The sequence below is a fragment of the Pongo abelii genome, chromosome 4 (genome assembly GCF_028885655.2).
Source record: "Pongo abelii isolate AG06213 chromosome 4, NHGRI_mPonAbe1-v2.0_pri, whole genome shotgun sequence".
Taxonomy (NCBI): Eukaryota; Metazoa; Chordata; class Mammalia; order Primates; family Hominidae; genus Pongo; species Pongo abelii.
Genome location: NC_071989.2, coordinates 2720415 through 2790928, shown reverse-complemented (window position 1 = coordinate 2790928; position 70514 = coordinate 2720415). Strand labels below are relative to the sequence as shown.

General features: G+C 45.3%; 3 protein-coding genes and 1 pseudogene across 7 annotated transcripts; 3 read left to right on the top strand and 1 right to left on the bottom strand.

Moving 5' to 3' along the window:
• The first annotated feature begins 5796 nt into the window (after positions 1 to 5796).
• On the top strand, positions 5797 to 7121 carry LOC100462234 (3-hydroxyisobutyryl-CoA hydrolase, mitochondrial-like; annotated as a pseudogene).
• Positions 7122 to 35950: 28829 nt separating this feature from the next.
• Positions 35951 to 42684, bottom strand: IRX2-DT (IRX2 divergent transcript). 2 transcript variants are annotated; one of them, XM_009240572.4, is made up of 4 exons: positions 42079 to 42684; positions 41788 to 41921; positions 39600 to 41259; positions 39138 to 39503 (listed from the first exon to the last, which is right to left on the bottom strand). In XM_009240572.4, the coding sequence occupies exons 1-3, from the start codon at positions 42275 to 42277 to the stop codon at positions 41155 to 41157; spliced, it is 438 nt and encodes a 145-aa protein (XP_009238847.2). In that variant the 5' UTR covers positions 42278 to 42684; the 3' UTR covers positions 39138 to 39503; positions 39600 to 41154. The 2 variants fall into 2 exon arrangements, 1 of the variants encoding a protein (XP_009238847.2); XR_010139908.1 differs by lacking the exons at positions 39600 to 41259; positions 42079 to 42684 and having other exon boundaries at positions 35951 to 39503; positions 41788 to 42071.
• Positions 42685 to 42848: 164 nt separating this feature from the next.
• IRX2 (iroquois homeobox 2) lies at positions 42849 to 52644 on the top strand. Of its 4 annotated transcripts, none has more exons than XM_063724045.1 (5): positions 42849 to 43380; positions 44760 to 45165; positions 45495 to 46202; positions 46939 to 47014; positions 51466 to 52644. In XM_063724045.1, the coding sequence occupies exons 1-4, from the start codon at positions 43129 to 43131 to the stop codon at positions 46989 to 46991; spliced, it is 1419 nt and encodes a 472-aa protein (XP_063580115.1). In that variant the 5' UTR covers positions 42849 to 43128; the 3' UTR covers positions 46992 to 47014; positions 51466 to 52644. The 4 variants fall into 4 exon arrangements, with proteins under 4 accessions (XP_063580115.1, XP_054411352.1, XP_009238844.2 ...); XM_054555377.2 differs by lacking the exon at positions 51466 to 52644 and adding an exon at positions 47813 to 48686 and having other exon boundaries at positions 42850 to 43380; XM_009240569.4 differs by lacking the exon at positions 51466 to 52644 and adding an exon at positions 47745 to 48686 and having other exon boundaries at positions 42850 to 43380.
• A 94-nt stretch (positions 52645 to 52738) lies between these two features.
• LOC129059320 (proline-rich protein 2-like) lies at positions 52739 to 61648 on the top strand. The gene is made up of 2 exons (XM_054555378.2): positions 52739 to 55194; positions 55339 to 61648. The coding sequence occupies exons 1-2, from the start codon at positions 54353 to 54355 to the stop codon at positions 55385 to 55387; spliced, it is 891 nt and encodes a 296-aa protein (XP_054411353.1). The 5' UTR covers positions 52739 to 54352; the 3' UTR covers positions 55388 to 61648.
• Positions 61649 to 70514: the final 8866 nt, after the last annotated feature.

The window sequence follows — 70514 nt, the reverse complement described above, 5'->3', positions numbered from 1 at the left end:
TCTGGAGTCCCTGAAACAGAAAAGAGGTCAGAAATACACTTGAATAAATAATGGTTAATATTTTTCCAAATTGATGAAAACTATGAATGCACAGGTAGAACAAACTCACTAAAATCCAGTCAAATAAGTACAAAGAAAACCCTGCAAGCCACTAGGGATTAGAGGGTGAGAAAATATGAACAGGGGAGACAAAGATAATAATAATTACAGATTTCCTAAGAGAAACAATGAAAGCCAAAAGACAATGAAAACAATCTATAAAGTGCGCAAAGAAAAAAAAAAAAAGTCAACCTATAGTTCTATGTCCAGGGAAATATTTGTCAAACATAAGGCAAACATTTTTTTTTGAGTAAAGAAATCCAATTATCACCACTAGATACGAACTACAATGTTAATAGGAAGAAAAAATACCCACAACTTCATGCTGATATTAAGGAAAACCAGTTCAGAACTTGGATCTATAAAAAGAAATAAAAGAGCCTCCAAAATGGTAAATGCTCCAATAAGTATTAAGGTTATTTTTTCCACTTTTGAAATTTTTAGAAATAACTGATCATTTAAAGCAAAAAGTAATACTATATTATGAGGTTTATATGTATAAATAAGATATATGACAATGGGAAATGGAATCACACTCTTATAAAGGTCTTGCATTATATACATAGAGATATAACATTTAAAGGTGTATTTCACTGAGTTAAATTGCATGTTGTAAACACTAGACACCACTAAAATTATATATAATTATAAAGAGGTACAACTAGTAAGATGATAATTCTGATAAATTGGAATAATTTTATAATCTCAATATAGAAAAAGGCAAAAAAAATAAAGACAAAGTAGTAAAAAACAGATGGGACAAATAGCAACAGGTTGATTTAAATCAAATCATAATAATAGTTACACTACATATAAATGATGTAAAAACATTAATTAAATGGAAGAGATTATTAGATGATAAAAAAGCAATACTCCAATATATCCTATCTGTAAGAAATAAGCTTTAAATGTAAAGACAGAACCAGGTTAAAATAAAATGACAGAAAGGGGTATAAAATGCAAAAACTAATCATAAGAAAGCTGAAGTGACTATCTCAGTATCAGACTAAGTAGGCTTTAGGACAAGAAGTATTATAATATATAGAAAGATGTACAGAATATATTTTATTATAACAAAAAAAGTCAATTTAACAAGAAGATATACCCATCCTAAGTTTGTATGTACTTAATAAATAATACGTGTGTTAAAATCATGAGGCACACAATTTCTAGAATGAAAAAAGAAATAGATACTTTCATGAGTAGGGTTGGTAATATTAGTACTCCTCTCTTAGCAACTAATATAACAAGTGGATAGAAAATCAGCAAGTACATAGAAGACCTAAACAACACCATTGACCAACTCAAATACATTGACCTTTATAGAATCTCCACCATAAAATGTCAGAATTCATAACTTCTCAAGTGAACCTGGAGCCTTCTCCAATATAAACCAAATAATAGGGCATTACAGAAGTTTCAATAAGTTTAAGAGAACTGAAATTATACAGAATATATTCTCTGACATGACGGCATTAATTTAGAAATAAATCATAAGAAGATATTTTTGAAATTCCTAAGTATTTGGAAATTAAGCAAAATATGTTTTATTTTGTTTTTTTGAGACAGGGTCTTGCTCTGTCCCCAGGCAAGTGGCACAACCGTGGCTTACTGAAACCTCACCCTCCTGGGTTCAAGGGATCCTCCTGCCTCAGCTTCCTGAGTAGCTGGGACTACATGTACATGCCATTGCACCTGGCTAATTTTTGTATGTTTTGTAGAGACAAGATGTTGCCATGTTGCCCAGGCTGGTCTCGAACTCCTGGGCTCAAGCAATCTGCCCACCTTTGTCTCCCAAAGTGCTGGGATTATAGGAATGAACCACTGTGTCTAGCATAAAATATGTTGAAATAACCCAATGAATTGAAGATGAGAGCAATATTTTAAACTGAATAAAATGAAAACTAAAAATGCAACATGTAAAACTTTGCAGGCTTCAGCTAAAGCAGTTCTTAGAACAAAATGTATAGCATTACATGCTTTTTTTGAAAAGTGGGAAAAGTCTAAATTCGGTAGTCTAAACCTCTACCTTAAGATACTGATAAAAATGAATATCAAAGCAAACGCAAAATAAGAGGAGAAAATAATAAAGATCAGATCTGACATTAATCAAATAAAAATGGAAAAACAATAAAATCAAAAGGTCATTCTTTGAAAGGATCAATAAAATTTATATACTTTCAGTTGACTGAACAAGAAAAAGAGAAGAACAGATATAAATTGCCAGTATCAAGAGTCAACTAATACATACCACTACAGATCCTAGAGTCATAAAAAGGTTATAAGGAAGGATTATAAAGAGATCGACTTACACAAATATATTCAACTACTTAGATAAACTGGAGAAATTTTTTAAAGATACCACACATAAGAAAAAAATAGAAAATCTGAATAGCTCTGTATCTATCTAAAAAAAAAAAAATTTAAAACCTTCCTACAAAGAAAACTCCAGGCTCATATGACTTCAGTAGTAAATTCTATCAATCATTTAATGAATAAATAATAATACACATTTTCTTTTTAGAGAATAGAGAAGTTTCCTAATTTATTTTATGAGGCCAAACTACCTTGATACCAGATTACCAAAACCAGACAAAAATATCTCAAGAAACATACAGAACAATACCTACCATTGAATATACAAATTCTTTTATAAAATATTAACAAATTAGACCTAGCAATAAAAATAAAATATATTGTGACCGAATGGAGTTCATCCCAAAAATTCAGGATTAATTAACATTAAAAAATTCATTAACATGATTGTTAACAAAATAAAGAAGAAAAACTACACAATTACCTGAATTTACAGAAGAAAAAAAAGAAAAGCATTCAGCAAAAATCAAGCTCTCAACAAAATAAGGGGATAAAGAGACATCCTCAATCCATAAAGAACATATACAGTCAGTCCACAATTAACAACATATTTAATTATGAAAAACAATACTTTCCTCCCTATAATCAGGAGCAAGGCAAGGTTCGCTCCCACCACTTCTACTAAGCATTGTCCTGGGGCTTCTACCCAGTGCAATAAGGCAAGAAAAAGAAGCAAAAGTCATACACATTGCAAAGAAAGAAATAAAATTGCCTTTATTTGTAAATAACATAATATCTGGATGTAGGAAATTCTAAAAAATCTACGAAATCTGCTAGAATTAACTGACTAATTTAGCAAGATCATATAACAAAAGGTCAATATATAATAGTTCATTATATTTCTCTATGCTAGCAATGAGCAACTGGAAAATGAATTTTTTAAATGTCCATTATCAATAGCATCGAAACCTTAACTATGTAGGAATAAATATGTGCCATATTATATGCTAAACTACAGAATATTTCTGGGAGAAATTAAATAAATCTAAATAAATGGCAAGAAATATAATGTTCATTGATGGGAAGACTCAATATTGTGATATCAATTTTCCCCCAATTAATCAATAGAGTCATTGAAATCAAAATCCCAACAGACATTTTAGTAGAAAATGACCAGATTATTGTAAAACTTCTATGAAAATGCAGAGAATCTGGAAGAGCCAACACATCTAGGGCAAAGCTGAAGAACTTACACCAGCTGACTTTCACGTCTGCCTCAGTAACAAAGTCAATGTGGTATCCACTTTGAAAGACACATGCAGATCAATGGAATAAAGTTAATAGCCTACAAATCGATGTGCTCTTAAAGGTTCAGTTGATTTTCCAGTCAAGTTAATGGGGAAAAGATAATCTTTTTAACAAATAGTACTAGGACAACTGGATATCAGCTAAAGTACAAAAACAACAAAAGCAAAACAAACAAAACAGCACCTGTCAAACACATGCAAAAAAACTTGAAACGGATCATAGGCCTAAATCTAAAATTATAAACTACAAAACTCCTGGAAGAAATAAGGAGAAAATCTTTGTGACATAGAGGCTAGCACAAATTTCCTGCATATGATGCAAAAAGCTAAACCCCATATTTAAAAAAAAAACTGATAATTTAAACTTAAACAAAATAGAAAGCTTCTGTTCTTAGACATTTTTTTAAAAAATGAAAAGGTAAGCCATATATTGGGGGAAATATTCATAATACATGTTTCAGACCAAGGTTCTGTACCCAAAATATATAAAGAACTTTCACAACTTAATAATAAGAATATATTGAAAAACCAGATTTTTTCAAAATGTTGGCAAGTATTTCAACATGTCATTTATAAACAAAAGATATATAAATGATCAGTAAGCACATGAGAAAAATGTTTGCCATGTTATCAGAGAAAAGCAAATTAAAATCTCAAGAAGATATAAGCACAAAACCACTAGATCAGCTAAAGTTAAAAAGCTGAAAAATAGCAACTAGCAAGTGTTGGTATGAATGTTACACCTCACTGGTGGAAATGTCAAGTGAGACAGCCCTTTGGCAAGCAGTTTGGAAGTTTCTTACAAAGTCGAACATTCACTTAGCATGTGGCATGGTGCTTGTGCGCCTAGGTATTTGCCTAAGATAAATGAAAACATAATCCAACAAAAGGTTGCACATGAATGTTCATAGCAATTTTACTCAACAGCCCCACTAAATCACCACATTGAAAATTATGCCTTAATAATGATGCTTGAAAAAAATTGCATTTTTGAATATAATTAGAGAGAGGTTGGAAAGTAAATGAGAAAACATGATCAATGAAAAACAATGGCATTTATGAGGAAAAAATAAAATGGCAAATATAATATCTAGAAATAAATTATTTGGCAGAAAAGAAAAGTGAAGCAGATCAGTACTTGTAATAAATATGAGTTCTGTTCATGTAGCAAAAGAGAGAATCTTACAAATTGGGTTAAAAAAATCCAATTCTGCACCAACAGAAGAGACGCACCAAGGCACAACTTTCATATGGAAGTTGAAAAGAATTGAATGGGAAATGGATGCCAATCAAATGCTAATAAAAAGCTAGCAACTGGAGGTATTGATAGAAAATAAATTAGAAGTCAGGGTGAAAATAACAAAGTGGATTAAAATTGGTTATTTATATAATAAAGGGAATAAAGCATTAAGAAGACATGTCAGTTATAAACTTTTTTGCACATAACAGCTTAAAACACACAGTGTACCTAAAGTAGAAAATTCTCAGTCATTGTAAGAGACAGCAACTTAAAATTCAGAAACTAACAGATTAAATAGAAAGAAAGTAGAAAAGTTGAATACCTATACATAATAAGCTAGGTCTAATTTGCCTTTCAGTATTGAACTTGGACAATGAGAGGATTTGTTTTAAGTGTTCAACAGGGGCAGTGACCGGCTTCCAAGCGCACTCGCCTGGCTGTTGACCGGACTCTCTCACCACGTGAGCCTGTGGCACAAAGTGGCCTCGTGACCTCCAGGTCACTGGTCTCAGGGAAACCTTGACAGCTGGTTTTCCCCAGATCAGTGATCGGAGGATAATGAGAGAAAGGAGACTCAAAATGGAAAGTCAGAATCTTTTAATACTTAATGTTGGAAGTGACATTCCGTCATTTCTGACATGTTCTGTTCATTAGCAATTAGTCAGTGAAGTCCGCTCTCACAGCTGACATGAATATATGTATATATATGCCTTACGTGTCTACAGGTGCACATACCTGTGGATGCAGGCCTTACACATATATAGGTGCACACATATGTTTACATAGGATTTACATGTTTATAGATACACATGTGTGTATATACAGGCATACTTCAGAGATGAGGGCTGGGTTCCAGACCACCTTAATAAGTCGAGTCACAGAAATTTTTGGTTTTCCCAATGCATATAAAAAGCTGTATTTGGAGGTGCTGGAACCGTCCGTGTGCCTATTGCTCTGATGCTTTAGCTCCGGAGTGTTTGGCAACGGGGCAGCAGGAGGTATGGAGGAGGCTCACGTCGAGGTTTAATGCATTCAAAAGGATTAATACCATACTGCATCATTTGAGAATGTCCTAGCACACAGGTGCAGCAGAAGACGTGCTATTGGAAAAAAAAAAGGGGGGGGCGGAGAGTGCAGGAGTCATAACACTAAACAGACCAAAGTTCCTAAATGCACTGACTCTTAATATGATTTGGCAGATTTATCCACAGCTAGAGAAGTGGGAACAAGATCCTGAAACTCTCCTGATCATTATAAAGGGAGCCGGAGGAAAGACTTTCTGTGCTGGGAGTGATATTAGAGTGATCACGGAAGCTGAAAAGGCAAAACAGAAGATAGCGCCAGTTTTCTTCAGAGAAGAATATATGCTGAACAATGCTTTTGGTTCTTGCCAGAAACCTTATGTTGCACTTATTCATGGAATTACAGTGGGTGGGGGAGTTGGTCTGTCAGTTCACGGACAGCTTCAAGTGGCTACAGAAAAGTGTCTTTTTGCCATGCCAGAAACGGCAGTAAGACTGTTCCCTGATGTGGATGGAGGTTATTTCTTGCCACGACTTCAAGGGAAACTTGGTTACTTCCTTGCATTAACAGGATTCAGACTAAAATGAAAAGATGTGTACAGAGCAGGAATTGCTACACACTTTGTAGATTCTGAAAAGTTGGGCATGTTAGAGGAAGATTTGTTAGCCTTGAAATCTCCTTCAAAAGAAAATATTGCAGCTGTCTTAGAAAATTACCATATGGAGTCTAAGATTGATGAAGAGAAGTCTTTTATACTTGAGGAACACATGGGCAAAATAAACAGTTGCTTTTCAGCCAATACTGTGGGACAAATTATTGAAAACTTACAGCAAGATGGTTCATCTTTTGCCCTAAAGCAATTGAAGGTAATTAATAACATGTCTCCAACATCTCTAAAGATCACACTAAGGTAACTCCTGGAAGGGTCTTGAAAGACCTTGCAAGAAGTACTAACTATGGAGTATCAGCTAAGTCAAGCTTGTATGGGGAGTCATGACTTTTATGAAGGCGTCAGAGCTGTTTTAATTAATAAAGACCAGAGTCCAAAATGGAAACTAGCTGATCTAAAAGAAGTTACTGATGAAGATTTGAATAATCACTTTAAGTCTTTGGGAAGCAATGGTTTGAAATTTTGAGGTGACAGGCTTTCCGGGTATATTCTGTAGCATGGGTTGGCAATCTGCAGCACACGGGCCAAATCCAGCCTGCTGCCTATTTTTATATGCACTACAAGCTAAGAATGGTTTCTGCATTTTTAAATGGTTGGGAAAAGAAATCAAAGACTAATATTTCATGATGTAAAAATTATATGAAATATCAGAGTTCACAAATAAAGCTTTATTGGAAATAGTTATAAAAAAGTTATATTTATCCTGGCCAGGTGTGGTGGCTCATGCCTGTAATCCCAGCACTTTGGGGGGCCGAGGAGGGTGGATCACGAGGTCAGGAGATTGAGACCCTACTGGCTAACACAGTGAAACCTCATATCAACTAAAAATACAAAAAAAACTAGCCAGGTGTGGTGGTGGGTGTCTATAATCCCAGCTACTGAGGAGGCTGAGGCAGGAGAATGGCCTGAACCCAGGAAGCGGAGCTTGAAGTGAGCTGAGATTGTGCCACTGCACTCCGGCCTGGGCGACAGAGCTAGACTCCATCTCAAAAAAAAAAAAGCTATATTTATCCTTTACTGTAGTCTATTAAGTGTGCAATAACATTATGTCTAAAAAGCGGTGTGCATAACTTAATTTAAAATATTTTATTGGTAAAAAATGCTAAGGATGATCTCAGCCTTCAAAGAGTCCTCATCTTTTTGCTGGTGGATTGTCTTGCCTCAATGTCAGTGGCTGCTGATTGATCAGAGTGGTGGTTACTGAAAGTTGAGGTCACTGTAGCAATTTCTTAAAATAATACAAGAATTGAGTTTACCCCTTTGATTATATCTTCCTTTCATGAAAGATTTATATGTAGTATGTAATGCCATTTGATAGCATTTTACCCACAGTAGAACTTCCTTCAAAATTGGAGTGTTTCCTCTCTGCTGCTTTATCAACTAAGTTTAGGTAATTTCTAAATCCTTTGTTATTTCAGCAATGAACACACAGCATCTTCACCAGGAAGATATTCCATCTCAAGAAACCACTTTCTTTGCTCATCCATAAGAAGGAACTCCTCGTGTGTTCTCTCATGAGATTGCAGCAATCCAGTTCCATCTTCAGGCTCCACTTCTAATTCTAGTTATCTTGCTTTTTCCACCACATCTGCAGTTAGTTCCTTCACTGAAGTCTTGAAGACTTCAAAGTCATCCATGATGGTGGTAATAAACTTCTTGCTAAATTTCTGTTAATGTTGATATTTTGACCTCCTCCTACAAATCATGAATGTTCTTAGTGGTATCTAATGTGGTGAATTGTTTCCAGAAGATTTTCAATTTATTTTGCCCAGATTCATCAAGTGGAATCACCATCTATGGCAGCTAGAGCCCTACAGAATGTATTCTCAAATATTAAGACTTGAAAGTCAAAATGACTCCTTGATCCTTGGGCTGCAGAATGGATCTGCTAATAGACACGAAAACATTCATCTCATTGTACATCTGCGTCAGAGCTTTTGAGTAAAAACCAGGTGAGTTGTCAATGAACAGTAGTATTTTGGAAGAGATATTTTTTTCGAGAAGTAGGTCTCAACAATGGGCTTAAAATATTTAGGAAACCATGCTGTAAACAGATGTGCTATCATCCAGGCTTTGTTGTTTCATCTATAGAACGTAGGCAGAGTAGATTTAGCATCATTCTTAATGGCTCTAGGACTTTCAGAATGTTAAATGAGCATTGGCTTCAACTGAAAGTCACCAGCTGCACCAGCTCCTAACAAGAGAGTCAGCCTGTCCTTTGAAGCTTTGAAGCCAGGCATTGACTTCTCCTCTTAAGGTATGAAAGCCCTAGATGGCATCTTCTTCCAATAGAAGGCTGTTTCATCTACACTGAAAATCTGCTGTTTAGTGTGGTAACCTTCATGAATGATCTTAGGTAGATCTTCTGGATAACTTGCTGCAGCTTCTCCATCAGCACTTGCTGCTTCACCTTGATACTTTCATGTTATGGAGATGTCTTTTTTCCTTAAACCTCATGAACCCACCTCTGCTAGCTCCTAACTATTTTTTTTTTTTTTTGCAGTTTCCTCCCCTCTCTCAAGCTTCATAGAATTGAAGAGAGTTAAGGCCTTTCTCTGGATTGGGCTTTGGCTTAAGGGAATGGTGTGTCTGGTTTGATCTTCTATCTAGAGCATTTAAACTTCCTCCCTATCAACAATATGCCTGTTTCACTCACAATTCTTGTTTTCACTAAAGTAGCACTTTTAATTTCCCTCAAAACTGTTTTCTTCACATTCACAGTTTGGTTGACTCTTTGGTACAAGAGACCTAGCCTTTGGCCTAACTCAGCTTTCGACATGCCTTCCTTACTCAGCTTAATCATTCTTAGATTTTGCTTTAAAGTGAGAGATGTGCAACTTTTCCTTTCACTTGAACACTTAAAGTCCATTGTAGGGCTATTAATTGGCTTAATTTCAATATTGCTGTGATTCAGAGAATATGGAGGCCTAAGAAGAGGAAGACAGTTGAGGAACAACTAGGTAATGGAGCAGCCAGAACACAAACAATGGTTATTGATTAAATTCTCTGTCCTATATGGGTGTGATTCCTGGTGCCCCAAAACAATTACAAGAGTAACGTCAAAGATACTGATCACAGACCACCAAAACAGATATAATAACATAAAAGTTTAAAATATTGTGAGAATTTCCAAAATGTGACAGAGACAGGAAGTGAGGATGTGCATGTGCACCTGTAAACATTCACGGCCTAAATGCATGTGTACCTGTAGACATAGAAGGCCTGTGTGCATATGTTTGTGCACCTGTAGACATACAAGGCCTAAATGCATGTGCACTTGTAGACATAGAAGGCCTATGTGCATATGTTTGTGCACCTATAGATATACAAGGCCTGTGTGCATATGTGTGTGCACCTGTAGACATACAAGGCCTGTGTGCATACGTTTGTGCACCTGTAGACATACAAGGCCTGTGTGCATACATGTGTGCATGTGTAGACATACAAGGACTGTGTGCATATTTGTGTGCACCTGTAGAAATACAAGGCCTGTGTGCATACGTTTGTGCACCTGTAGACATACAAGGCCTGTGTGCACATATGTGCACCTGTAGACATTCAAGGCCTGTGTGGATATGTGGGCGCACCTGCAGACATACATGGCCTGTATGCACACGCATGGGCCCCTATAGGTGCACCTCGTACTGTGTTGCTTCACTTTATCACACTTCACAGAGAATGTGGTTTTGTTGTTTTTAATAAATTGAGGATTTATGGCAACCCTGCGTCAAACAAGTCTATTAAAGCAATGTATATCTGCATACATTATATGTCTACAGGTGCACACATATATGCACACAGACCTTGTATGTCTACAGGTGCTCATGCATTCATACAGGCCTCGCATGTGTACAGGTGCTCATGTATGCACACAAGCCATGCATACTTACAGTTGTGCATGCATGTGTACCTAGGTCTAATTTATTTATAGGTGCAGAAACATGTATACATGTCTGTAAGTGTATAAACATGCATATAAATCCTTAGAGAGAGCTCTGGGGATTTCCCCGGGGAGGGGAAATGAGATTGGGTTAGTGGTCTATAGTGGGTCGAATGGTGGCCCCCAAAAAAGTATGTCCATGTCCTAAACCCCAGAACTCGCGAATGTGATCTCATTTCGAAAAAGGGTCTTTGCAGATGTAATTAAGTTAAAGAGCTTGAGATGAAGTCATCCTGCATTATCTGTGTGAGTCCTAAATCCAATGGCAGTCATCCTTACAAGAGACAAAAGAGAAGACAGGAGCAGAGGGAAAGCCATGTGAAGAGAGAGGCAGAGTCTGGAGTGATGTGGCCACAAGCCAATGAGCCCCAGGATTGCCGGCCAGCCTGGGACACAGAAGAGAAGGGGAGAAGACGGAGTCTACCCTGAGCCTCCAGAGGGAGCCAGCCCGGCCAGCATCCTCACTTAGGACTTCAGGCCTCCAGAACTGTGAGAGAAAATATGTCAGTCATCTTAAGTCACCAAATTTGTGAACATATGTTACAGCAGTCACAGCAATCTTATTGTTATCAATAATGTTGAAATTATTTATAGGAACAATAGAATCTTGTATAATTTATGTAGATAAAATATCAGGCTCCAGATTTGTTTGGATCTGGTTCACCCATGAAAGACACAAAGCCAGAACAACAGTGGCTGAAGGACTCTCCCTGGGGGTGTGGCTTGGTCCTGGGAAACAGGCGCGGGCATCTCAGGACACTGACGCCACCCTGGGAACCTGTCCGTGCCCCTTGCTGCTTCTGCCCTGTGGACACAGGGTCTTGCCCCCCATCTGCATTGTGTGGCCACATTGCATTCCAGCCAGGAGCAAGGATGCTGGGGAAGAATTGTGAGCCATCCACCAACGAGGACACTGCCAGGGAGTTGACTTGATCTCTTTGCTCACACCCTATCGGCCAGCACTTGACCATATGGCCACACCTAGCTGTTAGGAATCTGGGAACTGTAGTCTCTGTTCAAGGCGACCATGTACTCAGGTGAAAGCCAGGGGTTCCATTAGTATACAGCAGTATTTCTGGGATGAGGGTGATGAGGGTGATGTTGGTATTTGGGGCAGGGTAGTTTGTTGTGCAGTAGGGCACTAAGTTATCCAGTTCCCCAGTCATATGACAATTCAAAATCATCTCCTGTTGAGGACCATTGCCCTGTAAGAAGCAGAGGACTGCTGCTGAGGTACAATTGAAAGTTCTTGCTGGATCGGCCTAAAGCAATACATCACTGATGCCATTCACACCACCTCTATTCAGGAGGATTGTCCTGTGTGACCACGGACTAGGTCAAGGAAGCAGTTGTCGTTTTGCTTTACATGTCTTTATTAATGCATACATGTGCACACTTGGTTATGTGGGTCTCAGTAGCTTTACCACACATGTAGATATTCTAACAAATTCTAGCAGCTGTCCTTCCACTTAATTGCAGACACCACTACTTCATTCATTTTAGCCATATTATAACATATTTAACCAAGGATCTATTTTCTACCTTCTCTTTTTCTTTTTCTTTCTTTTTTTTTTTTTCTTTGAGACTAAATCTCACTCTGTCACCCAGGCTGCAGTGCAATGGAACGATTTTGGCTCACTGTAACCTCCACCTCCCAGGTTCAAGGATTCTCCAGCCTCAGCCTCCTGAGTAGCTGGGACTACAGGTGTGCACCACCACACCTGGCTAATTTTTGTATTTTTAGTAGAGATGGGGTTTCACCATGTTTGCCAGGCTGGTCTTGAACTCCTAACCTCAGGTAATCCACCTGCCTCGGCCTTCCAATGTGCTGGGATTACAAGCCTGAGCCACCGCGTCTGGCCTATCTTCTCCTTTTCTAAGCTTATAAACTGACACACACTTATGGTGAAAATTGAAATAATAAAATCACATGGAAATAAATAAGAATGCATACTTATCCTATCTTCTCTTTTTCTAAAATTATAAACTGATACATACTTACAGTGGAAATTAAAATAATAAAATCTTATGGAAATAAGCATATCCTAGTTCCCATTATTCTGTTGCTCACAAATTAAACACTTAACCATATAGTGTAAATCATAACAAATAGTTTAATGTACATGTAATCTGGATGAACGACTGTTTGTAAGAGCTACTAACTATTCCATTCATCAATGTGTTGTTACTTATTGGAAATCTTTCTCCTAGTGGGTGTGTAAGTAGCTTCCGATTTTAGGCTATTGAAAATATGCAAGAATAAATACCCTCAAGCACATATTTCCATAGTTTAAATTTCTGGAAACGTAATTGTTATATCGGAGGTTATGAAATTTGAAATTTTTGAATTGTGATAAATGTTTTAAAATGGCCTCCAGAAATACTTAACCAATTTACCTGGGCAGCAGAAATGCATAATTTCCTTTTCCTCCCAATGTTCATGAACACATGCACATTCACTCTTCAGACAGTTTGAGCTCCGTTTCTATTTTTGCTAATGTTGTTTAATGTTCAAGTAGTCTATTTTGGGCTGCCTTGTTGTTAATTTATGATATTATTTCAGCCTCCAAAATTTTTATTTAAAAAATAATGAAATAATTTTGCAAGTTAAGCTTCTCTTTTTATGGATCTCTATGTATTTTATAAATATTCATTCTTTTGGAAAATGTTTGTATATGTGCATTTTTTAGTCACATAAAATGTATTAGTTAACAGCCGGCATAAGCGGCTCTCTTAGAGAGGAATCTGTCTTCATCAGCATAAAACCTTCTTAAGAAATTCAAGATTGATGGTTTGGCTGTTGGCAGAAACTCACACAGAATTTTGGTTTTGCTGGTCTTCGTAAGATGTGAGAGGAGTCAGGGAGGGTGGAGCAGAAAGGGGAGGCAGGGACTAGGAGGGTGAAGAAGGTGGCCAAGGAAAAGCAGTGACCGATATTTAATCTGCAGTTGCCTTTGTCTTACAGTAAACCTGCCTCACACCCTTCCTGGCTCTTCCTCAAAGCCTCTGAAGCCCAGGAGACTCCAGATGAGGAAGGAGCAGAGGGAGCTGGTGGGTGGGAGAGCGTGGTCATCCTCTGCACCTGTGCCCCCAAAGCTGCCTGCACCCCAGCAATGCGCCTGTACCCACTGCAGGACTGCGATGCAGGGCCTGGAGCCCCTTTGCTCAACCACTGTCTGGGGCAAAGGAGGACTCAGGGCTTCTGGAACCGGCCTCTAGAATGGCTGGGATTCCATCCCCTGGTTCCCTGGTGGAGAGGCTGGAGTGGAAACAGGTTGAACCAGTTATGCTTGGAGGCCTCTCACCTGCATTTGAGGTGTGTGGGACCCGAGGGCACATTCCAGCAGTGTTGGAGGCAGAGGGCTGGGGGCGGGGGAGCAGGGAGAGGCCAAGTCAGTGGGCAGCTGGGGCCATTGCACAAGCGGAGAAGGACCTAAAGTACAAGAGCAAGCTCGCTGAGGTCCTGGCGCATCTGGACGGGTGCAACCCTGGCTTGAATTGTGCTCTTTTACAATTTGTATGTTGACGTCCTATGGCTCAAATGTACCTAAAATGGGACTGTATTTGGAGATAAGCCTTTAAAGAGGTAATTAGGGTAGATGAGGTCCTTAGGGTGGGCCCTAATCCCATGGGACTGCTGTCTTTGTAAGAAGAAATTAGTACACAGGTGAGCACAGAGGCTGTAGAAGGAGCGAGTTCTCCCCACAGCCTCCCAGGGAACCGACCCTGCCCACACCTGGATCTCAGGCCTCCAGCATCCAGAACTGAGGAAGATAAGCAAATGTCTGTCCTTTAACAGCCTCCTTTGTGGTTCCTGGTTATGGCAGCCCTAGCTAATGGATTCAGATGCTTTCAGGTCCAACGCACTCTTAGAAACAGTGAAGTGGTGAGCTCTGCCCTCCACAGCTGGGGCCATGGCCCTGCCATCAAAGGTCTGTGAGGAGGGAGAGAGGGAAACAGATGAGATTTGAGTTTGAGTGGCCACAGGACAACACGGGGCTGTGGAAACCATAGGTGGGAGGAATGACCACCTGAAGTCAAAGGAAGGCAAAGGGAAGACAGACAAGGGGACTGTCTGTCCAAAAGACCCACAAGGCTGACCTGCCAAGGACCCCACCTGCAAGGCTGCTTCCCTCAGCACCAGTTCCCCTGGGGCCTTCCCTTGCTCTGTCCGTTGAGTTGAGCAAGTCACCACTGCTCCTTGGCCCTGTGAACATCTTGTCCATCTGAGATTGTATCTGAGTCACCAGCCTGAGGGCAGCCACTCTCTCAGCCTCTTCCTATACCGTGCTGGGCTCCGACAACAAATACCCTCTCTAGGGTGCGGCACTCATACTAAATTCCTCCCAACATCTATATTTTCTACACGCATAGTGGATTGGATGGTCTCCTTTACCCCCAAAAAAGATACCATCACCAGAACCTGTGAATCCAACTTTATTTGGAAATAGGTTCTTTGCAGTTGTGAATAAGGTAAAGATCAGCCCAGGTTAGAGTGGGCCTAAATCCAATAACAGATGTCATTCTAAGAAAAGGAGAGACACAGACCAGAGGAGAAAGCTGTGTGAAGACAGGGGCAGAGCTCGGAGTGATGGGGCTCATCCCACTACCAGAGCACCCTCCTGAAAGTCCACACTGAGGAAGATGATGAGCCACTGAGACACAGGCCATGTTACTCCACCCAACAGCAAAGTTGATCAAGCTATAGGTGAGAAACTGCTTATTAAAAACCACACGGGAAGTGGATACAGGCCAAACAAAGGTTCTTCGACACGGTCATACTTTTAAAAATAAAAAGTGTAAAACACACTCTAAGCCCTGGAAAGTTTATCATTCCTCAGCAGATTCTCAGGAGACAAAGAGAGGAGACCAAGAAGAACCACTGGTGATGAGAGCTGGCTGTGAATGCAGGCTCCTGCTTCAAATGTGTGTAAATGCAGCCAGGGAGGATTGGCTGAATCTCACCATTCAGCATCAAGCGTCCCATCCCTTCAGAGGTGGGCAATGGACTTGGAGCTCCTCTTCTGAAATTCTGCCCTCCCTGCTGCACCGTTCTCTGTATTACACAGATAGGTGAAGATTAGCGTCTTTAGCTAAGCATGGTCTCTCCAAATCTTCCAGTGGGTGCAGGTGGAAACTGTTTCATCAACTCTTTCTGCTCCACACTGCTAAGTGTCCTTGTACAAAGTGAGCATGCAGTAAACATGTGAATATATAAACAGAACATTCTGGTGCCCCTGCTTATTCTGGCTTCAATTTCCTTTTGCGAACGTAAGGACAGATTCCCCGAAAAATAAAATTAGATCTCAGTGCCTTCTTACCCAATTTTCACAAAATGTGGGGGAGTCCCTGGCTCTCCTTGACTTCCTCAGTCTGCGTTCCGTGTGCTTGGAGTGGCTGAGGGCACGTGCTTTCAAGCAGGCTGGCATCCCACCACTTCCCTGCTCTCAAGAATTCTGCCAACAATTTTGTCTATTTCAAAACCCCAACCTATATTCTGAGCACCCCTCCGGAGAGAAATCATTTGGGAAGTGTAGTGGGCCATTCTTTCTTCATTGGGTTATGGCATACAGTTTAGTGGGCAGGGACTATTGCAAACACCACAGAAGTTGGTGTCACCCTCAGGAGAGGCCATAAGAGGTTCCTGCTGATGCCAGTGTGATTTCTCAATTTGTGATTTCCACCCTCATTCCCACTTGAGAATAAACCCCAGGAAAACAAAAGCCTGAGGCTTCATCTGTAGTTTATTCTCTCGCAGTCTTGGAGCCCGGAAGTCTGAGATCAGGACTTGGCAGGGTTGGTTTCTCCTGAGGCCTCTCTCCTTGATTTGTGGGCGGCCCTCATCTCCCTGTGTCCTCAAGGGTCATCCCTCCAGGTGTGTCTCTGTCCTCCAAGGTCCTCACAGGGTGGTCCTTCTGTGCATGTCAGTGGCCTCATCTCCTTCTAGGGACAGCAGTCATGCTGGACTGGGCCCACCCTAAGGACCTCATTTTAATTGAATCACCCCTTTAAAGGCCTCATTTCCAAATACAGTCCCACTCTAAAGTACTGGGGGTTAAGGCTGCAACATATGAATTTGGGTAGGTCACAGTTCAGACCATAACAGTGCTTATAAAGTACTTTTGATGCATTTAACAAACGAGATAACTACCAGACAAAAAAATAAATAAATAGGCCTGGCGCAGTTGCTCACACCTGTAATCCCAGCACTTTGGGAGGCCGAGGTGGGCGGATCACGAAGTCAGGAGTTCGAGACCAGCCTGGCCAACATAGTGAAACCTGGTCTCTACTAAAAATACAAAAAGTTAGCTGGGCATGGCGGCGAGCGCCTGTAATCCCAACTACTCGGGAGGCTGAGGCAGGAGAATCGCTTGAACCCAGGAGGCAGAGATTGCAGTTGGCCGAGATCATGCTACTGCACTCCGACCTGGGCGGCAGAGTGAGACTCTGTCTCAAAAATAAATAAATAAATAAATAAATAAATAAATAAATAAATAAATAAAATAAAATAAAATAAAAAAGGCAAATTTCAAATGAGGTCAGATTCTCTCAATACCTCCAGTCCTGGGGAGAGAGCTGCCTACCTTGGTCCAGTGATCTGGTCAGGTGGTGAAGACCAAACAGGAGATTGAACACCCCAAAAATAAGAGTTGCAGAGTTGCTCAGGGTTGGTTACAGCACAGTGGCCAGTGTCCCAGGAGGCCAGCTCTGCTCCCGTGGTTCAGAGCCACCTGGGCTGAGGTGCAGTGTACTTCCCACACAGTTTCATGAGGGGGCAGCGCCTCAACTTTAGCCCAGACGGTTTCATTGTCTTCCTCTCAGAAGTTAATAAAGCGAAGCTTCACTGCAAAGATATGTTTCTTAACAATCTCCAATTTCCTCTGAAATCGCTGCATCAAAGCCCTGGTGCTGACTTTCTTGTGTCCTAACCTCCCATGGAATCCCCCACTCCAGGCAGCCAGCTTGTAACTGAGCCCTCTCCAAGTATAGCCCTGCAAACCCCAAAGCTCTTTCTTTCCTGGAGAGGATCGTGACTTCTTTTCCCCTCTGCTTTCCCAGCTGGCTGTTTTGTGTGTTTGCCGTCTTCCGCCTTCCCTGCTCTGAGACCGTTCTTATGAGCGCCACAGCCAGAGTCCTCCTCAGTTCCAAATGGTGTAAACTTCCTTTCTTTGGGGAAAAAAATGTTTTCCAAGAATGTTTCTGAGCACTCATTCTCACTTCCGTTGTTTTCTGAAGACCCCAAGCCCAATGCCATATTTAACCAGAAGTCACACTTTGGCAACAGGTGCTGAAAAGTCAAGTTTCTGAAGCCTCATCTTTGCTCTTTGAAGAGGTTAGATTGAGTCCACGGAAAATGCTAAGTAGATACTTTTAAAAGAGAAGGCCCTCAATTTTAATAACTCGATGGATTCAGATATGAGACAACAATTATAGGAGACGGAAGATAAATATATTAAATATATAAGAGAGGAAATACAAAATATAATCAAGGAGTAGGAGACTATAAAAAATGAACAGCTGGACTAGAAACAGAGCCAAACAGTGTCCATGATTGCAATTTAGGACTCCATCAGTGGCTGTAGGGAAAAAGGATACATTGTGTCTTTCAAAATAGCTAGAAGAGAAAAGTTGAAATGTTGTTAACACAAAGAAATGATCAATGTTCGAGTTGATAGATATCCTAAATGCCCTCACTGGATAATTACACATTATATTCATGTATCAAATATTGCATGTACCCCCAAAATATGCACAATTATCTGCATCAATTAAAACACTAAAAAACTCAATTAATGGCTTACACAGTATATATGACATAAATGAAAAAATCGCCTGAAAGATAGACCTGAAAGAAATTACTGCTAATAGAGCACCAAGGAGGGAGAGGCAGAAAGTATGACAGAGAGGTGGAGACATGTAAGGTAAAGTGAACAGTTCCAAAACACATCTCCTTGAACTTCCAAAAACATTGAGCACAAAATGAGAGGAGAGGCAATATTGGGACATAATGGTTAAAATTATTCCTAAATGAATATAGACATAATTTCTCAGAATCAGGAAGGTAAATGGATTCAAGCAAAACATTTTAAAAACTTACACCTGAAACATCGGCAAAAACATAGCAGCCTAAGAGAGGATCTTCAAGGCAGCCAGAGAGAAAAGTTAACTTACCCACAAAGGAACAACAGTTAGATTGGTCACTGATTTCTCACAACTGATCATGAAGATGAAAAACAATAGAATCGCTTTTGAAAGGGCTGTGGAAAAAAAAATAACAACATTCAACCTAGATGATATGCCCAGTGAAATTATCTTTCTAGAAAAAGACCACAGCCTTGATAGACTAGAAGAGCATTCCTCGATAACTCCTAAAAAATGTTCTCCAGAAAGGAAAGAAATGATCCCACAAAGAGTATTTAAGGTGAAAGGATGACGATAAAATTAAAAAGAGTAACATGTAAGTAACTCTTGTCCAACATTGACTGAGTAAAGCACCATGAATAACATATTTTGTGAAGTTAAAAAACCTAAAATGTAATCTGTTATACATTTAATATTATATAGGTTTATATATTTATAAAATATATAAATCAGAAGAGTTTTATCACTATTTCTGGCTTCTAAAATCCTTCTAAAAAGGATTAATTAATTCATCCTGCTTGAAATTAAATATGCATCTGTCAACCATTATAAAAATTAAAATCAACTATGGAAATTCCAAGCAATTAGTGAAAAAGAGAAATGGTAATAAAATTGTTTCTAAATGTGGTAAGAAAAGAGAAAACATATAGAAACAATGGATATAAAAAGCTTTTCAAAAGTATAGTAAAAAATCAAACTACAAAGATAATCAACACGTGTACAGCCTAAGTGTTCCAGTTAAAAGTGAAAGTTTTTCAAATATAATTATTTTTTAAAATCCAGTAAAAGCAGTTCGCAGTAAATACAACTAAAGTATAATGACATAAAAAGATTAAAAAGATTAAAAATAAAATATGAGAAAAGATTTTAAGTGCTAACTCAGGGTAGGTTAGAAAAATCATATTAAGATAAGAAAAATAAATAAATTAAATCAGTAATTGAAAACATTTCCACAAAGGAAACATCAAAAACAGATGGTTTTTAAACTAGTTCTATCAAATATTCAAGGAACATAAAATGTTGGTTGTCTAGGAATTCTTCTAGAAAACAAGTTAAGAGAACCGTTCTAATTTATTTGGGGCAAGGAATACATGGGTTAGTCTCCCTAAAGAACATATAAGCAAAATTTCTAAATAAAAGTTAACAAATCAAATCTAGAAATGTACTCTCAAAAAGGTAAATTACCATGACCAAATTGACTTGATTCTGTAATATAAGGGTAGTATTTATTTATTTATTTATTTATTTATTTTTATTTTGGGGATGGAGTCTCGCTCTGTTGCCCAGGCTAGAGTACAGTGGCACGATCTCAGCTCACTGCAACCTTCGCCTCCCGGGATCAAGTGATTCTCCAGCCTCAGCCTCCCGAGTAGCTGGGATGACAGGCACGTGCCACCACACCCGGTTACTTTTTGTATTTTTAGTAGAGATGGGGTTTCACCATGTTGGCCAGGATGGTCTCAAACTCCTGACCTTAGGGATCCGCCCACCTTGGTCCCCCAAAGTGCTGAGATTACAGGCGTGAGCCGCCATGCCAGGCAGGTAGTTTAATATTAAATAATATATTCACATAATGCACCCATTTACAGATAAAAGAAGAAAAGCCTCTAATTATTTCAACAGATGTGGGAACAGGATGGGTAGAATCCAGATCATGTCTACAGTGTGGCTACTGGTACCACGCCAATGTTGGTTTCTTCCTCGTGACAGTTGTTCCATAAAGTTTTACTTTGATGTTGGTGGAACCTGGGTAAGGGGGATACAGAACTCTGTACAATCTGTGCAACTTTTCTGCAAAGCTTAAATTGTTTCAAAATTAAGAAGTCAATTAAAAAATTCAGAAGGAAAATTATTTTCAGTCCTGAATTCTAAACCTTTTGAAGTGTCAGTAAAATTCTAGGGTAAATAGAAATACATTGTCAGACTTTAAAAACTCAAAATACCTATCCTGTAACCTCTATTTCAGGAAGTTGGGGAAAATGTGCTCCAGTAAAATGAGAGAGGGAAGCGGGGAGGGGAGAGAGACAAGAGCCCCTGGGTGGGAGTGTGTGGGTTTGGAGAGATGTGCAAGGAGACCCAGGGGTGAACAGACAGTGTGGGGTGATAGAGCTGCAGCAGATGCGGTGACTCCCAGTCCTGACCAGAGCGGGAGAGGAGATGGAATTGTTGGAATGCCTGATGTGTCCAATGGCTGAGAAGAGAGGCAATACATAGGCGATAGGTCTAGGTTTGAATTAGTCAAGCAAAAGAAAAACAAAACAACTATTAACTCAGGATGTACTGTACATCTGTGAATGACGTTTATATCACTGGAATATAACTCTACCAAGCTTACCAAGGACATGTATAAGTATATTGGGAGAGTGGGTGGATAAGAAGGGTCAGGGCTGAGAGGATCTACGCTGCATCTTCCTAAAGTGAAGAACTCCATGGAGCACCTGGATCATGGAGCCCAACAGATGGGGGAGAGGACACATGGTGCCTGGCAGCAGAAACCCAGGGTGAGGAAGCCAGGAGTCTGCTGTGGGGCTCTCTGAGTCTTTAAAATATGAGGGGATAGAATTCTGATAAAAATAAAAACAACATTAGAAAAAGAAACATACAGACTAGATAAGAAACACAGATTTGGGGAATTTTAATATGGAAAAGGGGGATCATTTCAGATACGTGATCAGTAGAGGAGATGAATTAGAAGTTTGAGAAAATTTGCTATTGATTTAATAAATGTTGCCTTACATGATTAAAAAGTAAATTCCAAATAAATTTAAAATGTTAATGTGAAAGTCCAACAGATACAAGAAAAAAATGCATATTTTTATTTCATGACTTAGAAAAAATGATTTTAATCAACCAAAAGATTACAACCCATAAATTATTAATATATTATACTGTTAAAAATCAATAATTTATGTAAGCTAAAAAACATTTCACAGGTTTACATCAGCTGGAGTGAAAGTAAAAAGAAAAAAAAATTTAAACTAACTTGAAAGACCAAAAACATGAGGAAAATAATCTTAATTTCTATGGCTGTAAAAGGCTTAATATCATAAAAATATAAAGATATCTTTTAATAACAGAAGATTAACAATCAAGTAGACAGAAAAGGACCTGAAGAGACAATTTACAGAAACAGAAAGATAATTGGTAAATAAATATGTGAAACAATGTCCAGCCTCAAATATAATAAATATAAAGGAGAGTTAGAACAAGTAAAATATTACTTAGCACATATCAGATCAGAAGGATAAAAATGATAATATCCAGTCTGACAACAGTTTATAAACAGGCATTGTAACATAAATACAAACTCTTCAGTGAGTATTTTAAACATTATAATTTCAGTAAAAATGTAAGTATATGTTTTATTAATTGAGGTATAATTTATGTACATTAAAAAGCCCAGATATAAAGTGTAAAATTTGGTAGTTTTTACACATACTATATCCATGTAATTACAACCCCAACTAGCATATAAAATACTTCCATCATCCCATAAAATGCTCTCCCATCCCTTCTCAGTCTTCCCTTCTCTCAGTCCCAGGAGACTTCTATCACCATTGGTTAGCATTAATCAGTATTGCTCTGGAGATGGTATAGACTGCCACATAAATCAAATCACAGGATGTGCTTTTTTGTATCTGTTTTCTCCCATTCAGCATGATGATATTGAGATTCACCTGTGCTGGGTGTGTGGTTCCTTCCATTCTATGCTTGTATATATTACATCCTATAATTAGACCACTAATTATTTTTACTATAATTACATCCTATAACTAAACCACTCAGAATAGCCAAATATTGATGAATATTTTGGTTGTTGCCAGCTTGAGGCAATTGTAATAAGGCTATCACAAGCATTTGGGCCAAATCTTCCAGGAGACCCATGTTTTTATTTATCCTGGGTAAATAACTAGAAGTGGAACTTCCTGAACAAGTGGTAAGTGTATGTTTAAGGTTATATTAAACTGCCAAACTGTTCTCCAAAGTTCTAGTATAATTTTACACTTCTACCAATGCTGCTTGAGAATCTCAGTTGCTCCAATGCTGATATTGTTTGCCTTTTTAACTTTAAACATTCTCACCAATGTGTTGCAGTATCTCCTTATGGTTTAGATTTATGTTTCTCTCAAGACTGATGTGAATCATTCCAAAAACACTTATTGATCTTTTATGTATCTTTTTTTGAGAAGTGTCAAATCAAGACATTTGCAAATTTTGTATTCAGCTCATTGTTTTCTTTTTGCGATATAAGATATGCTATATATACAAGTCTCTTGTCAATAGACTATAATATTATTATACAATAATATGATATTAAATTAATATTATATACAAATTACAGTATACACTATATTATTATAATAGTTAATATGTTTATGTATATATACATGTATGTTGTATCTTGCTTTCTCATTTTATAATCCTTGTCACCTAAAGAGAATTTTCTTTCTTTTTTAAAAATTGTTACTCTTGTTTTTGTGCTTAGAAATATTTGCATACCTCAAAGTTGTAGAGTTTTACTCCTATGTTTTTTCTTTTTCTTTTTTCTTTTTTTTTTTTGAGACGGAGTCTCGCTCTGTCACCCAGGCTGGAGGGCAGTGGCACCATCTCGGCTCACTGCAAGCTCCACCTCCCAGGTTCACGCCATTCTCCTGCCTCAGCCTCCCGAGTAGCTGGGACTACTGGCGGCCGCCACCACGTCTGGCTAATTTTTTGTATTTTTAGTAGAGATGGGGTTTCACCATGTTAGCCAGGATGGTCTCGATCTCCTGACCTCATGATCCACCCACCTCGGCCTCCCAAAGTGCTGGGATTGCAGGCGTGAGCCAACGCGCCCAGCTTTACTCCGATGTTTTTTCTAGATGCTTTTCCTTTTACATGTAGGTCTATGATCCATTTTAAAATAATTTTCTATGTGATGAGAGGTAGGAGACATGATTAATTCATCTTTTTCGTATGGACATTGAGTTGTTCTAGCACCAAGACATTGATATCAATAATTAACTGATCCTATATCCATAGATCTTTTGCTGGGTTATTTATTTATTTATTTATTTGTTTTTCAGACAGGGTCTCACTCTGCCACCCAGGATAGAGTGCAATGGCACAATCACAGCTCCTGTATCTGGTCTCTGCATTCTGTTCCATTGATCTATGGGTCCAGCTTTTCACTAATATGGAACCGTCTTAACTACTGTAACTTTACAGTAAGGCCAGGAATCCAATAGCATAAGTTCCCTGGGTTGGCATGTGTATTTCCAAATTATTTTACCATTTTAGTCCTTTCTAATTCCACATAAACTTTATGATTAATTTATCAGTTTCTACAAAAAAGTACAGTTGGGATTTTGACTGGCATTACATTAAATCTACGTATCAACTTGGAAGAATGGAAATATTGGCAATGCAGAGGCTTCAACCCATGACTGTGTTGTATCTCATCTTATTTATACACTTTCTTATGTGTAACTCTTTAATAATGCTGGACACTATGTTGTAGTTTTCCATGTGGAGTTTTTGTGCATCATATTTGATTATTTCATTCCCATTTGTTTAATATTATTGATGATATTGTAAATGGTATTTGTAAATGACATTTTTCTGTAATTTGTTGTCTCTTTGTAGAAATATAAGTGATTTTTTTTAAAAAATATGGGCTTTATAGCCTGTGACTTTGTTAACTTCTCACGTTAATTTTAAGAGATGTTTTGTAGATGCCCTGGGATTTTTCATAGAAAACTAGGCTGTCTAGAAAAACTTTCTGCACTTTGTCTTACTGATTCATTTGTTTGTTTACGTGCAAATGTATTCCTGTGCTTCTTGACTTATTATACTGGCTAAGACCTCTAGCACATTGTTGAATAGAAGTAGACATCTTTACCCTGCTCCCAATCTTTAAAAGCGCTCAATATTTCCTAATGAACAATGATGTCAGCTCTAGATGTTTGGCTGATGTCTTTTGTCAGAATGAGAAATTTCACTCTACCCAGTTTTCTGTGTGTTCTTAATGAAGGAGTTGTAAATTTTGTCAACAGCTCATTTTGCATCTGTTGAAATGATTACAAGGTTTTTCTTCTTTATTCTATTCAGATGGTGACTTACATGGATTGATTTTCCAAAATGGTGTTAATCTTACATTCTTGGAATGAACCCAATTTGTGCATAGTGTGTTAGCCTCTGGTATGCTACTGACCATGATTCTCTCATGTATTTGATGATTTTTCTTTCTATGCTCATGAGAGATATTAATGCTGGTAAATGATAATTTAACCCTAAGTGGTATTCATCTCAAATGCAAGGTTGGCTTAACATTTGAAGATGAATTAACTTAGCATACCATATTATAATAATAGAAGTAAATCGAAAAAAAATGTTTATCTCAACAGGTGTGGAAAAATAATTTCCAGAAAAAGTGCAGCCCTCCACTCATGATAAAAATTCTTAGGAAACTAGAAATAGAGGGAAACTTTCTCAACCTGATGAAGGACGTGGAAAAACAAAGCAAACAAACAAAAAAATTGGTCAGCCGGGCTTGGTGGCTCATGTCTGTAATCCCAGCACTTTGGGAGGCCGAGGCAAGTGGATCGCCTGAAGTCGGAAGTTTGAGACAGCCTGATCCACATAGAGAAACTCCATCTCTACCAAAAATACAAAAAACAATTAGCTGGGTGTGGTGTCCCATGCCTGTAATCCCAGCTACTCAGGAGGTTGAGGCAGGAGAATCGCTTGAATTTGGAAGGCGGAGGTTGCGGTAAGCCGAGATCACTCCATTGCACTCCTGCCTGGGCAACAAGAGTGAAACTCCATCTAAAAAAAACAAAAAACAAACAAACCAAAAAAAAAAGAACAAAACCCTTACAGGTAGCATTCTACTTAGTGAAGAAAGATTGAGCTTCCTAACTAGGATAAGACAAGGCAGGGAACACTGGAGGTCACAGCCACTACAATCAATATAGGTCATGAAATTTTCAAACAAATTGGAAAGTAAGAAATAAAACTCTTTATTTACAGAAGACACAATAATTGATGTAGATTTTTTTAAATCTACTAAAAAGCTAATATAACTAATTACTGAAATTAGCAAGGTTGTAGAACACAGAGTTATTGTACAAAAAAAATCAGTTGTACTTCTATATATTCACAATAAGTAATTAAAAATATGCTACAAAAATGCATTTCCAAGAGCATAAATAATACATAAATAGATAAAATGGTTAGGCATAATTTTAATAAATGTGTTCATTATCTGTACACTAAAAACCATAAAACATTCCTGAAAAAAATCTTTTAAAACCTAAGTAAAAAGAAAGGTATACCATATGTATGAACTGAATGAGTCCATATCTTTAAGAGTGCAATTCACAAATTGATCTGTATTGTCAATTTAATTCCAATCAAATTATAGCAGGTGTTTTGTAGAAATTGAGAAGCTAATTCAAAATTTGCATGTAATGTAAATAAATTAGAACTTCCAAAATAATTTTATAAAATAAAAATAAAGATGGAAAATACACACTACATGATTTAACACTTACTCTAAAGAGATAATAAACAAAACAGTAGGGTATTGGTCTAAGGATAGACATAAACACCAATGGGAGAGTTAAAAAGCTAGAAATTGACCCATGCTCAAATAGCCAAATGATTTTTGTCAAAGGCAGCAAGATAATTCCATGGAAAAATAGTCTTTAATAATTGATACTGTATGGGTAAAAATAAATATTGACCCTTATGTTCATGACACACCATAAACAAAATATTCCAAAATAAATTGTAAAAGACTTAAACCAAAGAATTAAACCATAAAAAGTTCTAAAAATTAAATAAGAGAAAATATTTATGACCTTGGATTAGGCAAACACTTCTTAAAGGGAAGATACGGTCACATAGATACACAAGGCAAAGCAAAAAAAAGGAGATGTTGTAAATTGGAGCTTTATCAAAATTGAAAGTCTTGCTACTTGAAAAATGTGATTAATAAAGTTAAAAGATTAAAAAGGCAAACTGCAGATTGGGAAAAAGTATTTGCAAAACATTTATCTAAAAAAGGGCTGTTACCATAATATGTAAAAGCTCTTTATAAGGAAATAATTAGAAGAAAGGTAAGACAATTTAAAAATTGCCAAAAGAGTTGAAAAGATGCTTCAAAGAAGAAGACACCTGGGTGGCAAGCAAGTACATGGAAAGATGATCAACATCATTTGTCATTTAGAAAATTTGAATTAAACCACAATGGGATGCCACTTCATCCTGAAACATACCTAACAGGATTTTAATTCATGGAGGTGCCCAGGCAGAGAGGCTGACGCTATTGAAAGAAGAATTTATTACCCACGTTCCTAAGAAAAGAGAGAATTAGTTCATCAGGCCAGGCCATGTGAGGAGCATCAGGTATGGCCAGAAGCAGACGCAGGATCCAGGGGACCCCAAGGCCAGAGCCTTCACAGGGGTTTCCAGGGAAAAAATGAGTCTGGGCAGACATGACAGTTTAGCATGGTCTGATTTGATATGATTCCGGGGCTCTGGGGTGCAGGTGTGATCTCCAGCGGCCTGGTACCTGTCCCTGGGATGATTTAGGACAGTGGAAACCTTGGCTTAATGAGTGCAACTTTCCCTGCTAAAATACTACAATTAGATATTATTTTTCACATTTTATATTAGAAAGATCCCAAGTTCCTTTAGGCAGTCTGAATTGGTTAGGCTGCAAAAGGAACGTGCAATCTCTTACACCGATGTTAGGAGTGCAAAACAGAGCAGAAACCTGGCAATTCTTGGTAAAATTGTACACTCACTCACTATAGGAGCCCACAATCCCATTCCCGAGAATCCATTCTGAAACTGTGTCTTCACTAACAAAAAACAACAGGTGTAGAAGGCCGTGTGTAGCCACACTGTTTATAAGAGCAAAAGATTATAAACAGCACAAATTACCTGCAATTGGATCTGGTTGAATAACTACTGTGAATTTCTAAAGTAAATGCTATTTACATGTTTTTTTAAATAAGGAAAATCTCTACTCACTACTATGATCTTCATTATTATTAAGAAAGGTACCAAGTTGCAGAAGAGTGTGTATGATAGGTTATCTTTTACCTAAGATAAAAAGAAAAAAGGATTTGTTTACTTATGCTTGTGCATGCATACGTGTATGTGTTTACAGATGAAAAAAGAAATTCAGGAAAGACTGCCTGGAAGCTAATGAAAGGGAAGAAGAGAGGGCGGGGGCAGTGAGCTGGAGAGACGGAAAGGCACCAGAAACTACCAAGCACACTTCTTACGACTTGTCTTTTTATTTATTTATTTACTTATTTATTGATTTATTTATTTTCTGCTCTTGTTGTCCAGGCTAGAGTGCAATCGCGAGATCTCAGCTCACCACAACCTCCACTTCCTGGGTTCAAGTGATTCTTCTGCCTCAGCCTCCCGAGTAGCTGGGATTACAGGTGCGCACCAGGCCTGGCTAATGTTGTATTTTTAGTAGAGATGGCATTTCTCCATGTTGGTCAGGCTGGTCTCGAACTCCCGACTTTAGGTGATCCGCCTGCCTCAGCCTCCCAAAGTGTTAGGATTACAGGCATAAGCCACGGCACCCAGCCGACTTTTAAACCAGGTAAGTTATTTTGCAAAAATGTGAGCAAGTCAAAAAGGGGAAACACACTAAAATTGAACACAGAAATAAATAAACCTTTCAGTGTATAACACAGATAACAGACAAAACAATAGTTTCAAGGAAGTTTGAATATGATGCTTTCAGTATAGATCCCAAGTGTGATATTTTATAGATGCAAAAAGATGTGCAAAGAATTTTTTAAAACTGTACTCAGTCCATTTATTGTTAGTAGTCATGTCAATATTATGATTTTGAAACTTTTACATCTATTTTAAGATAAATGCAGTAAATAAACATGCCAATGTTGAAAAAAACAAGGCTTCTAATCTATGAGAAGATATATAAATAAAAACACTTCATTTTTAAATATGAATTGGAAATATATGTGTGTGTAGAATTGAATTAAGATAGACTCTTATCTTAGTTGTGTAATAGTCTACCTTAATCCAAATATCTGTGTACGAAAGCAACATTTCTCTCAGTCATATAAATCTGTGGAAAACTCACAGATTGCAAAAGATAACATATATAAAAACATTTTCTTCTCATTTCATTAAGATATACCTCCAATTCAACATTTTTATATGCAAATTTTTTAAATCAGCAAATACACGCTTATTGTAAAATGGTCAAAAAGTATAGGAGTGATAAAATGTGAATATTTCTCCTTTCATGCTATAGATTTCATTCCTCATGATAAAAGCAATGGGAATTCTGTTTCTATCCTTACAAATCTTTCTGTAGATAATAACTCTGTTTTTAGAAACAAAGAAAAACCATGCCACAGCCCCTATTGTACCTACCATTGACTTGCATCCTTGTCAAATGTTCTGTGCCTTCTCTGCTATGCTTTCCTTAAAGTAGAAGAGCCACGAGGACACTGCCTATGAGATGGCCATGACCCACTTGTCCAGCTGACACTTCTGAAACCCCTGTTTGCACGGAAGCTCCCCGGAGTGCAGGTGCTGATGTGGTTCCGAGCTCTGCACCTTCAGAAGCGAGCCTGTTCCCTGCCCTCATCACTTGCCCTACGTTTGCACCTCAGAGGAGTAACCCTGTCAGCACACTCCACATCTTCTGCTCTCGTGCCATATTGATCCCTTGAAGACCTCTAAAAACAACATTGTAAAGTCTGTCGCATTAAGTTCTTGTCCATTTCTTCAAGAAACATATCAAATACCTGTTACGTTAGTGACGGGTGCTAGACTGCAGGAGGAACAGGAGCCTGTGCTTGTGACAGAAGCACCACCAGAATGTCCCTGCATGCTCAAGCGAAGGCTGGTGCAGAGCTGAGGGCCTTGGGTGTGATGGGGGGGCAGGAAGGACCCCACTTGCCCAAGCACCCACCCTGGGACCCTGGGCAGGGAAGCAGGATGTGACTATCCGTGGAAGATGGGAGAAGCATGGCTGCCAGGGAGAGGGGTGGCTTCCATGGTCCCTGGTGAGTGCAAGTGGCCATGGCAGATGTGCTCCCAAGAGAAGCAGCAGGAAGCGTGCCTTTCCGTGCTGCCCCCAAACTCACAGCTATGGCCGTGAGCTTGTACTGGACTTCCGTCCTGGCCTGGCTGGAAAAGAAAATGGTGACATTCCCTATGGGGCTGCGCAGCTTCCTCTGTTTCTGGCTGGCTTGGTGGCCCTTCCAGAGCCCTGGTCCCAAACACTCCTCCTGCTTCTTTCACTTCGAAACAAGCTTGGAACTCATTGACCACAGGGAGCTGCTGCCCACCCAAGTGTGACCCTCACAACAGTATCCCGTTCCAACAAAGATCAGACCTGACATGAAATGAGGATCTGAAGGAGAATCACAGACCCAGAAAGAAGAATGTTAGAATTAGAGAAGATCTAAGTCAGATATACTCTAGTGCTGATTATAGGCAAGTTTTAAAATTCCTTATTATGTTTTGGATCAATTAAGACCATTTTACTGATAAACTTATGATAGAACTTGTTTTTAAAACACATGCTTTCTTACATTGTCAGATTCTCACTCAAAGGAAAATGAATGAGTCAGATTGTCACTCAGCCCCCAAAAAACAAAATAAAAACATGTCCTGCAATCAGATGGAAATGACAATATTATACCATCTAATAGTAGCCGCAATAGCTATGGGTGACCTCTCTGAGGCCTGTCTCCAGAGACCTGCATACCTGGACATTCTAGAAAAGTCAAGCGCACATGCACCCCACACATATACACGTGTGCAGTCACACACAGCCTGCCCTGCACACCAGCATGTAACTCGTGTACACACACACGTGCATGCAGACTCACAGGCAGGCCTAAAGACTGTGTACACAGCAAAGAGGATACTATCAAAGAGAACTTTTGGTGACGTCTCTGTGTCAACAGAGTAACAATTTGGACACAAATTAAACAAAACTCAAGTATATGTTCCAACTAAAGTAAAAACAATATACTCTAATAGAAACACTGGAGGCCTCACTGCCCTCCAGGAGGACAGGGGTCTCCCAGAGCTCCCCTTTAGCCTGGGACCCATGCATGTACAGAAGGAAGCCCCAGCCGGTGCTAACAGGAGGCTGAGGTTGTCCCACGCCTCCAGCCTGGTGTTGCCCTCTCTGCAGAGGAGGCCAGGAGAGGGGACACTGGCTAAGGATCTGGAGGAGATCAGTCCTGTGTCTGCTGAGCAGATGCTGGGGCCATTCAGCAAAAGACTAGGAGAGGTTGTTGGCAATTTCAGAGAGCACTCTTCTGCAAGTACAGTCCAGTGTTAGCAGTGGGATGTGGGCACTGCAGTGGCCAGAGCAGAAGTAGTTCTCTAAAGTTTCACTGCTCTTGACGATGCGTTCCATAAAGAGATTTAGAATGTTCCTAAATACCGCAAAGAATGTCCAGCCAAAGATGCAGGGCAGGGTGGTTGTGGGGAGCAAAGTCACCCACAGGTATGCAGTGGAGCCATGGGTGACAATGGGGTGGCAAATGCAGCACCTGTGTCAGGGCTTCCTAGGGTGGCTGCCTGGCTTGCTGTGCTCCCCCAGAGCCTGAGAGGCCTCGACTTCCCATTGACCATAACACTCCTGAAAGAGGAAGCAAGACAAAGCCAGAACACTGGCCTGGATGCTTCTCGATGTACTTGGGAGAATTTGAAAAACAAAAGTGGAGGGACTGCTCTCGGTGAACAGAGGCATAGCCACCCCCCGCCGTCCACGTGCGCTGGCCGGATTGCCACCCAGAACCACAGCTGCAACTGCTCTCCAGGGACCACTGGGGAACTCTGAGAAGCGACAGGGTACATCCTAGAGCTGTGGGTCCTCATGGTGACAATGCCATTGCAGCCTTGAGTCACTCCCCTTAGCCCTCACCTTCCAAAATGGGAAGCCAATAACTAATTAATTAATTAATTTCAGGCACAGATTAGGTCAACAAAGAAGTGTAAGATTATTACTTTATAACATGAGAGCGAAGGCTTAAAAAAAAGTCAGAATAACTGCAAATACTGCCTCTAAGAAGCAGTACTTTAAGCTGCAGATGGCAGAGCAGGAAATTACACATTGCACTAAGCATTTTAGAACTACTTATCCATCTTCACATTTTTCTAAATGTATATATTACTTAGAAAAATATATATTTGTATACATATAATTTCTTATGTATGCATATAAAGAGCTTTCTAAACACTGCGGTAGATGCTGTGTCTTCCTCTTTTTCTTCTTCCTTTTCCTTTCTTCCTTTCTTGACTTCCTTTTCTTCCTTTCTTTTCTTCCTTTCCTCCCTCCCTTCCTTCCTTCATTCCTTCCCTCTTTCTTCCTTCAATTTTTCTTTTTTTTATTCCTTCCTTTTTCCTTCTTCCTCTTTTTTTATCTCTCCTCCCTTTCTCCTTCCTCCCTTCTTCCTTCCCTCCCTTCTTTCCAGCTCAGAGCTGGGAGGATGGGCCCAGCCTCCTGCTCCCTCCCCTCCATCTGCCTATAACAGGGTCTAGTCTCCTTCTACAAACAACGAAGCCCTCCCCTGTGGTTGCTCAGTGCTGTTCCCCTGTGCAGATAAACCACACTCTGCTTAGTCATCCTTCAGCAGACAGACACTCTTTACTCTCTAGCTATTGCGAAGAAAGCCACTAGCAGCGAAACTCAGAAACAATATCTTCAGCAGAGAAGTCCAGATGCAAGACTTCCAAAGTATGCAAGGGTTTCATTCCGGGAAGACAGAAATTTCTAAAATTAGATTGCTGTGAAGGTTGCACTACTCTTTAAATATACCAAACATCATTGAACTGTAGACTTAAAATAGATAAGTTTTCTGGTATGTTAATTATATCTCAACCAATCTTCCTTTAAAAAGTAAATCAAACTATTTTACTCCCTGCCTAAAGCCTGCCCAGGACATCTGGGCTGATTCTGGTTTTTGCCCATTACAAATAAAGCTGCTGTGACTGTTGGTATACAGGCTTCTGTGTGAAACATAAAAGTCTCTGGGACCAGCACCCGTGAAGACAATTGCTGGATTGTATGGTAGCTGCATCTCCAGTTTTATAAGAAACTTCCAGACTGTTTTCCAGAATGGATGTAAGATTTTATATTCCCACCAACAATGTATGAGTGACCTGTTTCTCTGCCTTTTTGCGGTAGTAGGTATTGCTACTGTTTTTAGATTTTTGCTACTCTGATAGATATATAGATCTCACTGTGGTTTTAATTTGCATTTCCTTGAAGATTAAAGGGTTAAAATCATTGTATGTGCTTTTTTTTTTTTTTTTTAACCATCTGTATTTTTTCTTTGAAAAACAGAAAATACATTTGTGTTTTTCCCCCTAAATTCTAATTGGTTTGTGTTTCTGGGTTTTTTTTTTCTTTTTTTTTTGGGGGGGGTCTCTGTTTTACTATTGTGTTTCTATATATATATTATAAATATGAGTCCTTAATCAGATATGTGGTTTGCAAATATTTTCTCTCCGTCTCTAATACATCTTTTTGTTATCTTAAGCGTCTTTCACAAGCAAAAGTTTTACATTTTGATGAAGTCCAGCTAATCAAGATTTTGCCTTTATGTATTGTGTTTTGATATCTGATCTGAAAACTCTGCCAAGCCCTAGGTCTTGAAGACGTTATCCTATTTTTCTCAAGTTTTATAATTTTCCATTTTCCATTTAAGTCTGTGATTCATTTTTGGTTAATTTTTACGTAAAGTCAACTTTTTTTTTCTTAATGGATGTCTAATTGCTCCAGCTCCATTTGTTGAAAAGGCCAACTTTTCAACAAAGTTGAAACATTGAAGTGTTTTGTGCCTTTGTCAAAAATAAATGGAGCATACTTATGTGGGTCAATTTCTGGGTTTTCTGTTCTGTTCCATTGATTAAGGCCTATCCATCCACCAACATCACTCTATGTTGATTACTATAGCCATATAAATATCTTGAAATTGGGTGTGCTGATTTCTCCCACTTGATTCTTCTTTTTCAAATTGTTTTAGCTATTCTAAGGCCCATGTCTTTCCACGTATATTTTAGAATAAACTTGTCTATGTCTACAAAGCCTTGCTGGGATCTAATTTGCTTTTCAAATATGATATCTATAACTCTTGTCCACTCTTTTTGTTTGTTTTTTTACTGCAAATATCATTAAAGTTTGTTTGCTTTTATTAAACGTTCTTTTTCCCCAGACTTCAACATGCATTCATTCATTCCCTCAACTAGCTGTATTGAGCACTCACTGTGTGCTGGGAGCTGTGGAGTTCCTTTGGAATAGAACGATAAAAATACATGTCTTCTTTTCTCAAGGAACACATGGTTTTGGGTTGATTGTTAATGTAAGAATTTATTTTACTAACTAAATATTATTTTAAATGTACATATCTATTTACCGAACCCTAAAATTTAACCTACGAAACTGTTCTTTCTTTATTCTTGGGAGCCTGTGCTGCTGCAGAGTGCCATCAAATGATCTGGGTGGAGCCTGGGTGGTTCACCCGGGTCAGGTCTAGTGACGGCTCTTGGTGGGGCAGGGGGCCTGTGAGCAAGCGTTCCTGTCATTCTTGTTTATCTCCTTCATCACCCCGCCATGCCTTTTAGAAATAAACATAAATAACCAAGAGTGAGTCATTCGTTCTTTCTCATATACGTTCATTTAATCAATGTTTGTCTAGTGCCCCCAACATACCAGGCGTGGAGTCAGGGGTTGGGCTGAGGCCAGAGAACCATCCCAACAAGAACCTGCAGTTCTGGCAGCTGCTGCTGCAGAGCTCTGGGAGCCTCCTGGGCCTCTGCTGACCTCCAAGGGGAGAAATGAATGTGAAGCTTACGGGAAGAAGCCACCTGGAGAGCCCTGACCTGGCAGGGAGCGTGGCTGCAGGCAGAGAGACAAGGGCTGCAAACACATCACCTTCTAACTACTGACCAGGGCTGGAGTCCACAGGCCGAAGCAGCTCCACAGGGTGGTTGGGCACATCAGCAGAGGGAGGGCTGGACTTGTGTGACTTCCCAGGAAACAGCACCCTCCTCCCTGCCTAGTTCTGAGCACAGCGAGAAATAGAATCAAATATGCAGACCTCGTGTCTCAGTTCGTTTGCATTGCTATAAAGGAATACCTGAGACTGGTAATTTGTAAAGAAAAAAATGTTTATTCTGGTTCATGGTTTTCAGGCTGTACAGGAAGTGTGGTGCTGGCATCTGCTTCTGGGGAGGCCTCCAGAAGTTTCCAATCATGGCAGAAGGCAATGGGGGATCAGGCATGTCACAGGGCAAGAGTGGGAACAAGAGAGAGAAGAAGGAGTCCCAGTTCTCCTGTGAACTCATGACCACTCATTACTGTGCCAAGCAGTTCATGAGGACTTTGCATCCACGGCCTCAATACCTCCACGAGGTCGACCTCTAATACTGGAGGCCACTCTGCATCCATGACCTCGACACCTCCCATGAGGCCCGTCCCTAATACTGGAGGCCACATGTCAGCATGAGATTTGGAGGGAACACACATCCAAACACATCACCTTCTAACTACTGACCAAGGCCAGCCCCGACGGCCTCCCACTGTGCTGGGGCTCTCAGCAGATTTGTATTTGCAAAGATCCAGCTTCTTCTGGCCACGGTGAAGAGAACTAGGCAGAACTGGTTGTTTCTGGAAGGAGCATAAGGACCAGAAAGGCCCTGTGTTCTACGCTGAGAGTGAGAGATGTGGAAGGGGAAAGGGCCTGCCAGGAACCTGGAGTCCAGTCGAGCACCGAAGGCCAGCCTTCCCCTCTGCCTCCGACTGCCCTTTTCCTTTCCAGGCTATATTCTTTATACCACAAACACTCTGGAATGAGAACATGTCAAATGGCATGTAGAAGCACGTCTTTTCCCGTAGACGCATGCGGGTGATGGCGTGCAGCCACACTGTGCCCAGCACACCCAGGCTTGTCCTTTGCCTCCAGAGTGCACCCCTTCCCCTCATGCACCACCATGAGCAAAGTGGGAACCAGGCCCTGGGCTTGGAGAGGAAGTGGAGGGAGGGCCAGGGCTGGGACAACCTCTACAGGATGCTCAGGCCTGGGGCACAAAGACATGCGTGCAGCTGGAATCCCCTTTAAGGCTAAATGGCAATTCCAAGACATGTTCGGGTTTTTTAAAGGTGGGGGAGTTGAGACAAGAGACGAGACATTAAAAATAAAATATTTGAAGAAAGCTGTTTTATTTAAATGAATCCCAAATTAGCACATTATACTTCAGTGTATATGACACTTTTATAAAAAGCTACTATTTAGTTTTAATCGTCAAAATATAAAATATTTCACATGATGAAAAAATTCAGTAATATAATCCCAAGTAACCAGTATTCCAAGGTAAGAATTGTTAACATTTTGCTACAGTTACTTCAGATCTAGTTTTCAGAAATAAAACATGACTAATAGCTTAAGTCCTCCTCCCATGCTGTCTCTCCCTCTTTAAAGATTCCCCGGGCCTGAGATGCGTGGGAGACTTGTGCTCCCATGGTGATGCAGCAGCTCCTCCACCCCCATGCCTGTAGACACCACACAATATTGCTGTTTGTTTTTAAATTCCATTGTCAGCATCATCCTTCTGTATCCCCGCCCCCAAGGTTACACTTTTAGGAGGCACTCAAGTTGGTACAAGTAGAATGACTTCATCCCCTTTCGCCCCAGGGGACATTCTGTTCCCTGAAATATGCCACGAATTCTTTATCCAGGCCTGGAGTGGTTGCCGTGGAGGAGGCTTCCAGTCTTGCACTCCTGCAAACCATGCCCCAGGGCTGCCTCGTCCCCGCTTCCCCAGCACCTGTGTGCTGGGTGCCAGGGAGCACCCACCTTCTGCGCTTTCAGATGCGGCCAAATGTCTCCCGAATTTCTCTGTAGAAATTTAAACTGCACCGCAGGGAGAGTGTGAACAGTGCACACTCTAGGCCTTGCTGGGTGTCTTCGATTGGTGTGAAGTGGCATCTCCTGTTGTCTAGAGATAGACAACCAGCGAATGTGCGCATTCTCAGGCGTCTCCTCTGCGTGGAGGGCTGCCCCTATCCTTGCCCCTTTATTTCCCTGGGTGCCTCGTCTTCACCCATTGGCAGTCAGAATTCCTCCTGGTGCTGTAGAACAGTCTCTGTTATTTACATGTGCGGCAAATATCTTCTCCCCCGTTGGGGTTAGCAGTTTATGTTTTGTCCAAGAGAAGTTTTTACTTTTAACACACTCAAATGTATCCATTTTAAAAATTTCTGCATTCCCAGCCATATTAAAAAATAAAAATAAAAAGCAAAGAAAGCAAAACCCAACCCTCCCTCCCGCTGCCTCTATACTCCAGGGGTGCAGGATCCTGCAGAAGGGTTTGGGAAGGAGGAGTTCGGTATGTGCCTGGCCATGTGCTGCCGAGCCCCCGGTCAGGGCTAGCTGTTTCGGGCACACACGCAGAATTTACAGTTTGCAAAGGGTATTCAACATGGCCTCAAGACAAACGCTCTTTAGAGCCTCGCTGGTTGGATTAAAATCATTGTAAAAACACTCGAGGAATTATTTCCTTTTCTCCGGTGTTTCTTGCGAGCGAGGAGTCCTATCTGCTTTCGTCGGGATGGAGCTGACCCCTGCACTCTTCGCAGCCTCCTGGGCGACCGCACACCCCGCGACCCGCACCCCGCACCCCCGCCGAGGCCAGCACCGAGGTGCGCTCTGGTGTTTAAATAGAAGATTGCAGAGCCACGGAGGAGTTGCTGGAGGGACGGGGGGTTGAGGGAGCTAAGTTCTGCTGAAGACTGTCTTGTAAAACACATTTAAAAGACAAAATAAAAACAAAACAAAGCCCCGAAAACTCCACTTGACCAGAACAGCTTCAGCGAGACGCGCCGACCTCTCCGGGAAGCGCGAGTGCGCGCGTGTCTGCGTCTCTGTGCGGATCTGGGCCTGCAGTGCGCGTGTGTGCAAAGGTGAAACGGCGGCGGAGTTTCAAACATTTCATCTTCGAACCATCTCCTGTTGAGGAACTAAGGCGGCCAGGTCGTTGCTGATTCTGAAGAGGGTCTTTTTCAACTGCGATCCCTTTAAGGAACTCGGCTCTGTCCCTTTCCAAGGAATGTCCCTTTTCCTCATTCTCCCGACGCTGCAGGCTCCCCGCGCCGCGCTCCCTCCCAGGCTGGAGCCGCAGCTGGCGGGACGCGCCGTTTCCAGGGTATGCCGGGTGAGAGCCGCCCACGAGCGGCCCAGCCTGGCGGGACCTCGGCCTTGAGCCGCGGGGACGCCTGGCCACGAGGGGCTCCCGACCCGGGCGGGGAGAGGGGCGACCTGCGGGGAGGGGGCGGGGCGCGTAGGAAGGAGGAGGAGAGAGAAAAGGGCGAAGCCAGCGCCAGATTAGGAAGGAGAGGAGGATAGAGACGGAGTCGGCGAGACGCTGGAGAATTCAGGATTGTGGGCACCCTGAGCGGGAGAGAAACTTCAGGAAGCACGTCGGAGGCGGGGCATCTGTGGGAGGAAGGCAAATTTTGCAGAGCACTAAAGGAAGCCTGGAGGGACAAGTTAGCCATGGGGAGACCTCCCAGAAATCCGGAGCTAAAAACAGGGCAGTTAAGTAAGCAAGAGCTGGTTACCTGAATACGAGGTCCCTAGAATGCAAATTATAAATAAATAAGAAAGAAAGAAACGAAAGAAAAAGAAAAGAGAGCGCGCAGGGTTCCGGGTCCAGGCTCTCAGAGCAGCCCCGGCGGGGGCCCTCCCAGCCCACAGTAGCCGCCGCCCCGAGTCCCTGAAGTGGCGCCCGCGTGGCTACTCGGGGATCTCCCAGGCCTCGGGGGCCCATTTGAAAACCTCGAGAGGCCTCGCACATCCTGCCAGGACTGGAGCTGCGGGGACCCCTCAGCCTCCCACGGATGCTCCTCTGCACGTGTTTTCCAGGAAAACATTTAGGCCTCGGAAGCGTCTTTGTGGGCCTAGAAATGCCGGTTGCGCGTGAAATCCAGTCCAACCTACTCACAGAGTACTAGACCTAGAAACGAGGTTTGAAAGAGATGTGGGTTCCATGTTGACTTAAATTTTGTTCCATTTTAACGACGTATTTGTTTTCAAAGAAAAGAAAAATTTCTTAGCCAAGCTCCTCGTGTCCCCGGCCCCCTGTTCCTGCCTCGCTCTCTCCCTCGACAAACGCGGGGAGCCCTGGAACGGGAGGGCCGGTGACCGTGAATACGGTAGCGATGTGATTTGATGCATTGAAACTACTTACATTTCCAGTGTTACTACATTAAAGGAAACCCACATAAAAGTGCCTATTTCATCTTAATTGCCAAAAAAGTTTGCCACACCCTCGAACGGTAACTGTTTCCCCGCCAGACACCGAAAGCTCAGAAGGAACCACAATGAGAAAGGATCAGGAATCGCTTAGGTTTTATTGAAATGCCTTGATGCCGTTTTTTCTTCCTCCCCGAATTAAGCCGCCGTGGGAGGAGGTGGGTCGCGCCCACCGTTGCTGGGGCTCAGGCCGGCAGACACGGGCCACAGCGCCCCCTCGCCGCCCGCGCGCACGACTCCTGGTCTGCGTCGCCTCCTTCCGTCCCCGCGACACGGAGGACGGCGCCGAGCCCGGCGAGCGCCCCGGCCTTGTGAGTCGGCCGCGTTCCCGGGGAGACCCCGAGCCCGAGCCTCCGGAGTCGGCTGTTCCTCGCCCTCGGCCTCGCAGGAAATCCCCGCTCGCTGAAACTTGCGTGTCCACGTAGACTCGTTCTAAATTCTTTGGCTGTTGCAGGGACAATAAAGAAAAATAGAAACAGTGTGAACTTTTTCCCCACCTCCTAGAGCACACCTAGGAAAGGGGGCAGGGCCCACCGTGAACCTGAAACTGCGCATCGCCTGGGTTACTGTGGCCAGGGGTCGCGTTTTCAAAGCAGTTACTGGGTTTCCCCTGCGTGCCTGCTCATTCCCTCCCTCCAGCTCGGATGGCAACTGAAAAGCCTCAGAAGCCAAGTGCCGGGCCCTCCCCAGCGACCCCACAGGCCTGAGCACCCCCCTCGCCCTTGAGCAAAACATCCCAGGCCCTCCTCTTCGGGAGCCGCGGCCTTGCAGCCCTCGTGGCCCCGAGACCGAGTCCGGGCTGAGCCCGCCACCCTCTCAGGCAGCCTCGCCGGGACCGCCGCGCCAAGACTCCACGCTGGCAGCATGTTTTCTCGTGATTGATTTTTTTTTTTTAAGAAGAAGAAGACCAAGCCAACTTTAACTTAAGAAGAAGGAAAGTGATTTTTTTTCTTTAATATCAGAGAGCTTTAAAGCAAAACGGAGTTTATATATTTCAATAACAATGACGAGTGCAAGTTTTTAATGTCCCTGCGTAGGCATTTTAATTTGCTACAGTCACTACCAATAAAAACGGCATGTAGTAAGAGTCGACTGTTTAATAGTGCAAGGTAGACGGTTTTTATTAGTAACAGGCAGCAGCGGTATGGAAAATTTAGATTTCAGAGGAGGAGTATAATTGCTGGGGGGAAAATACACACAGGACGGGAAGAGGCCGTCTTCAAACTCCCAACACTGAGCTAAAGAGAGGGGAAGGGCAGGCGGCGTTTCTGGAGATGCACCCTGGGTGAGGGGACCCTCCCCGTCACTGCACATGTCTGGTTATATATTTAATTGATGTCAGAATCGACTGTATCCAGAGCAGACACTCCAGCTCTAAACTGAGGATGTTTTTGTAATAACTGGCTGTTTTCTCTTCTGCCCCTGGCAGAGGTCCGGCGGTGGGGAGGGGGGGGGCGTCAAGGGACGGGGAGGGAGGATGAGCCCCAAATGCTAATGAAACCACAGCGGGAGCCGCTCTTTAGAAATGGAAATACTCCAGGCCAGTGCTCCCTGGTGATAAAAATTACACCGATTTTTTTTTTTCATTTAAACTGATCTGATCGTAAAGGAACCCTAAAGGTTGCCATCTGATCTGCCAGTGTTTGTGTTTGCCTTCCAGCGTGTGGGCCTCTCATTTACCCCTCTTCTTGGAGGAATTCCCTCCCAGGAAGCGCAAAAATGTCGCAGACTGTCGACGGCTTACCCAACCCGGCTGCTTTCTCTCTCTCTCTGTTTTTCAACTCTATAGTAATTGATTAAAACTATCTGTCCTGGACTGAATTAGGATGTCCCATGTGGAGTCGCAGCAAGGTTGAAACCCCCCGCTGGGTCGTTGCAGGAGCCCCAGCCTGTGGGAACGGGTTGTCTGTGGGTGGAGGGAGAGGTGGTCGTGGGTGTGTGTGCGTGTGCGTGTGTTGAGATGACCTGAAGAGGATGTGTGCAGGATGGGGGTGTGGTTTGTAGGAAGAGTGGTGGGGGAGCAGTGTGGGCGAAGGGGTGGGTGGGATAACTGGTAGGGGGCGAGTGGCTCGGCTCGGGAGCTCCTGGCGGGAGGGTTAACGTGCCTGGACCGCGCCTACCGGGAGCGTCGCCCTGCCTGCCGGCTCAGGAGGAGGCATCCTCAAGCACAGCACTGCAGTTTGCAACTGGTTCCCTTGCACCTGGGGAAAGACAGCCTGATGCCGTGAGTGTTTCTCTTGCGCCCGGGACCGGACTGGCAACCTGAGCTCCGCTCCCTCCGCGCCGCTGCAGCCGCACCACAGGGAGGCCGCAACATGCCCTGGGTCCTGAGATCACTAAGGCCGCTCCGCAGGCTGCAGGGCCAGCAGGGGTGCAGGAGTCGGCTGCAGGCCTGAGCTGAGGCCCGCCCCAGGCCACTGCACTCTCCCCTCCACCGCACCCACCCGAGACGGCTTCCGAGGATAGAGGCACCTGTTGGGTGGGTGCTCCCAATAGGCCAGTACAGACCTGACACTCTTCCATCCCCCTGAGCGCCCCCCATAGGTGACCCTTCGGAGTGGGCGGCCAGACGCCCTCTTCGGCCATCCCCGAGTGGAAAAGGGATGGAGAAACGTGATGAGGAGCGGGTTCTAGGAAGCTGGGGTCCTAGGAACCCTCGTCAACCGCCTCGCTTCTGAGCCCCGCAAAGCAACCGCCCCCCTACTCCAGCAGCGCGTCACCTGAGCTACCTGTAATGCCCACTGCACCGGCGGCGCCAACCTGAGCTCCTGCCCGTTCCCGAGGTAACTGGGAGGCTTCAGGTCCTGCCAGAGGCGGTTTATCAGGTAGCAATCATCCCCCCAGTGTTTTGACAACACAAATCCGAAGGAGGAGTCAACTCAGAAAAACAAAATAAAATAAAACTCTTTAGGGGACGGCGTCTTCTTAGGTGCAGCCCTGGCGGCATTCCCAACAGTGGAAAGTCGTAACGTTCAGGGCCCCGGGGGTTGCGCTGCGGATTTGGGGGCAGAAAGCTCACCTCAGGGCTCTCCCGGCAATTCGCAACCAAGGCGCCCCGGATCCAGGTCCATGCTGGGCGGAGCGGGCCGCGAGGGGTAGGCGACCAGACGCGAGGCCACGCGGGGAGCCTCGGGCCAGGAGGCAGGGCAGGTCCGGGACCGTGGAAGTGAGAGCCGCGCGCACTGCCCGGAGGAAGACCCGAGCCGCGGGCGCCACCATCCTGACCTCCCTACTTCCCTGCGACTTCCGGATTGGACACAGGGGCCGGGCCTCCTCGGGGTGCACAGCGGGGCAGGCTGTGAGTCCCCTAATTGGACCCGGCCTGGCCTGACCGCGGGCGGCCTCTGCCTAGTCCGTGCGGGTGGAGAAGGGGGTGGGGGCGGGGTGGTGGCTGGAAGGGTCGGGGGCCGGGCAGGGGCGAAGAAGGTGGCCGGGGACGGTGGGAGCCGGCCGGAGCGGGGCAGGGGACGTGGCTCCGAGTGGGTGGGAGTGGGAGGGGTGCGCGCCGGGGCACGCAGCCCGGCCGGGCTGGGCTGCAGGTCCGCGAGCCGCGGGCTGGGGCCGGAGCTGCTAGAGAGGCGGCTGCGCCACAAAAGCCTGCCGGTCCCTCCCGCCGCCCGCCTCCGTCGCCTCCTCCCTCCCCTGCCTCCCTCCCCTCTCTCTGCCCCTCCCCCGGCCGCGGCCCGGAGGCTGGAGCGGGCGGAGCAGGGGAGGGGCGGGCCCCCGAATATGCAGATGAGCGCGTGATGGACAGCTGCGCGTTCCAATGTCCCTCGGAAACTCGAGCGCTCCTTCCTCAACTCCTCACTCCCGACTCCAGACTCCCCCAAACCCCGACCGCCGGCCTGGCGCGCGGCTGCGCCCACCGGCTCCGCGCTGCTGCCACCGCCACTGCCACCCCGCCGCCGCCCCGGCCCGCGGGCCGCCCAGGCTAGTGCCCGGGCCGGCCTGCCTCCGCCCGCCGTCCGGGTGCCCGCCGCCGCGCCGCGCCCCGGCCGGGCGTGGATGGAGGGCGCCGCGCGCCCTGCCCGCTGCTCGGCGTGACGCGGGCCCCGCGCCCCGCGCCCACCATGTCCTACCCGCAGGGCTACCTGTACCAGGCGCCCGGCTCGCTGGCGCTCTACTCGTGCCCGGCCTACGGCGCGTCGGCTTTGGCGGCTCCGCGCAGCGAGGAGCTGGCGCGCTCGGCGTCGGGCTCGGCGTTCAGCCCCTACCCGGGCTCGGCGGCCTTCACGGCTCAGGCGGCCACCGGCTTCGGGAGCCCGCTGCAGTACTCGGCCGACGCCGCCGCCGCCGCCGCCGCCGGCTTCCCGTCCTACATGGTAACCGGGCGCGGGCGGGACGCGGGACTCTGGGGCGCCGGGACCCAGACCGGGGCGCGGGCGGAGCGGGGCTCGGGTTCGGCGGGCGGGGGCCGCGGGGAATGTGGCGCGGCCGGTGACTCAGGAGTCGCCGGCTCGGTTGGCCGCCCCGCAGGCTGAGCCGGGCCCCGGGTGGAGAGGGCAGCGCGGCCGGCGGGGACGTCCCTGAGCCCGGCCGGGACCCGCGCGCCCCCGGCGCGTCCCCTCGGCTCGCCGGCTAATTTTCTCTGAGAGCCTGGGAAGTGCGTCCGCGCTGGGGACCGGGGTCTGGCGCCGTTTGTCCCTGGTTCCCGCACCGCAGCCTGGGGAGGCGTTGGGAGCGGGCTGTGTGCTCGCCTGCATTGGCGTGGGGCGCGAGGGTCCGCGTCACTGCGGCCTCTGGGCCGACTGCCGGGCAGTTCGCATTCACTCGCGGGGCTCAGGGCGGCGGGGGGTCACCGAGTTAGGCCCGGGAGCCGAGCATTCAGCTGCGGCTCCCGAGTCCGGCCCGAGGCGCCCAGGTTTCCGCCTTATTCTGTCCGGCGGACCATGCTTTCAAATATCGTGCATGCGGGCGTGTGACCCGCTAAGGGCCGCCTGAGTCCTCCGTGGCCCGAGCGCAGCTCCTGCTCCGGCGACCTGGGGGCGGCTCGCGAGTCTCGAGGTTCCTGAGCTGGGCCAGGCCCAGGCCGCAGCGAAGCACGTTACGGGCGATTGAGGCCATTACGGGGTTGTCGCGACTGCCGGCCCTCGGTGGAATTTCTGGGCAGCGACCAAGTCGCTGGGGCCTTGGCGAAGGCTGCAAATGTCTCGAATTTAAACGTTAAAGGATGAATTAAAATGCTAATTACGGCGTATTTGAAGAATTCGAAACGGTGACTGGCTTCTGAGTTGCAAATTGGATTTGCCCAGCTTTAGAGCAGTGAATAGTGAATTGGGGGCTCTGGGGTGTTTTTTTAACCATATAAGGGCGGGGAAGAGGGAGTAGAGGGAGGCAGCCGCACTCCAAGCATCTGCAGAAATTTAGATATCAAAGAGCTACCTGTGGGCCTGTGCGCGCGCACGTGCGAGGGTTTGTGTACATTGCCACGCGCGGCTCCGGAACACTTAGGGGAAGATGGGTCATTTTAGGAAAGTGAAATAGTTCAAAAATTCGAGAATAAAACTGCCGTACATTTTGTGATCAACAGCTGGTCCCGAATCACACTGCGTTTTTCCTGCTCTTTTGCGGCGGGAAGCGCAGCCCCAGAGCCAGTCTCACGGGGGAACGGTGGCCATGGGCGGGCGGAGGGGTGGCATCCTCTGGCTGGTTGCCCGCGGGGTCTCCGCATACTCCACTCACAGGCTCTTGTTGGTTCCAGGGCGCACCCTACGACGCGCACACCACCGGCATGACCGGCGCCATCAGCTACCACCCGTACGGCAGCGCGGCCTACCCGTACCAGCTCAACGACCCCGCGTACCGCAAGAACGCCACGCGGGACGCCACGGCCACTCTAAAGGCCTGGCTCAACGAGCACCGCAAGAACCCCTACCCCACCAAGGGCGAGAAGATCATGCTAGCCATCATCACCAAGATGACCCTCACTCAGGTCTCCACCTGGTTCGCCAACGCGCGCCGGCGCCTCAAGAAGGAGAACAAGATGACCTGGGCCCCGAGGAACAAAAGCGAAGATGAGGACGAGGACGAGGGCGACGCGGCCAGAAGCAAGGACGAGAGTCCCGACAAGGCGCAGGAGGGCACGGAGACCTCGGCGGAGGACGAAGGTGAGCGGGCAGCGGCAGGCGCAAGGTCTCGGGGCGCTTTCTTCCCAGGCGGGGCGCAGAGCTAAGCTGGGGAGGACGCTGCCCGCCGGACACCCCAGGTCCGGGCCGGAGCCCCAGCCGCACCACATTGCTCTGGGGTTGCCGGGATTTGAGCGAGCGATTCCTCGGGCGCTTCCCGGGGAGGTCAGTCTCCGCCTGTCACGTGGTCGGGTGGGGGAGAGGTGAGGGGTCCCGTGGGGAGGGCCCAGTGCCGCAGGACAGGGGGCGGAGGGGGCTCCAGGTGTCTGCGCTGTCCTCGCGTGCCACCCACCGTGCCCGCGCCCCCGCAGGGATCAGCCTGCACGTGGACTCGCTCACGGATCACTCGTGCTCGGCCGAGTCGGACGGGGAGAAGCTTCCGTGCCGCGTCGGGGACCCTCTGTGCGAATCGGGCTCGGAGTGCAAGGACAAGTACGACGACCTGGAGGACGACGAGGACGACGACGAGGAGGGCGAGCGGGGCCTGGCGCCGCCCAAGCCCGTGACCTCGTCGCCGCTCACCGGCTTGGAGGCGCCGCTGCTGAGCCCCCCGCCCGAGGCCGCGCCCCGCGGTGGCGGCAAGACGCCCCAGGGCAGCCGGACGTCTCCGGGCGCGCCGCCCCCCGCCAGCAAGCCCAAGCTGTGGTCGCTGGCCGAGATCGCCACGTCGGACCTCAAGCAGCCGAGCCTGGGCCCGGGCTGCGGGCCACCGGGGCTGCCCGCGGCCGCCGCGCCGGCCTCAACTGGGGCACCGCCGGGAGGCTCTCCCTACCCTGCCTCGCCGCTGCTGGGCCGCCCCCTCTACTACACGTCGCCCTTCTACGGCAACTACACAAACTACGGGAACTTGAACGCGGCGCTGCAGGGCCAGGGTCTCCTGCGGTACAACTCCGCGGCCGCGGCCCCCGGCGAGGCCCTGCACACAGCGCCAAAGGCGGCCAGCGACGCGGGCAAGGCGGGCGCGCACCCGCTCGAGTCCCACTACCGGCCCCCGGGCGGCGGCTACGAGCCCAAGAAAGGTAGGCAGCCCGCGGCCGGGGGCGCCCGGGAGGGGAGGGAGAGCCAGCCCCGGGGAGGCGGAGCGCCCGGGAGGCCCGAGGGAGGGTCCGGGAAGAAGATCCAGGGGGCCACTCCTGGGACCCAGAATTAGCAGAGTGAGGGCAGAGGGCGAGATGGAAGCCAAAGAAGGTGTGGCCTTCTTAGACTTGCCCTGTTATTATTTATTTTTACTTAATTTACTGTTGTTTTGACTGTTACTATCGTGGCTGTCTTAGTTTCGGCAAACCCAGATTGCCACGAAATTCAAATTACAGCGTGTCGCCTAATGAGCCTGGGTGTGTTTCGGTGTCTTGTTGGTTAAGGAGACAGAGTTGAATCCGCTTTTCTGCCGTTGGCTAGAAGCAAACAAAACGTTCCAGTTACTCTCAGAGGCGTTTTGTCTTCAAAAGATAAAATCAAATGTTTTCCGCTTTTTGTTGTTGTTGTTGTTGTTGTTGTTGTTCGGAAAGAAACCCGTTTTTTCCCCTGTACTATGTTGCCTGTTGCTCCTAAGTCAGGCTACCCGAAAGAGGAGTTCAAGGGGGAAAGTTAAGAACTAGGGAACATCACCAAAAGTCGTCTCACATTGCGGCCCTGGAGACAGTCGGTTTCCCAAACTGCTGTTTGCCTGGGAGTGGAGGATGGTGGGTGCACGGTGGTCTGCGCAGCCAGCAGGCTGTGGGGTCCGTTCTGACTAACTGCCCACTCCCCTGACAGATGCCAGCGAGGGCTGCACCGTGGTTGGCGGGGGCGTCCAGCCCTACCTATAGAAGGGCCGAGCACAGCAATGCAAGTAAGTGGGCACCCTGGTGCTTCCCAGACCCTCTGGAGCCTCCCAGCACCAACTTGCTTAATGTGTTTTTCTTGCTTCTGGTCATGGGGTTAGAAGACAGAGCATTTCAATCTTGTCCAGCTTTTCTTTCCTTAAGGGGGAAACTATATTTTCTGTTTTATAGATTCCCTCTTTTTGGCACAAGTTCTATCGCTCCTTTACCTAGGGAAGGAAAAATATATATATATGTGTGTGTGTGTGTGTGTGTGTAATATATATATGTATATATATAGTACGTATATATATATATTACACACTACTGTTGTTTTCTTTTGAAACAATAGATTATTAAAATCTGGGCATTTATATGCAATTTAGAGCCATTTTTACTATGCTAGACACATAATAGACACATGCTTTGATGAGCTTGGGCTACCAAAACTTGGAGTAGCAAAAACCTTTATAGATGGTGTTTGCAAAATAAGACTGAAGAGACACGAGGCGTCCTAGTCTTTTATCAGCCCTGTCCAACCTCCCCTCCACCCATGTCCAAGTGGACAGGACTCTGACATTCTCCCGGGGCTCACAACAGCATCTCAAAAAATATGTTGCTTTGCAACAAGTCAGAATTACTAATCATATCCTGAAGATAAGAAAGAGTTGGAACCACTTCAGATCAACTCGTTTTTATAATGGTGTTGGTGTGGAACTGAAAGATTGGGGATGATTTGGTTTTTTCCTTGGTCCACAGGTAGGTGTCACAATTGCTTTGAAAAAAAAAAAAAAAAAAAAGTCAGCAGGCCATTCTCTCTTCCCAAGCTCATAAATTTACAGATACAACAAACAGATGTCTAAATCCAGACCACATCTTGTGCCACTGTAAAAGACAAGGATCCAAACAGCACTGTCAGCCCACAGACTCTAACAATTCGAACAGACTATTGTTGGACATACGTGAATTTGTTGGCATAGTATAGTTTCCCCGATGTATGTGTGACTTTTGAAAACAATCTGTTTTTCTCAGGATATCTTGAATTGATCACTTCATTGCCACGGTATATATTCTATAGGTGTGATAGGATTTACTGTAAAGTTTATTTGTAAAAGATGTACACAGTAGAAATAAAACGTGATTGAAGAACTTGAGTACTTCAGAAGTGGAAACAAATTTGATATTTATTTTTATAATGATATAAAGCTTCTAGTAATTTATGCAAGTTGTATTGCAATGGAATCTAAACTTTTTGTAAATAAATTCTGCCTGGTTTTTATTTGAACATTGCTGGTTATACAATCTTTGTTGGTTGTTTAACACGAATTCTTTACTAATTTATATCTTAAATTGTAAATAAAAACAGACTAGTCTACAATAATATGGTGTTTGGGGCTTATTTTTCCTAGAAGAATGATTTGGGGTGGAGCTCTAGTGAATAACCTCCAGGTGATCTGACTTCACCTTTTTAATGAAAACCTGTGTGAAATAAACTCTGGTTTCTCTCTTGATCATTGAAAAAAAAAAAAAAAGGCAGATGGAAGAGAAGTATACAATTGGGAGAAACACGTGCTGTAGATGATTTCTATATATGTATTGCAAAAAAAACAAAAAACGTAAGATTTTTGTGCCCTGAGTATGCTAATTACTTGTTAGTGTACATGTTTAAAACTTGGCAAAATAAAATGATCTGACACCCTATGCATTTTATATTTATTTCTGATGCTGGCTTCTTGAACCTCCTCAGTAAACCAAACTGGAGAATAATATTGATAATGGAGAGTCACACCCCCCCACCAATAAATTACTGATTGAAATAATTGTTTTTTTAAAGCCTGAATTATCCCAATTGGCCTAATTATTCAAATTTATGGAAGGATTTCTTAACTCTCCTTTTCCAATAATGCACATTAAACCTAGGGTGAGGATCTGGGGGAGGGACTTACTTTCCTTTTAGTGGCTCTTACTTTTACCCTGGGGGAAAAGAAACCTTTAAACAACCTTAGACTACTGCCTCTTTATTGTGTTACTCACTTTCTAATTATAGGACAAGTCTAAAATTTGTAGTCAAGTAACATATCCCCTTTGATTAGTATCATAAAAGTAGCAAGACTGTCACTTTAATTTTCAGCAAAATTATATGGATATCTATATAATATAATTTCAGAGAAGAAATGAACAATCATTTATTTCCTCTCGAAAGATAAATTGAGTGAATATAACTTACGGTTATAAAACAAGAATAATAGCTTCTTAGATTGCCCTTTAATCAATCATACACTTATTTTTCAAGAGGTTCATCTATTTTATTCCATGATTAATAATGTTGCAGCATGAGAGCATTATTGGATCCCAGCGGGGGAGGTCTGGGATGCTTTTAGCTGCTTTGGAATGGTCAGTTGGGGTTCATTATGGGCTGATATTGAACAATTTATAAAATCTTGTCTAAACATCTGCCAGCTCCGATAGGCCAATGTGTCTGAGGATGGGAAATTGCTGGACCAGTTGATATTGACAAACGGATCTCTCTCTAGTGGCTTTTTTTGCCATAGAAATTAGTGGCCTCTTGCTGGGGTCTTGTTAGAAAGAGTGTTTGAAAGTAATCTTAGATACTTGAGGCCAAGCCCGGGGACTGTTAACTGGACACAGAGCCATACCGATGGGGAGAAGTGATTGTGGTTTGACTGTGGAGAAGGGGGGCAGAACCAGGTTTCTGTTTTCTGTTGTTTCTTATGTATTTTGTTGGTTTTAAATATTGAAGCATTTGAAGGTCAGACATAAAGTAAATCTCTGCGGTGGAGAACTATTTTTCTGTCTTCTCTGCCTCTCCTAGTAATAGATATGAACATGTTTGGAGCTGAGCTATCTATTGGCAGGAGGAAAGATTTTTCACATGGTAAGCTTTGCCACTCTGTGGCAGTGTATCTGGAAACAAACACATCTGAGGTCTGGAGGGTAAAAGGGGGATTGAGTATATTTGCTTGTTTTGGTTTTAGAAATAAAACCTTCATAGACTTTTCATAGAGATAATGATTTTCCCCTTCAGGAAGCATTTTAGATTGTTGTCTGAAGGACTTACATGGTTTAGTTTTATTAATATTACCCATATTTCCTAAATCAGCAGGAAATAAATTGCACATGGCAGCAATGTCTCTGCTATATGTAATGTTATAACTAGAGTAATTGGAAGACTTCTGTGAAAAGTATGAAAGTTAACAATATTTAACAAAATAAACACGGAAAGATCATGCACTCTAATGAAGATACAACATTTAAGGCAGTACATTTCTTAAGTGTGGGAGTAGAAAAGCTAAGCCAAAATTAACCTTTGCGCTTATGTTCAGGCATTGGAGCAGGGGTAAAAGCCGCCTCGCTTTGGAACAAGGAAGATTGTTTTACCCGAACATGCGATCCCTGTTCCCTTTTAACGCACACACACACACACACACACACACACACACGACTCCATTCTCTGGGAGGACATGCACATTTCAATTGGTGAAAACTCAAAGCAGCTCAGGAGATTAGCCAAGGCTAAGGAAGCTTCTTTGATGTTTATATGCCCAACAAATTATTAAAGATTTCCATAACTTACCCACTCTGTCTCCTGACCTGAATTTCCTTCTAGAGAACTTGATTTCTAAAATATACACTAAGAACATAAAACCTGCAGGTGTTTAGAGGGATCTTTTTAAAGAAATGTAGAGTGATTTATGAGCTCCTCTCCATGCTGGTCATTGGGAAAGATGAATGAGGAAGGAAGGAGAAAGAGAGATATCTTTCACTGGAGAGGGAAGCTAATGGGGTCTGAATTTTATTTTTGCTTTAAAATTTTCATATTCAAAAATTACCTAGCCCTCCAAGATACACGTTTGCTGTTGTTGACTGAGGCCGGGGCGACCAGGAGCAGATGGGCTTTGGGGCGGTGGCCTTGGCTTTGCTGCGGGTGCAGGCCTGGGCGCGCTCCCGGCTCCGCGGCCCGGCGCCCGCGTGGTGGATCCGCGACAGCCCTTCTGCTCTCCGCGGCCCAGGGTTTCCTTAGAGCTGATTTATCGGAATTCGCGCTTTAATCTCAGGTGGGCCCCGGGGGCCGGGCGCTGCCGAGAGCACCGGGGCGCTTGCCCGGCGGCCGGCGCGGGCGCTGCCTCCAGCGCCCGTCAAATGTCAACATTTGTTCCCAATAAAAGAGTTATTGTTTCTGCAAAGCTGCCCAGCAACTGCCTTTGAAACTTGAAAAGAACTTCATCCACCTTTGTCTGATGCGAGGAAGGAGGGGCGGGGAGCGGAGAGAGAGGAAGGGGGCTGGGTGCTGGGGGCCTAGAGGGGCAGCCTTGGGCCTGGGCTCAGGGTAGCCTACCTGGGGTGCGCTTCACCATAACCCCCTCGCCGGGCCGCCGCGGATCTCATTCTGGAGATGGGAGAGTGGCGGGGGAGGGCTCGGGGTTCCCCTGAGGCTCTCTTTAACTTATGTGTTTATTAGATCTCTCCGGATTCTGGGAGGCGAGAACCACTGCGAAGAAACACAAGGATGAAATAGCCACCTCCGAAGCCCGTGCGCGTTTTCGGATCATTTACAATTGCATTTAAATACTTATCAAGGAGGCTAAAAGTAAAGTGGACCCTTTGTTTTTTAACTACGGAGTAAATGTACATACTAAACTACCACTGTTACAGCCCAATTAAACAGACATCAATTTGGAAAAAAAATTATTCCAAACCAATTTGTGGTCCACTCAGAGGCATTTTCAAATTTCAATAACACTCTGAACTGAATTATGAGAAAGTTTCATCCAAGTAACAATATACAATAATTATCACTATATAATTTTTCTTTAGTTGCCCAGTGCCTTGAGAATCCCAAGGAAAATATTCATTTAGACTCAAAATTAAAATATAAATAGATATATTAAATATGTTTTAAACTGCTTTTACAAAAATAACACTTTAACTATTTTTTTGAAAGTGTTAACCGAAGAGGCTATCTTGGGAACGATACACAACCGTCTGTGCTATGTGGATATTATGATTAACATCATTTGAATTTCTACAAATCGCAAGGGGGACATGTCCCTTTGATGTATTTTCAAACCTTTATGCAAGTGACAAATCCCTACAGATATTTTAAAGGCTAATTATAAGGAGAAGTAATCTACGACAATATAATTTTCCAGTTGCTGAAAATTACTGTCTATTGGCCATAATGACAGCACTCACTAGCCCTCCCCTTTGCTTGGGCTAGAATGCTACGAATCTGGTTTTCAACAATATGCACTTGGACCTCAGCCATTGACAGGTGGAAGATAAAACACTTTGAGCCCCAGTTTTAGGAAGCAGACACCCCACTTGTATGCGTCAGCCTCTCCCTTCAGCTGCATCCCTAGAAACAGATGGATGTGGCCTCAACCGGCACCTCTGTCCCCTCCACCCTTGGAACAGAGAATAGTCTTGTGTTTCCTACTGTGAAGGCAGAGTGTTCTCTCTCTTTCTAAGAAAGATAATAATTGAAGACACAATTTAGGAGGACTGTATTGCTAATACAATGAAGAAAGGAAATATCTGTTGTCCATGTTTGCGCAATCCCAGATAAAAGGAAAGAGGAAGAATTTTTTTTGTTTGTTTAACTCTGGCCCCATGATAATAAAGAAAAGTATTTTTAAAAGGTGTTCTAATGTTACTTTGTTCTATATGGAGCTGTAAATAAATGAAATCTAATATTCTTAAAGAATTGACTATGAGGTTTGGGGCTGCCTCCAATACAGACTCGATATTCACAGAAAATACCCAGAGGGAAGAAACAAAACAGAATGCTACACAAGCACTCGCATTTTTGTGGGGAGATAAATTGACAATTTATTGTGTGTGACTCCTGATCAATTATTAATCGTTAGTGTCAACAGCACGGTTATAATTACCTTGGGTTATTTTAGGGAATTTTTTTTTCATTTATCTGATCTGGTGATTAGTTAATGCTCTTGAGTAATAAATTCAAAGAAGAGCTCGTAAGAGTCAAGACTCACCCCTCCCCCTCCCCGCCTTTTTGGTGACCTTTAAGGAAAAATACATTCACCCAATGGTTCTCAGAAATTCCCTCCTTGCCTCCATTCTAACAGTGGGCTTTTTTTTTTCCCCCGTGCTATAAATAATGATTCCAGAGGAAAAGGGGAAAATGACAAACAAATAGAGCACAGCTGGAATTAATAAGGCTGATCAAAGTTAGTGGGACTGAGACTGCTGGCAGCAGCCACAGGTCTGAGGCCCATAAAGGTGCCAGGAGTTCTAGCCTCTTCCCTCTAAGATCAAGAAAAAGGGCAAATCGAACGGTTTAACCCTTGACACCTTCTTACTGGGGAAAGTTGGGCTTCGGGGAGAAGTTTCGTTTTTAGTCCTTACTAATAGCGGCGTTGTGGTCCGGCTCGGCCTGAGGCCGGGAAGGGCGCTGCGTGTTCGTGCGGGTGCGGGTCCCGCGTGCACCAGGCTCTGCACCCAGCAAGGTGGGGCAGGACGCGGGTCCTTCTGGACCCTGAAAGGTTAGGAGGTGAGTGACCAGATTAGGTGGGGTCAAGGCAGCGTCCCGGGGAGTCGGGGGCTGCCGGCCGGGTGCTCAGTAAGCTTGGAGGGGGCGAGGAGGTCTCAGCTCCAAGACAGGCTCCTCAGTGCGCGCAAGGGGGACGGTGCACTGTCGCCGCTGTCGCCCTCCCAGTGCTGGAGACCCTGGGCCGAAGGTGCGAGAGCTAGTGGCGCTGGCCCAGCGGCCTGCCTGGTGCCCTGCCCGCCTTCTTCCCGGGGTTCCGGGCCACTTTCCACCCGGCCCACGTCCTTCCCCGCAGGCGCGTGCTCCCTGGGGAGTCTTGAGGGGCAGAAGCTGGCTCAAGCCCTTAAACGCCCACCCAGGGTTGGTTCCAGGCCTATGTGTTTTGCCTGAGCAACTGCAATCATTTCTTCAGGGAACTGGGTTGCTCCCGGCTCTCCAGCCCCGGGACTGTCCGATTTGGGAAGGGCTCCTTCACCTCTAGGCCCATTTCTGTCCTGCAGTCTCCCCAAGTGCGGCGCTGCCGCTGGGTGTCTGCTTAGTTGGTCACACCGAGACCCTAAAAGGCAACGACCAAGGCCAGTCGGGAGAACCGAACAGTCGCAGGTCAGGAAAGCTTGGAGACGGGGTGAGCCGCCTCCTGGCCTCCGCCCCGGCGTGACCGCCCGCCTTCTGCAGCCCCAAGGTGGTGGCTGGGAGCCCTGGGCCGAGGCACACCTGGAAAAGGAGGCAGGGACGGCCAGGGAGGCCGCAGACCGAGACCCTGAAGTCAGCCCAATGGGCAGGACGCCCCCAACGCCACGACTGCCCCGGCGGCCCCAGACCCGGCCGCCTGTTCATGAGTTTTCGACGCCGCTTTTGCGACCCGGTGCCCTGGAGGGGAAACCCAGTCCGGCCCTTCGAAGCCTCCTTAGAGGGGAATGCAGCCAGGCTTCTGGGGATGGGTAGCCACCAACCGGCCCGCAAGAACCCGCGAGGACCCCGCAGCTCCCACTGGAGGTCCCGCTCCTGGCACCCCCAGTTCTGGTCCCGGGCTTCAGTCCCCTTTCTGATCCTACCCTATACCCCGCTCCTGAAGCCGCAGCAGAACCCATCGGGTTCCTCCCGCCCTGATCCCGGCCTCCCCCGACCTCTTGCCTCCCAGTCCCCCTGCTCCCTTGGTGGTCGGGACTCCTCCGTGGCTGGGCCCGGGTGCTCGCCTCGCTCCCTCGCCCTCAGCCTCAGGCCCGCAGCTCGGGACTCTGGGGACCGCGCGCGCAGGGTGAACAAAGCAGCGCCGCAGACCGCCGGGAAACCGAAAGCGCCTGGTCCGGGTTCAGGACGATCGCGGGGTCCGGCGGCGACGGCGGCGGGGGTTCAGGGCCCCCGGGACCAGGGGAGGTGCCGAGCGCCCAGGTTCCCGCCACAGCCAGCCTTCCCCTCCTCCCCAGTCCCCCCGGTCTCTTATGTTTCGGGTCCTGCCTGCACACCGTATTTCTGCTGCGCGCTGCAGCAGAGCTCGACAGCCCCAGGCCGGCCTACCCAGCGCTTTTCCACCGCTCTGGCTGCAGCGTTCGGTCGGCGCGAGCCGAGTAGCCCCGATCTGTGGCCCCAGCGCCCAGGCGGGCAGGGGACACCGACGGGACCCCAGGCCGTACCCCCGGCACCGCCGCCGCCCCCAGGACCCGCACTGAGAACGACGTACGCGGCCGCCTTGCAGGCGACACCTCTGGGGACGCCCCTTGGGCACACGGAGGGAGGGTCAGAGGGCTCCGAGTGGGTTGCCGCGGTGTCTGCACCGCTCCCCGCGGGCCACTGCTCTGGGAAGTTTGTTCTCTTCTTCAGGGAGTTTATGCGACAAGCCGGATTTTACAGGCCCAACAAAGCGCGTTGAGCCCCCTCGAAGCGCTCGGCGCCACCAGAACCCGCTGGAGGGCTGCCTGGAGGTGGTGATGGATCCAAGGGGACACAGCGGAGTCAGCGGCCGGTATGGAGAAGACGGAGAGCACGTCTGGTCGCCTGATCCCATCCCACAGTAGGCCTACCCGGCAGCCTGGGGAGTCAGAAGAGGGTTTCCAGCCACAGCCATTACCCCGCTCCTTCCTCTCCCGGGCCTCGGCGTCCAGGTCCATTGGCTTCACCCTCCGCGACCTCTGGCGGCCTTGACTGGGGCTCTGGGAGCCGGTAGTTCAGGTGGAGGGTCTCTGGAGCCACACATTTGGCCTCCCGCAGGTGGGGAGCCGGTCCCGGAGGCACAGGAGGAGGGAGGCCCGAGCGTGCGGCTGGGGGTGGTGAGGGGTCAGATGGGGAGGGGTGTGTGCTTTGTAACCTTTGGGGTCCAGGGCCCTGTGATGAGCCCCATCCTTTCTGCCATTGGACTCTCGGGGTCACTGCACAGCCCTGGTGGAGAGACGGTGGAGGCTTCCCTGGGAACAGCCCACTGAGCCCCGGAGGCCAGGGGACCAAAGAGGCGGCCGGGAGGACAACTCGGCCCAAGCGGGGAACAGGGGAGCGGATCAGGCTCCTTGGTACCCAGGATGACGTTAGTTTATTTGAATAGGAGGCCATGGCCCGTCCAGGTTTATTCTCCCTGGCTCTCAAGCAATGGAAAAACAATTTGTTTTATAATGCTAATGTAATACTCAACTCCTCAAATAAAAGTGCCCTTCATGATAATGGGCCCAGATATAAACAGAAGTAGCTGAGAGGGCCCAATCTGCTTCTTCCAGGCAGGCCTGTGACCGGGAGGGGGCTGAGCCCAAGCGCAGAGGAGAGGGACAGTTTGTTTAAAATTTCTGTGGAGCTGGACTGTTTTATAAAGGAAGGGGCTGAGTTAAGGCATGCTTTGAAAGAAGACAAATAGACTTTGCAGGAGCTAGACCCTCAAATGAGTTATATTTTAAACAATTTACTGACTTTACGATCTTTAAGCGGAAGCAAATAATACATTCAGGTGCACTGGTGATGCACCCCAACTTTCCAGTGCAAACAAGGCCAGGAGGAGTGGGAGGACGCCTAGCAGCAGGCAGGACAGGTGGGCTGTGGTCTGCAGGGGGTGGGCAGGAGGACATCCCCAGGCCAGGGGTTCCTTAACCTGGCTGTTACTTTGAGGTCCGGAAAAGCCCCTGGTGAAAAACTTCTCTGGTAGGTGAAGATCAGCGATGGCCCTAAATCATCTCGGTGTTCCGAAGCCTAGGAAAGCTGTTAGTCTGGCACCGGGGCCACTTCCTACAAGAACTGGCAGCCTCAGGAGGAATGTTTGGGGGCAGGTACTGGCTACTATGGGTAGACATGAGATGCAGTAGGATGGGTGAACACCCAGGCATGGTCCACAGCCCTGTCTTTAGACAGTTGCCCTACAGGACAGGCAGGAGATGGGGCTGGGGAAGTGGGTGCTCACCATCGACTCCTGTGGTCTTGGTGGAGAGGACAGCACTCGAGACCTGCTAGTGGGGCTCATCTGAGTGGCCCAAATGACTGCCCCTGAAAGCCCATCTCTTCCATGTGCCACTGGGCCCCACGTAGCAGGCTCTGCAGAGGGCTTCTTGTTAGTTAGATGAAGCCAAGGAAGGCCAGAGGGTACAGAAATGTGTCCAGGGTCTGCTTGTCTCCTCCCTCTGTCCTCGCCAGTCCTGTCACTTCTCTGAACCTCTGAACACTGAGCTCTTTCCTTTCTCAGCTGACCTGAACAGACTGATCCGTCTGCCTGGAAGATTCTTCTAACTCAGCTGGAGAACGGCTGCTCAATAATGCAGGTATTTTTCTGTATTTACTTGTCACTTGCTACCCACGTGGATGTTAAAGTGACCAGGAGCCACACCTGAGGCCTCTCGTGAATGAACGGAGCTACTTCCTATGTCAGGTTTTGGGGTTCCACAGGCATGAGCAGGCCGTGGGTCAGGCTGGTTCCGGCATGGCTGTGGTTGGCCCACTTCCACAGACCACCACCGCATGCTGTCCACCTATCCACTAGGGATGGCTGCAGTGGGGACCAGGACAAGAGGACAAATGAGGCCCTGTGTGTCTGAACACTGACCACTTGTAAATCAGCTGCTAGATACAATGTGCTCGTATACAATATGCTTATCCTCCTGCCTTGGAAAATACGTTTTCAAATGAGAGAAATCACAAAATACGTGCAAAGCATGATTTGCAGGGAAGTCATCAACATATCAAAAGAGGATCAGATTTAATGATTCTTACGCACGTCTGGCATTCTATTTTGAGGGGGTAGCAATGTTAGGATTTGCAAAAAAATAAAGACAGAATAATTCATAAATTATATATTTATCCTATGAAATATTTTGCCTTTAAAAAAATAGAATCACTCCATATCCTGTAGCAATCAAGATTTTCACATAATTTGTGTTTTGACAACAGTGGTTCAAAAATTAAAAAGTGATCCTTCTCAAAGCATACATTTAAATATATCTTCATCAAAAATTGACAGCAAATCAAATGTAAGAAATAAAAATAACTAAATTGTTCGTGATTTTCCAAAAACATTTTTCTTCTAGCATATTCAAAGCTTTCTATTAAAATTTAAAGACACAATGCACACTATAACTTATCCATAAAAAGTTTTCAATAAAAAGTTTAATTATGAAGCTGAATTGTTTTAATTCTAAAAATTTAATCCCTGAGATGAAAGAGGACTCAGAAATCGCAGCAGAAGGGGACAGGGTGGTGGGAAGGGCATACATTTGGGAGATCCCAGGTGTGAACTCAGGGCTGGAGTGCTTCACCAGGGCCCAGTGGAGGGCAAGGCTGCAAGCATCCCTGCTGAACCTCATCCTCCCACCTGCACACATCACCCACCCGAGGGCTGTTGGGAAGAGTAAACGCCAAGGTGTGACACAGGGGCTTGGGGGAAGACTGGGATGTCGGTTTCAACTGCACTAGATGTTAGGAACCCATGGCGTGGACTGATAGGGTAAGAAGGTCAGTTCAGACGGGAGGAGGCCAAGGAGCATGGCAAGACCTCAGAGCTGCCCCACAGGGAAAAGGGCCACGTGGAGCAGGGCACAGAGTGGAATTTTTTTCTTCCTTGAGGTTAATAGTTCCAATTTCTACTTCCTTTTAACCTGGGTGCAGCACGGCTAGACTCAGAGGTAGCTTTTGCTACAGTCTGGGCTTCTGAGTTCTGAGTTTAAATCTCAGACAATTACCAAGCTCCACTAGTTGCTGGTGAGCATCTTATCAGCAGTTCACCAGGATCATGGGGCCTGGCATTCAGCTCAATTCTCAGTTTCCTTCTAACTTCACACCCAGGATGCCAGATTCTGCTTACATCATATAGAAAATAAAACATATTAGCATGTGTTTATACATGTTGTATGTTTGATTTTTTAAAAAATATTTGTTAGACAACTTACGGGTTTAGAGAAAAATGCGTAGCAAATGTCATGTTCCCAGATAACCTGACCCTCATGTTTTCCCATTATTCACATCTTGCATTAGTATGGTGCACTTGTTACAATTGATAAACTAATATTGACACATTATGATTAACTATATCCATGGTTTATATTAGGGTTCACTCTTTGTGTTGTACTTACTTTCTATGGGTTTTCATTTTGTATAGCACAAAAACAGATCCCTTCCTAATTTCAGAAGTACACCTTAGAAATCTGAGACAAATAAAAAGTACAATAGAAGTACAATGCAATAAAAACAGAAATGATATATAAATATTCAAAATGAACATATAAGTATATGTAAAGTACGGAGTTGCTAAATACAAGACAACCAGTTACATTTAAGTTTTGTTGGTTATCTGAAATTCAAATTTGACTAGGCATTCTTAATTTTCATTTACCAAAATCTAGAAAACTTAATATTGATGAAACATATTGAAAAATATTTGCCAAGTGAGACTTTTCTTTATGCATAGCTTGGAGCTCTGGAGTGCAGTAGGGGGAAGCTGGGTCAGAATTCACATAACTAAACTCACACATCTGAACATCTTTCATGGATGGAGATGAAGGGTTACACAGCCTTTGTTCATCCAGAATCACCCTATGGTAACATACAAAGTAGACAAACCTTGTCTTTCAGCACAGGAATCCCAATATTCATTTCAACATTTCTCTTTGCTTGGTGGACTTCCCAAGCCTTCCCATTCTTTCCTTTCTCTAAGAAAGCCTGTTCTTGAATCATGTACTCTTCTAATGAATAAGTAAATGTTACCATTTAAACATGATCATTTTAGCTCAGCATGGATTTACTGACAGTCAGCATGTGTGCCACTCACCGTTCACATTCAGTGCCTTCATGTCTCAAGCCAGGGTCCTTAAGCCTGGTTGGACATTCGGGCCACCGGGAAGCAGATTGGAGCTCAGTGGGCTTGGAGTGGACCCAGGAATTGGTACTTTTTTTTTTTTTTCTAAAACTTGATGAACCAAGGCTGAGAAAATAAGAAATAAAATCCTCAAGATGAAAATTTAGGCAGCATTCAGGCAGCCAGGCAAGATGAGGTGGAACTTGGTCCTTCTCAGCATCCTTGGAATGGTCTCTTCCCATGGCAGGAGGCATATCTAGAATACAATGCCTCACTCACTCTTGAAATGGACTCCAGACTTTTCCATATAACCCTGAGGTCTCCTTGACTTACGAGGATGCAAGATTCATAGTCCAGGGAGAATTGCTAGGTTTGCACTGACCTGAAATAAACACAGCATATATTTGTGGACTCACTCCAAGCAGCCTCTCCAACTGAGAGGTTGTTTTTAAGTGTTCACAGATAGAAAAGGGGAGAAACAATTTGATGCAATCAAAGGAACAACTCTGGGCATGAGGGTTTTCAATGAGATTTGGCACTTGGAGCCACCTGTGCAAGCTACATTCAAATGTATACATGTTGGATACATTGCCTGTGGCTGACGGATTAGAGTTCCCTTAAAATTCTCACTTTCAGCTCAAGTGTAGCTGGAATCATGAGATAGTAACTTGAGCTTCCAATAATTTCTTGTTGGATTTCATTGTGTTTCTGTGCAATCCAACTTATGAATCTAAATGCACTAGAAATGAGACCATCAAAACCCACTTCAAACCTACAGGGAAGACAGCTTTCTTAAGGGTCCTCATTGGCTCCAGGGCAATGCAGCCACTGCTATCTTGAGTTGTGTATTTAGAACAACTCCTGGATGCCTTTTGCCTGTCATGTGGCCCAGAGCAGCACCTCATCCGGCACCCTATCCGCTCACTTCTTCTTCACTGTGGCTACCCTGTATGTCTGCGGAAGACACCGGATTTGTTCAAAAAGGATGCAATGTTCAAGTAGTACTTTATGCTCCAGGTCGAGAGAATTTACAGGAAGAAGAAGAAACAACAGATGTCATAAGCCACAATCTCATGAGACTGAGCATTTTCTTTTCAGCAGTTTTGATAGGAAAACACATGGCAATTTAAAAAGCAATGCTCATCTGCCCACTGGCCTCATTTTACCCTCTTCTCCTGCCTTTCCCATTCCCTGCTACTGCTCACCCTCTGCCCTTTACGAATCCTCAACACCAGCCTCCTGCTTCAAAGCCTCCCTTTACCATGCTGCTTCACACCCACCACCAGAATGTCCTCCCAGAGCACAGAACAGCTGCACCCTTGCCAAATCACAGGGCTTTTGGGTGAACTGCTACCCTGAAGACTCCAACCCAAGGCTGCTGGACCCCCTGGAAAACCCCAGTTTTGCTAGTTTCCTTCTGCTCCACTCTCCTCCTTCATCCCTGCTGGGTTTCCAGTGGGTGCATTGCTATCATCTGAAAACACCTCTTCCTTCTGGGGCTTTGCATAGACTACTGGCTGCATGGGCCCCTTGTAGAAAACCATCTGCTGGAGGCTTGTGTAGACAGTCAGGTGCAGGAGGCTTGAGCAGACAGGTGCAGGAGGCTTGTATAGACAGTCAGGTGCAGGAGGCTTGTGTAGACAGCTGCAGGAGGCTTGTGTACACAGGTGTAAGAGCCTTGTGTAGACAGTCAGGTGCAGGAGGCTTGTGTAGACAGTCAGGTGTAAGAGGCTGTGCAGACAGTCACAGCAGGTGTTGTGTTGGCTGCAGGGCCCTGATGCAGACAGCCACCTGCCTCAGAGTTCCTGGGCCTCCTGACTGGAGGAAAGATCTTTGTGTTTGGGCCAAGGAAGCAGCTCATGTGTAGAACAGGGATTCTTGGGGTCTTTCGTGCAATCTCAGAACCTCAAAGTCAGGCTCTCAGTGAGCATCCTTTGCTCTCTGTCCTGCACAGGAGACTCGCGTGGCCCTCTTCACATTCTCAGACCCTCTTCCTGTGAATGCTTTTTAGCTCAATCTAAGATGCAGATAATTATAATTTATTTTAAACATGTGCCCTTATTAAGGTACATGTTTAAATGATCCTGAAGTCTTGGAATGCCATAAGCTGATGGCAAGATTTTTAAAGTGAGAAGCAGAAGGGGATGTGACAGAGAGAAGGAGAGGAGAAGCCGCAGGTGGAGCACCATGCCCTGCTCAGGTCCTACTGGCAGCTCCTTGCGGGTACTTATGCACCCCATCTCTCCACTGTGCAGGCACATGAGCAAGCTCATGTCTGCTTAACCAAACACGCTTTCAGTAAAACTTGTAGGAAAGCTGTCTGTGAGAAGTACAGTCCCCGTTAGGTACAAATACAAAGGGAACCCAAGTTTCTACAACAAGTTTAAGTACTCCTCAGCTGAACCTCTGGGCTTTTTTCTGCTGTGGAATAAGCGATGGCCTTTTAGCAATGACATCAGTGAAGTTCACGATTCTGCTTAAAAATACACCAGATATATTATTGTCCAAGGTCGAAAACTGCACAGAACTGTGTGTGCACACGTGTGTGGATGTATGCACACATGTCTGAATGTGTGCCCGTGCAGGTGTGAGCATGCCTCTGTTTGGGACAGCACACACATGCTTCCCTTGCAGGGCTGTATTATCTTCCGGGCCCTCTCAGGACCCCAGCTCAGGAGAGGCAGCACGCAGGCATTTCGATAGGGTAGGAAACTCAAAGATGAAAAAGAAATTCACGAAATTGAAAAAACCGGGTTTATTAACATTAGCTACTATTCGTTTAAATTAAATGGCCTCGACGAGAGAAGTTAAATAGGCAAATGCATGTGAACGTGTCCTCTCCACCTAATATTTTATTTCTTTAATTAGTGGCTGATGACATCATTTGCATGACAACTCAGTGAATGCTCCCTGGTCCTGGAAAAGAAATAAATTACACACGTGTTTACTCTGGTTTTCAGGGAGATTTTGTTTTCGGGGGTGGCGGGGGCATGGCTATGTTTGGGAGGTGAGAATGCAGGCAGAGATGAATTGGGATAATTATTACGAAACTCATAAGTGCTTCTGCTCAACAACTGACCCCAGGCCTCTTTGACTTATTGCTGCAGGAGGAGGAGCCTCCCAGGACCCAGACTGGATGGAATCATAGCCACCAAGGACCCTGGAGAGCTTTCATTTTGCCATGGGGGTTACGCAGTGCTGGGCCCAGCCAATTCATCCTCAGTTCACAGTTTATGTGACCCCAAATAGGTCCACTAACTGAAAAACACACGTCTTTCATGGCTAATAGCATGGTCCATTAATAACAGTGATATGGGGGAAGCTGGAGATGTCTGGGTGGTGTTGAGCATTTTGGATGAGAACTTGGGTAACTCCTGTGGCCTGCCCTGGGGAAGGGCCTTTGGCTTGAGTTGTTTTACAGCAGATTTTATTCACAGCTGTGGTTGATACAAGCTGTTGTGGGATTAGCTAAGATTTAGTTGTACGTTGTTTACATAACACCTTCAAACACAGCTTCTCATTTATTAATTATTTTTTGAGATAGAGTCTCGCTTTGTGGCCCAGTCTGGAGTGCAGTGGCATGATCATAGCTCACTGCAACCTTGAACTTCTGGGCTTAAGCAATCCTCCAGTCTCAGCCTCCTGAGTAGCTGGGACTGCAGGTGCACAACAGCATGCCTGGCTTATTTATTTACTTATTCATTTTTGTAGAAATGGAATCTTGGTATGTTTCCCAGGCTGGTGTTGCCATCAAGTGATCCTTCTGCCTCTGCCTCCCAAAATACTGGAATGACAAGCATGGGCCACGGTGCCCACATAGCATCTCATTTAAAGGTCATAAAAATTCCTCAGCTCACTCTGAGTTGATGCTATTTTGTTCTCAGGATACACAGGAGGGTGCAGAAGCCCTGAATGGCTTGTGTAAGGATGCCAGCTGATGATAACAGCAACTACAGCATATAGTTAGTGCCTGCTCCGTGTATGTATCCTGAGGAATCTTGTCTTCACAACGCTCCACAGGACAGGCAAGGAAACTGAGGCTTGTCATTTGTCCAAGTTAATCAAGGTTCAGGAGTTTGCCCTAGATGTTCTTCTGTCAAGGTACAGACCCCAAACTCCCTGAGGCCCAGACATCCTGCACCCAGTTTGCCCAAGCTAATCAAGGTTCAGGAGTTTGCCCTAGATGCTCTTCTGTCGAGGTAGAGACCCCAACCTCCCTGAGGCCCAGACATCCTGCACCCAGTTTGCCCAAGCTAATCAAGGTTCAGGAGTTTGCCCTAGATGCTCTTCTGTCGAGGTACAGACCCCAACCTCCCTGAGGCCCAGACATCCTGCACCCAGTTTGCCCAAGCTAATCAAGGTTCAGGAGTTTGCCCTAGATGCTCTTCTGTTGAGGTACAGACTCCAACCTCCCTGAGGCCCACACATCCTGCACCCAGTTTGCCCAAGCTAATCAAGGTTCAGGAGTTTGCCCTAGATGCTCTTCTGTCGAGGTACAGACCCCAAACACCCTGAGGCCCAGACATCCTGCACCCAGTTTTCTCTCCCAGGCTGAGGTCCTCTTGTATGCGCCGCATGCCCTGGGCAGCCCCCACCCTCTCCAGACCCTGCTGCCAGCTTTCATTCAGCTTTGGGCAAATGATTCTATGTAGGAAACAGAGGCCATGGCAATGGCCAGCGGCCCAAGCCAGCAGCTCTGGATGGTGCCTTTCCCAGCCTCCTTCCTCACTCCAGGGAGTGGCCTTAGTGAGTGCCCATCAGGACGCTAAAGATTTGTGCAAACATACAGCAAAACACAAAGGACCTAGGCTCAATTCTACGAGCAATATGGACTTTCTCTCCACTAATTGGAATGGCAGCATGTCCTTCCTGATTGAAGTAGAGCTGCTCTAGCATAAGTTGTTTTTCTTGAATGATTCCATGGCAAATTCACAAGAAAAAGGGAATCAATATTTGCAAAAATAAATCATACAACCCCAAACCATTGCCATACGAAAAAGTAGTGATGATGACTATGGTGCTGAGCTTCCAGTCTTGGCTCCCAGGCCACACCCTCTGCTGTTCCTCAGGGTGCGCCCTGTTGTGGGGCCACCCTGGAACCCGCCCCCGTGCTCAGCCTGGAGTCCGCACACGTGCACCAGGAAGCAAGTCTAGCTCTTGTTCTTCCTGAGTCTGAAACTAAAATCCAAGCCCTGGGTTTCTTTCTGAGATCTTATCTTTTTTAGTTTATAAACCCATGACTATCTATATATCTAATCTATATCTATATCTAATCTATATATTATCTGTATCTCTATCTATATTTATAATTTATATCCCTGTCCCACGGAGTTTAAATTTCCGAGAATAAGCAGAAGTCTGAAAGGGAGACGGAATACACAGCTGCGGCTTTAATAAACATTTCCTTTAAATTACTCTCTCCTTGTCACCTTCTAGCTGACTCCTTGGCAGGTCAGTGGCAGGTCCTGGATTGGCACTGAACAGAAGCAACAGGCTCGTACACACGTTCCATCTTCAGCTCTTTCTGTCCTGCTCCTTTCTCTTTTTCTGCCAGGCTTCCTTTGTCTTTAGGACATACACACACACACACACACACACACACACTCTCCTGGAAAAGCCCACAAATCTCTTCTAATTGCATAACCAAACTCAACCCCTCCGATTCATGCCTCACCGGCACAATCTAATTTTGGTGCAGGAGTTATGTGTGTGTTACTGCACGTAGATTAACAACCCTTAAGCAGGACTTATCAAGTTGACCGTGCATTTCAGGAATATTTTAGGATTGTCAGTCATCACCAATCAGCAGCTTGGCACATTCTCTCCAACACCAGTTGTGTGGAGAAAATTGCAGGGGTACGTGGTGCTCACCCTCTCCTTTTCATTAAGCAGTCTCTATCGAGTGTATCTGGAGCTCATTGAGAACTCTCCGGGTTTCAGGAGTCACAGGCTTCTAGTTTTTGAAAACAAATACAGATTTTAAATTGAGGACAAACTGTAAAGGCATGGCTTAAGGATCGGCAAGCAGGTGGTTCCAGGCAGAATGCTGAGAGGTGCGTGTGGACTTCCCTATGTACGTCATGATGTATGGCCTCAGGGTCCAGGTCACAGGGATGCCCCTCCACACAGAGGCAGACACCTCGCTGGCATTCTCTGGGCTCTGCACAGGCTCTGACGGCAACCAGCTGATCACACAGTGCACCTTCCTACAGCTTTGCCTTTCTTACTGGACCGTCAGCACCCAGGAAAGGATTGTCCTTACTCAGCTGTGGTTCCACGCCTGGTACGGCGCCAGGACACGGTGCATTCTGAAGGAATAGTTGTTAGATCCAATATTTCAAAAACTACATTTTAATGTGCATGTATTAAGCACTGTGTAACCTGAGAAGATGTGGGAAGAGCACGCGGCACCTGGCGAGGCCTCTGACTTCCCTGGTCACGGTCGCCTCACACGTGCAAGGAGAGGACAGTGCGTGATCATTCCTGTAGCCACATCCACACGGAAATGCTGGGATTCGGCTCCTTGGTTTGGATCAGGTTGCTAGACAATTCTACAAAAATTTACAAATGTACGGCAAAGTAATTAGCTTATTACCTGGAAGTAAAGTTAGTTTTAATTGTAGACTTTCGTAGCTTCAAATAGAGTATCGTGGTTAAAAAACCTCAGATTATTTTCTTTAACGAAGGTGATGTTGAAAATGGAGTGCACCACAAGCACTCAGGGGTCAGGAGATTTTATCATGCTGCTAAGAATTACGAAACATATTATTCAATTCATTGAATATTATTAACTCTATTGTGCTACTTTCAGAATTTTTTATTGGAGGGATAACTTAGAACGGCTCATAAACCTTCTGGAGTGTAAATGGATGTTGTGTATACTGTCCATAAATGTGCTTCCAAACCTAAAAGGAAATTTTAATGAAAGAGCGAGAAAACCTCTCCAATAGCGGCCTGCTCATTGGACGGTGGGAAGGAAGGAGGGGACTGACTTGAGAATGACTTTATAACAGTGGAAAGAAGCCAGCATGAGCTCCACTGATTTAGGATTTGTTGGTGAAACAGTGAAGACGTAGCGGCAAATTGTTTGCTTTTATTCCAAAGGTGGGCCCATGAGCACCTGTGTTCCTAAGTGAGGCAGGATGCTGGAATTAAAGAGGGTCATGGGCCGAGCGAGGTCACCCGGCAGCAAGGAGCTGCCTCGCCACGCTGGGGCGAGCTGCCAGGTGGAGCTGGATGCATGTCTGCGTCTCTTCTCCACGTGTTTCAGTCGATGAGAAGAGGAATGCAATTCCTGACGGCCGAGACTCTTATCCAAATAGTTCCAAATACTTTACAAATAGTAACTCATGAAGGCAGGGAAGTGCAATGAAACATTATCCGCGTGTTCACGAGACAGTCCCAGCGACGGTGTGATTTCTCTGAGGTCATGAACGGCTTTTGCAAAGTTGGGGGAGAAACCCCCAACTCTGGACTCTGAGGCTGTTCCCCTAACCACAGTCTGTCTCATAGAGAGGGCGGCATATACTTCGTGCCCTGAGCCAAAAGCCCAACTTTTTAATTTTCCCCTCCTTGAGAAGAATCCTGTTTCAGATTGCAGCATTTTCCTGATGTGGTAGTGAAGAAAACAGTCAAACGCGATTAGGATGATGGTTTGCCCTCTCTAAAATGCTAGCTCGTTTGAGCTCTGCTGGAGATGGAAGGGCTGTGTACATGGACAAGCTCTTTCTGCTGCACTTGGAAGTAATACAATATACTGAAAGACATTTTAGAATAACTTTTCCGGAATAGCAGGAAAGGGAGCGTCTAGTGTCCTCCGAGTGAGGCTCTTTACTGGAAAAGCTGTCAGGTGTCCCATTTATATGAGAAAAATCAGTGATTGTTATCCTCAGCCTCACAGAATCCTTAACACCTTGCTTGTCGAAGCATATAGATCATGATTTTGTTTGAACAGTATTGTTCAAAATTTCTGTGAATAATTCCTCACAACCATGTGACTAGTGACTAAAATGACCTCGGATTCTACAAACGAAAAATTATCCCAACCACACGCGGGGGTGGGAGGTAGGCAGGTGGCTGGGGGGGCCCTGGCACTGTGACATTATACACATAGCCTACCTAGGCAGCTTCACTTCAAAGTCTATTTTAACTTCCCTTGGGCTATTTCTTGGGTGTGCATTTATAGAAAACACTTCCTGTTTATTTATTTATTTTTATTTTTTCCAATCCAACCTCATCAAAAGGTAGTGCTTTATGAGATGAGCTTTGTGGGTTTGACATCTAGATGAGTTTAGAACAAATTAAATCACTTTCTGTACCCACAAGCCCCATTTTATCTCCCAACTCGGAGGCCTGGGAGGCCAAGAATTCGAAGATGGCTCAGAGTAATGGGGATTCTGTCGACTCTACTTGGAAGGAGGTTCAAGGTGGGTCCCTTTGGACAGTGTGTGAGCAGCCTCTCCTTCCAGGGTGTTCTGGGGAGAAATGTGACGAACGCCGTTGCGTAGTTCCCTGAGTTGAGTCTCATAAACGTTCTAAAAACGACACGGGAAGAAAAATGCTCTGGACCCTGGGACCAGAGGCCCAGTTTTCAAGCCCCATTTCTTCCCAACATAGAGCACAATACTTAAACCTGATTTGCTTCCAGTGCAATCTTCTTTCAGGAAACCCACCAAGGAATATTAGTCTTATGCTATTTAATCACCAAATCTGAACAACGAAGAGTTCTCTTCATTAAAGGCACTCAGAAATTCTGACCAGCTGTTTCCTGCCACTTGGCTGAGGACGAGGTGGAGAAAGACAAGCCGCCCAATCCCCGGGAACTCTCTGCAGTGCTCAACCCCCACCACGTGACCATTCTTTCATCGTTCTGTTCCTAAACCGGAATCAGAATCCAAGAGAGGGACTGGACTTAGGGGCTTAACAGTTGACATGCTTTAATGCATAGTACACACACTGCAGTCCTGGAGCTTGTAGAAATCACTTCGAGCTAAGTCTTTGTTTTGTCAACCACTTTCACCCCTTAAATTCACCAAACGTAACGTAGCAGCATGGCTGGAGAAAGAAACTGTAGCTAGCACGCCCTGTTCATTTACAACTCATGGGTCGTTCACATGCCCAGTGTCTAACACAGGCTGCAGAAATTTTTCCTGCCACTTTATTTTAGTAGATAAAGAATTCTTTTCCCGAAAAACTGCTGCTCCAAGGCACTGTGCTCACTTTTCTAGGGGAAGTGACTCTGAAACCCCAAATTCCCTGGATACCACCAGAGAATGGCTGAACAGAAAGTTTTCTTCTTTATTTAAATTAGTAAATTCGACTATTCATGCGAGCTAAAGGCAGTGTCATAGGTGTCTGTGTGGACCCGAAGGTGAACTTGTCCCATGAGAGGGACGCCGTCTACCAGGGAAGGGACCATCCCAGATTGGTGGGACTCTGGATTTTGCTGTCTGTGAGCACCCACGTCATTTTCCACAGGTAAATTCCTTTGTATGTTTCTTATTCTTAGGCAGGTTAATGGTCACTTTGTACCACAGCAAGAAGTAACTGCATGAGGGCATGTGGCCTGGGCTTTGTGCTTCTGTCTTAATCGGTTAGGAATCTTCTCCTGTGTAATGTTCTAACAACATGTTGGTCCACGCAGGTTGCTCTGTGGTGTTAAACCTGGCTATTCCTCTCAATCAGGAGGCTCCATGGCCAATGAAGTGAGGGCTCCTCGATGAGCCAGGAGATGAGGTTCAGCAGTGCCCTGACCAGGGCTGCGGCATCTGACAGTCCTCGGACCCAGAGTTCAAGAAGAACAGGCTGGAAACCTCGAGCTCGTCTTTTTATGTTTATATATTTTCCAAATTAAGTATAATAATTTTCTACGACTGAAAAATCCAATATATGTCAACAGTGATCACCCAGCACCTGCTGGGTGAGGAGCTGGGAATGTATCCGGGCCAGGGAGGACAGTGGGGGCTCCGGCCTGATGTCCCTGTCAGGGAGTAGGGAAGTTTCTGGGGGGGTGACAGTCCCATGCCAGCCTCCCCTCCTCAGGCAGCAGCACCCGCCTGGGCCACACAGCCCCTTAGAACCCTGCCTGGGCCACACAGCCCCTTTAGTACCTCATTCCTGGCCACACAGCCCCTTAGTACCCTGCCCTAGTCACACACCTCCCTTAGTACCCACTCCTGCCCTGCCGTCATACCCCCTATAGTACCCCGTCCTGGTCACATGGCCCATTAGAACCTTGCCCCAGGCTCGCAGCACCTTTAGTACCCCACGCTGGTCACACAGCCCCTTAGTACACCACCCTGTTCACACGGCCCCTTAAAACCCCATCCTGTTCACACGGCCCCTTTAGCACTCCAACCTGTCCACACGGCCCCTTAGCAGCCCAACCTGGTCACACGGCCCCTTAGCAGCCCAACGTGGTCACACGGCCCCTAAGCAGCCCAAACTGGCCACACGGCCCCTTTAGCACCCCACCCTGGTCACACGGCCCCTTAGCAGCCCAACGTGGTCACACGGCCCCTTAGCAGCCCAACCTGGTCACACGGCCCCTTTAGCACCCCAACCTGGCCACATGGCCCCTTAGCAGCCCAACGTGGTCACACGGCCCCTTTAGCACCCCACCCTGGTCACACGGCCCCTTTAGCACTCCAACCTGGTCACACGGCCCCTTAGCAGCCCAACCTGGCCACACGACCCCTTAGCAGCCCATACTGGTCACATGGCCCCTTTAGCACCCCACCCT

What these genes read in the sequence shown, in the direction of transcription:
- IRX2-DT (XM_009240572.4), bottom strand. Translation starts at nt 42,277, where the DNA reads ATGGTGGCGCCCGCGGCTCGGGTCTTCCTCCGGGCAGTGCGCGCGGCT. An exon ending in AATTGCCGGGAGAGCCCTGA is followed by an intron (nt 41,922 to 42,078) that starts GGTGAGCTTTCT and finishes ACTCCTCCTTCG; the next exon opens with GATTTGTGTTGTCAAAACAC. An exon ending in CGGTGCAGTGGGCATTACAG is followed by an intron (nt 41,260 to 41,787) that starts GTAGCTCAGGTG and finishes GTCTTTCCCCAG; the next exon opens with GTGCAAGGGAACCAGTTGCA.
- LOC129059320 (XM_054555378.2), top strand. Translation starts at nt 54,353, where the DNA reads ATGAGTTTTCGACGCCGCTTTTGCGACCCGGTGCCCTGGAGGGGAAAC. An exon ending in GGACCCGCACTGAGAACGAC is followed by an intron (nt 55,195 to 55,338) that starts GTACGCGGCCGC and finishes TCTCTTCTTCAG; the next exon opens with GGAGTTTATGCGACAAGCCG.
- IRX2 (XM_063724045.1), top strand. Translation starts at nt 43,129, where the DNA reads ATGTCCTACCCGCAGGGCTACCTGTACCAGGCGCCCGGCTCGCTGGCG. An exon ending in CCGGCTTCCCGTCCTACATG is followed by an intron (nt 43,381 to 44,759) that starts GTAACCGGGCGC and finishes TGTTGGTTCCAG; the next exon opens with GGCGCACCCTACGACGCGCA. An exon ending in CGGCTACGAGCCCAAGAAAG is followed by an intron (nt 46,203 to 46,938) that starts GTAGGCAGCCCG and finishes CTCCCCTGACAG; the next exon opens with ATGCCAGCGAGGGCTGCACC.